Source organism: Macrotis lagotis, chromosome 2, assembly GCF_037893015.1.
Source record: "Macrotis lagotis isolate mMagLag1 chromosome 2, bilby.v1.9.chrom.fasta, whole genome shotgun sequence".
Taxonomy (NCBI): Eukaryota; Metazoa; Chordata; class Mammalia; order Peramelemorphia; family Peramelidae; genus Macrotis; species Macrotis lagotis.
Window position 1 is genome coordinate 114,657,715 of NC_133659.1, and position 72,089 is coordinate 114,729,803.

At 38.3% G+C, this 72,089-nt stretch overlaps 2 protein-coding genes across 2 annotated transcripts in view; one reads left to right on the forward strand and one right to left on the reverse strand.

Annotated features, from left to right (window-relative positions):
- Positions 1-4,693, reverse strand: part of SPATA45 (spermatogenesis associated 45) — a 9,400-nt gene extending 4,707 nt beyond the window's left edge. The window contains exon 1 of the mRNA XM_074222628.1: positions 4,557-4,693. The gene's annotated coding sequence lies outside the window, so the exon portion shown is untranslated. The remainder of the gene's footprint in view (positions 1-4,556) is intronic.
- Positions 4,694-29,185: 24,492 nt separating this feature from the next.
- On the forward strand, positions 29,186-58,538 carry FLVCR1 (FLVCR choline and heme transporter 1). The gene is made up of 10 exons (XM_074222629.1): positions 29,186-29,558; positions 33,506-33,650; positions 38,381-38,518; positions 40,893-40,960; positions 41,594-41,697; positions 52,220-52,330; positions 53,303-53,408; positions 53,919-54,030; positions 55,969-56,036; positions 56,163-58,538. Exons 1-10 carry the CDS (start codon positions 29,271-29,273, stop codon positions 56,187-56,189), a joined length of 1,167 nt encoding a protein of 388 aa, XP_074078730.1. The 5' UTR covers positions 29,186-29,270; the 3' UTR covers positions 56,190-58,538.
- Positions 58,539-72,089: the final 13,551 nt, after the last annotated feature.

Consider the following 72,089-nt stretch of genomic DNA (forward strand, 5'->3'; position numbering starts at 1 on the left):
TTTGAACCAAGACCAAGGACTATTGCCTTTAATTTAGAAAAAAAATTGATATCTTAGTATCTGATTTTGCTATCTCTTATACTTTATATTTCTTCCTTAAGGATATGATTTCTCTCTCATCACATTCAATTTGGATTAATGTATACCATGGAAACAATGTAAAGACTGGCAAATTGATTTCAGGGGGGGAGGAGGGAAGATTGGGGGCAAAATTGTAAAACTCAAATAAAATATTTAAATAAATAAAAAAGAAAGAAAATATACATCCAGCTATCCCTGCCACATCCAAGAGTAGGAGGGGTGGTGGTTTAGAAACATGGCACCTCTGCAATTTGGAAAATCCACATAAAATTTTTTGGTCTCCCTTTCAAACCAGAGATGTCTGAATTTTTTCTTTTTTCTTTTAAGGGTGTTTACCCTGTCATAAAATTGGTTTAAGTCTTTGGTCATAGCCTCTGTGTTGTCTACAGGTCTTTGTGTGACTTCCACAAAGCTTCCTGCCAAATTCCCATTTAATTTCTTATGCTGATACAAGACATATAGAAATTGCAGTGGGGAAAGTCAGGTTGTGATACAGAGTGAATAACAATTTGTGTCTAATGGTAGGCTCTCTAGGGTGGAGAGGAGGGAAGAAAAAAAAGAGAAAAATAAATTTACATGATAACTTTATGATACATTTTAAAAGAACAAATTATACATCTGCAGTTTCATGAACAGTCTTTTTATTTTTATTATACTATCTTATGGAAATGCTTGTTTTATTATATAAACTAAAAACTAAAATAAATTTTAAAATGTTTAAATTCTTTTGACTACTTATTTCACTGGAAGGACTCTTGGTCTTAAATATTTGTATCAAATTCCTTATATATCTTTGATTTCCCATATCAGAGATCTGAGGAAAAGATTTTTTTTAGCTTCCCTTCTTATCCTAAACACTATTGACTTATTCAAGGAAAACGGTTTTCAACTGCATGTAATCTAATTGGTCCGTTTTATCTTTTGTTATTTACTCTATCCAGGTAAAAATTCTGCTAGACTATATATAAAATGATTGACCTTTTATTTTTTTAAGTCAAGTATCTACTTGGAGCTTAAAACATATTTAAAAGTTGTTATATAGTAATTGTAAGTGGTTAGAAAGTACTATTTGGTAATATTTAGCCACTAGTTTGAGAGTATAGGCTCACAAAGGCAATTAATGGATGCTCTTAGTAATTTTGTGATATGGGTTGCTTAATAAAGGTTGTCTTTGGCCTTGTAAACTCTCCATTCTTCATTCTCTCTCACCTTAGACCTTTTCCTTCAAATAACTAATACCCTCATATTTTTTTCCTCTTCCTCCTTTCAAATATATCAGCAAGAAAGTATATGAAACTAATTCTAAGATATAAAAGAGGAACAACATAAAGTATCATGCCTTCTAGAGACATTTGCCTTTTGATAAGTCTTACTAAGTTTTAAGCTTAAAAAAAGACCTCTGATTGGATGTTAAGGCATTAACAAGATGCTGGTGGGAATTAAAAAAAAGAAGGAAAAACTAGATGAAAAGGAAAGCAGAAAACTGGGGGGGGGGGAATTTTTACAGCAAGTATATCTGATAAAGACTTCATTTCTCAACTATATAGAATAATGAATCAAATTATAAAAATAGAAGTCATTCCCCAATTGATAAATGATTAAAGGATATGAACAAGCCAATTTTCAGATGAAGAAATCAAAAGTTATGTCATAAGAAAAAATGCTTTAAATCTTTTTTTACAAAAATGCAAATTCAAACAAAATTCTGAGGTACCATTTCAAACCTATCAGATTAGTGAATATAACAGAAAAGGAAAATGATAAATATTAGAAGGAATGTAGGAAAAACTGGAACACTGATGTACTGTTGGTGGAGTTATGAATTGATCCAACCATTCTAGAGAGCAATTTGGCACTAAGTCCAAAGGACAATAAAATTTTGCACACCCTTTGATCCAGCAATAGTAGGTCTTCATCTTTTTAAAGGTGGGGAAAGGGCCTATTTGTACCAAAATATTTATGGCAGCTTTTTTGTGGAGGCAAAGAATTGGAAATTGAGGGGATGCCTATCAACTGGGGAATGATTGTAATGGAATACTATTGTACTATAAGAACTAAGATATGTTATTTTAAACAAGGCAGTGGAGTTAAGTGACTTGCCCAAGGAAACACAATTAGGTAATTATTAAGTGTCTGAGGCCAGATTTCAATTTAGGTACCTCTGACTCTAAGGCCAGTGCTCTAATCCACTGCCACCTAGCTACCCCTGTACTATAAGAATTAATTAGCATAATGGTTTCAGAAAAACCTGGGAAGATTTATATAAACTGACACAGAATAAAGTGAAGTAGAAATAGAACATTGTATCCAGTAACAGCACTATTATATGATGAACAATCATGAATGACTTAGCTAAACTCAGCAATACCATTGATCCAAGACAATCCCAAGGTACTCATCTCCAAAGAAAGAACTAATGGAGCTGAATGCCGATTGAAGTATACTATTCTTCACATTATTTGGGGGGGGAGTGAGGGGAGGGAGGTTCAGTTTTCTTCCACAAAATGACTAATATGGAAATGTTTTATGTGATTGCACATTATAATCTATATCAGATTGCTTACCATCTCGGAGAAGGAAGAAAAGGGAGGGAAAGAGAATTTGGAACTCAAAATTAAAAAAAAAAAGACAAAAAATTTGTTTTTACATTCAATTGGGAAAAAATAAAAATATTTTTTTAAAAAGCCAAAAGATTGGAAAACATAAAGATCCTTTTATTGCAGTCTTCAGCTTTCACCAAATATTTAAAATCCTGGTTATGATCAGTTTGGCATCACTTTGTATTTCTATTGTTTTTTCAATTAATGTGTAAAATCCTTGAAGTCAAGGTACCATCCCTTTTGTTTCTTTCAATTTTCAAATTTCTTAGGAGCTTATAACAGTACTGAACATGCAACAGGAAATCAACACATACCAGGTGACTGAGTTACACAGTACATACTTACGAAATCAGTCTAAAGTTTCCAATAAAAGCAGAGATCCTAATTTTGAACACTTTGTTCTTGAGGGAGCCAAGTCTAATGTCATCTACCATTAAAAAGGCACTTCTTAAAAATCAAGTTTGGCAAGTATCTTTTCAAGGGTAAAATTTAGAAGAAAATCCTGAGCAAATGATACCAGGGTATCATTTTAAAGTTGCCAAGTAGTTCTAACTGCCTCATAAGCTATTTTCTAATGTTTGAAGGAAATACAAATCTCTTATCAATTCGGGTAATTTTGGAAAAGTAGTATTTTGTTGTTTTCGCAATCCCGAGTTTCTCCATCAAAAAACAAAAGAACCACTACAATTCAAAATCTTCCTCCTTGAGTTGGCCATATACTATGTGTTCATTCAGCTGATTTGGAGAACCAATAGAATTCACTGACAGAAAATGTGTGCCCAAAATTTGGTTTTCAATTAGTCTGAAATTAATCACTATATAGCAGGAATAGTGACAGATTCTAGGGCCACAAAGAGTAATGTGAGACCAGAGGTTATATTCACACATAAATTCAACATCTAGATATATAGTAAATAAACAGTGATTTTTAACTCAACTGATAATGAATACTGAGACAGTAGTAGTATGGAATTTTTTTAAATCCTCAAGGAATCCAAGACACCATGGTGCTGTAGAAAACTACTTTGAAAAAAAGAAGTTACATTCCAACTTTTAGGAGCTATAATAAAAATTTGAGTCTAAAGTTGTACTTCTATCCCCTTTTATTTTCAGTGCTCATCCTTCCTGATGTAGTGATTAATGAGGGAAAAATCTGGGATTTCTTTTTTAATTTGACTTTCTAGGGTCCATACCTGAATTAAAACTTGATTTTTTTTTTAGATTTTTTTTTGCAAGGCAAATGGACTTACATGGCTTGCCCAAGGCCACAGAGCTAGGTAATTATTAAGTGTCTGAGGCCAGATTTGAACTCAAGTACTCCTGACTCCAGGGCCAGTGCTCTATCCACTGTGCAACCTAGCCACCCCAAAACTTGATTCTTTTTTTTTTTAGAGTTTTTTTTTGCAAGGCAAATGGGGTTAAGTGGCTTGCCCAAGGCCACACAGCTAGGAATTATTAAGTGCCTGAGACCGGATTTGAACCCAGATACTCCTGACTCCAGGGCTGGTGCTTTATCCACTGCGCCACCTAACCACCCCAAAACTTGATTCTTAATATCTAGCCACCCCAAAATTTGATTCTTAATATCTATGATGATTCAGATATATCCTCTTCCCAAAGCAGTTGGTTTCAGAAATTTTAGATTTCTTTTTAAATGAGAGAGACAGGAAGGTCAAAATCCAAATCTGGCCTGGGATATATCTATGAAAACCTGAGTAAATTTCATTAAGCCTCTCAGTGTATGGGGCAAGCTCTCTAAAACTATGTGATCTCAGAAGACAGACCAGTATTTATGGAAGGAGTTTTCATATTGAAGATAATACAGATGTAGGCCAAAAACAAAAACATCTTTGGAAATATAAAATGGTACATTACCTAGACTTTAGAAGCATTAGGTGAGTCTCAGCTGAGTGATGTTTTGGGGGTTTTAGTTTTCTTTTGTTTTGGTTTTTTTGACGGGTATGGCTAGGCAGAAAGAAATCTTATGATAGAAAAATAAAAAGACCTGTGGACTGAAGGGATGTGGCAATTAAAGGGGAAAATGATATTGTTGCTTAGCAACTGATGAGGCACTAGATGGACTCACAATTGACTCTCTGATATGGTCACATCATTTTTTGTGGCAGTTTCTCCTGACCTAGGCTGTCTTAAGGGACCAGCCCCATTTTCCTGGAATTTGTTTTTAAATGTTTTAATGAGTTTTTAATGTTTAAATGCTTTTAATGTTTTTAATGAGTTATGTTTTTTTCTGCTTAAGAGCAGAAATATAAATTGTATTTATGCATTATAAAATTTGACTGTCATCTAAGTTTCCCAACTAGAAACATTTCCTAGGATGATAAATGATTGGGTTAGAAATTGCTCTTTTATCAGTGATTTTGGAGGCCCATTACTCTCTTACTCCCATTCTTATTTACTCCACTTGTCCTAACTTGCTATCTGTTACAACTTTATTAGGCCACAAACTGACACAAAAAAAATTGATAATTAGGAAATAGGACAAATGACCAGGTCATTTAATGGCTTATTTTCTGAATTAATGTAGCATTATATAATCTCTCATGTCACCTTCATACTGTATATTATAATTGTTTCTTTATTTTTTAATTTACTTTTATTAAAGATATTGAGTTTTACAATTTTCCCCCACTCTTACTTCCCCCCCCCCCCCACTGAAAGCAATCTGTCAATCTTTACTTTGTTTCCATGTTGTACATTGATCCAAATTGAGTGTGAGGAGAGAGAAATCATATCCTTAAGGAAGAGACAAGAAGTCTAAGAGGTAACAAGATCAGATAAGATATCTGGGTTTTTTTTTCTAAATTAAAGGGAATAGTCCTTGAACTTTGTTCAAACTCCATGTTTCTTTATCTGGATACAGATGGCACTCTCCTTTGCAGACAGCCCCAAATTGTCCCTGGTTGTTGCACTGATGGAATGAGCAAGTCCATCAAGGTTGAACATCACCCCCATGTTGCTGTTAGGGTATACAGTGTTTTTCTGGTTCTGCTCCCCTCACTCAGCATCAGTTCATGCAAATCCCTCCAGGCGTCCCTGAAATTCCCATCCCTCCTGGTTTCTAATAGAACAATAGTGTTCCATGACATACATAGACCACAGTTTGCTAAGCCATTCCCCAATTGAAGGACATTTACTTGATTTCCAATTCTTTGCCACCACTAACAGGGCTGCTATAAATATTATTATAATAATTTCTGTCATGTTCTCCCACTAGGCTATAACATGAAAGTAAGGACCATATCTTAATTCATTTTTTGGGGGGATTAAGTGACTTGCCAAAGGTCACAACTAGTCAGTATCAAGTGTCTGAAGCTCGATTTGAACTCAGTTCCTCACAACTCCTGGGCCAGTATGCTATCCATTGTGCTACCCAGCTTCCCCTTAATTCATTTTTGTATAATATAGAACAATAAATATTTAATAACTAGCTACTATATGCTAAGTGACACAAAATAAGGCCAAAGACTTTCCCTATCCTTAAGATGTCCTCAAGTCTTCCAATGGGGAGCCAAGTAGACAAATATGTAGGAAACAAGCTTCATTCAGGATAAATAGAAAACAATTAACAAAAGGTAGGCATTAGAGTTAGGAGAGGTTGGGAAAGACTTCCTATAGAAGATGGGATTTTAGATGAGTCTCAGAGGAAGCCAGGAAAACCAAAAGACCAAGATGAGAATGAAAGGCATTCCAAGCCAAGGGACAGCCAGAGAAAATGCCTGGAGCCAGACAGAATGCCTTCTTTGTGGAATAAGGACTCTCATGTCCCTGGGTCAAAGAGTACAGACCAGACATGGTAGGTAGTAAAATGTAAGAAGACTAGAAAGGTGGGGAGGGGAGAATATAGGTAATGAATGACTTAGAACATCAAAAAAGGTTTTATTTTTGATCTGGAAGATGATAGGGAATTACCGGTATTTACTGGATAGGAACATGACATGGTTGGACATGCACAATGTAGTTTATTCCAATGAATATTTGAGAAAATTAGGATATGTGATCAAGCTAACAAAATATATTAAATATACATTATCTTATCTGTAGCATTAACTTATTATATTGCCTTTCCTCCCATCCTCCTACCTCAGATTGGGGGGCTAAGGGGTTATGGCATATATTGTTGTTTTTTGGGGGTGTTGCAAGGCATTGAGGTTAAGTGATTTACCCAAGGTCACAGAACTAGGTAATTATTAAGTGTTTGAGGCCACATTTGAACTCAGGTCCTCCTGACTCCAGGGCCGGTGCTCTATCCACTGTGCCACTTAGCTACCCCATTTGGGTTTTTTTTCCTGGAACAAACTACTTTATTAATGTTCATCTTGGGGAAGAAGAATTTATACATATGCAATTCAAAAGTTTCCCTCATAAAAACAAGCCATTAGTTCTATCCAGTTATCAAATAAACATAACCAAGAATTCTAAAGTGATCTATTATTAAGGTACCATTTTGAATAGGTACTTTTTGTTCTTTGATATGTATACATTATATATATCATATGGGCAGATATTAAAATTTAGGACAATTAAATTTAATTTTTATTAAGTAGATTTCTGTTTTCTAACACTGACTTATGACCACAGATCATTTCATTGTTCAAAAATGATCTTCAAGTACATAGAACTTATATAGCAATACAGCTTGACCTCTGGGCCTCTGTTTGCACAATTCAACCTTTCAATTTGTAAAAGATAAAAGATTCCTTAGAAGAACATGTTGGAGAGCTAATCTTTACCTTTTGACTGGGGTGATCTTGAGGCTCATAGATTTAGAGATTAATTAACTCATTCATTTTCAAATGAGGTATCTGAAACATGGAGAAACTAAGCAACTCGTATAATTTCATACAGAAATAAGTAGCAGTATTTAAGTTTTTGCTCATGCAAGGAAACATTTACTATCATAATTTGCATTCATTGATAGAAGATTAGCACTCTGATGGAAAGTATTGTCTCACTTTAGTACTTATAGTTCCAATATTTGGCATAAAGTAGAGGTTTAATAAATCATTGATTGACTGATTCATATAAATTCCTCTTCACCAACATGGACATTAATAAAGTAGTTTGTTCCAGAAAAAAATTCAAATATGGCATATATTTTTAAACAGTCAAATTGGTTAGTTAGTTTTATTGAACTTGTTTTCTGTTCACTTTTATTTTTTAATCTTTATTACATGAGTTGGTTTGCTGGGGGGTAGAGAGACTCAGTGGAAGAAGGTTGGTGGTATTTTTTAAAAATTAGTGTGATCTAAACACAAACTGCTTCAATAAAAAGAAGATAAAATGTTTTAAAAGTTCCCTTATAGGAAGAATTTCACTATATTGTTCTTGTTATATAAAGGAAAAAGCACCATATTGGTAATCAAAGGAAATTACTTTGACTTTACTTCTCCTTACTCAAGTGTGTCCAAGGGCAAATTGCTTCCCTTCTTCCACTCAGTTTCCTCCCTAGTAAAACAAGGAGATATAGGATGTGGTGGTATCCATACATGTAAGCCCAGAGACTACAGAGGATAACTGACATTAGAGGATCTCTTGAGAGGGGGAGAAGGGCACCAGGCCAAGAGAGGTCTTGAGATTGGCTCAATGAGTAGACCCTTCCATCTTGGGTGAGATAGTAAGGCTCAGTCTTAAAAAAAAATGGGGGCAGCTAGGTGGCGCAGTGGATAGAGCACCGGCCCTGGAGTCAGGAGGACCTGAATTCAAATCCAACCTTAATAATTACCTAGCTATGTGGCCTTGGGCAAGCCACTTAACTCCATTGCCTTGCAAAAACCTAAAAAAAAAAAAATAAAGGGGTGAGATTCTTCCTAAATCTACGATCTTGTGATCTTTGATCTAAAGTAATTTTCTAAATAATAAAACTTCAGAAAGGCAATGGCAATCTGATTCTATGCCTGGCAGTGCATTCCAATTTTGAATAGTTCTAATTAGGGGAAAGTTTTCCTTTCTGTTAGCCTAACTTGGCCCCTTTAGTTTCTATCCACTGCTGCTAAACTTAACTGCTGACCCCGGCATAGACTTCTTTGTTGTATCTCATGACACAATCTCTTATCCTCAGACTTAAAAGTGATATGGAAGACTATGTAAAGGACAAACAAATCAATTCATCAACTAATGTTTCTATAGGTTCTATGATGAAAAAAGCATTGCTCTTGACACTGAGATACATAAAAAAAAATAGAAGACACAAGCCTCCAATGTAGTTCAATTAGGCTGGGTCCATTCCCCTCAGAGAAGAAGAAATAAAGATAGAAACAGCTTGATAAGTCCATCGAGAATAGTCCCAGGGTGGCTAGGTGGTACATTGGCCCTGGAGTCAGGAGTACCTGGGTTCAAATCTGGTCTCAGACACTTAATATTTACCTAGTTGTGTGACCTTGGGCAAGCCACTTAACCCCATTTGCCTTGCAAAAACCTAAAAAAAAAATTTATATTCTTGGGGGAAGGTAGGTAGTGAAGTGGATAGAGCGCTGGCTCTGGAGTCAAGAGGACTTGAGTTCAAAATTGGCTCAGACATCCAGCCTTAATAATTGTGACCCTGGGCAAGTCACTTAACCCCATTGCCTTGCAAAAACCACCCCCCCAAATAGAAATTGATATTCTTGGAAGCTTGAGCCTTAGTTGTTTAATCAATCCATAAGTCATATTGAAATATTCAATCTTTTCTTTTAGACATTTAAAAGCATCATTCTGAGAAGAGTTCCAATAACTCTCACAACCTGACAAAGATTAAGCCCTAAATCTCAATTCTCTGAACTATGGCTTCTAACCATATCAGAAGTTGGACCTGCTCTCTCCAAAGTTACCAGTGACCTCTTAATCGCCAGATCTATTGGTCCGTTCTTAATCCCTAGCCTTCTTAGCTTCTTGTAACCTTGTCTCTATTGAAACCTCCCTTCTCCCAAATACTCTTTCCTAAATAGATTTGTGGTTTGAATCCAGCCTCAGACACTTACTACTTATTAGCTGTGTGACACTGGGCAACTCACTTAACCCTGATTGCCTTGCATCCAGGACCATCTCCAATCGTCCTGATTCATATGTCACCACTGGATGGGCTCTGGAGGAGAAAGGAGGCTAGTGACTTAGCATAGCACTCCCTCTCTCAAATCCAATTCATGTACTAGTCATGGCATTACCTTCCTGATGTCAAGGTCTTCTTCAAAAATTAAGGACAAACAGGTTTTTATGACACTGCTCTCCCTTCATTTTTCTACCTCTCTGACTTCTTAATTTTTTTTCTGGATTTTTCATGCAGTTCAGGCACCAGCTGTGGATATCTTTCAAGGTTTCTTGGGCTTATCTTCCCCCTCTATATTATCTTGCTTTGTGATTTTGTTAGCTCCTATGAATATAATCATCATAATAGCTAGCAATTTTATACCACTTTAAAATTTTCAAAATTCTTTATAAATATTATGTAATTTGATCTTCACAACAACCATAGGAGATACTATTATTGTTCTGATTTTAGAGAAGAAACTGAGGCTGAGAGAAGTAAGATGACTTGCCTAAGATCATACTGTCAGGATTCAAATTCAAGTTTTCCTGGCTCTTAAGTCCAGTGTTCTAGTGTCTCCAAGTCCAGTGTGCTAGTTACTGTGCCATGCAGCAAATAGATGAATCCTAGATCTAAAAAACCCTAATCTCTTTGGAGCCCCTCCCACATATTATCTCAAACTGGAAATTCTATTGATTTCTCAAATTCAACATGTCCAAAATAAGGAGTCATTGTCCTCCCCTGCAAACTATTAAACTGTTAAAAGCACTCCAATTCTTCCAGGCACACCACTTCGACTCAACATCCTCAACACATTAACCCCTTATATTCAGTGTGTTGGAACCTGAATAATATGTGACTGGAAGCAGGTCTCTCCAAAGCTTCTGTGTGGTTGCCCAGAACCAGGAATTGCAACTCTTGAATATTCTCTGTAGGATGACTTTCTCTACAACTTCTCATCGTAGGACACAGTTGGTAATATGCTATTAAGATAGTTAAGTCAGCTATTGCAATTTTGATTCTTCAGGGACTGTGATGCTAGAGAGTCAAAAGGGGGGACCACCACATTTCTCCTAGAATACTGGATGACCACCAACAGTCTCTAGGTCTTCATCTTGTCACTGGCCTCTGATAACTCTGGAGACTCATGGTACCCTTGATCCTCTTCAAGAACAACTGACTAATAGCAACTACAATAACAAGGGATCCGCATAAGAGCTTTACAGAGAGAGGAAGACTTCCAGCTGGGTGTTAGGAGATCAACCTTGTCACACATGTTTCTTTCACCTGTGCTTCACTACTATCATGATCTAAATTTAAGGATACTTCTCTCATGGCTTCTCTTCCTCCTCTTTCTCCTCCTTCCTTTTTCTCTTCTTGAAGCCAGCAGAATGACTTGGGGAAGGAGACTTCAAGGGGTTTCTTTTATCAGTGAAATCACAAAAGCTCTGATTCAGTGGGGTACAGAAAGGCTTAAATTTTAATTCACAGGTTACTGCGAAAGTTCACAGGTTACTTTCTTTAGGGAAACAGCAAGATAAAAGAGAAGATTTCAACAGAAGTAATCAAATTAAGCAAAGAAGAAACTGCTACAAGCTGTGTTTGTCAGAACATCAAGGACAAGTTAAGAAAGTGGAAAGGAGAAACAGCCACAAGACAGAAAGCTAGGTTGTGATCATATAGATTCAGCAACCTGAAGAAGAGGGTAGGAAGAACTTTTAGCCTAGTCTACCTTCCATGCAAGGAGTCAGGGAGGGAATCAAGGAGTGACCCACCTAGTCATGAAGGAGTCAGGTATACACCTTGGAAGGTTAAGAGTCCTACAGGTGGAGGAGGGTTAGGAGAAAGGAGCTGAAGTTGCTTTCTATTATTCAGGAATTTACATTTGAGAAGGTTAGAATGAACAATGGGGTGGAAGTCAGAGGCCCACAGAAAATGCCAGACAAAGATTCCTTAATATTACAGGAGAGGTCAGACAAATATTTCTCTAATATATCTCCCCACCATTCTTCCTCTTCCTCCTCCTCCTCCTTTTTCTACTTCTCTTTTTCCTTCCTCTTCCTTCTCTTCCTCTTCATTTTGTTTTCAAAAATTTGGGGCAATTTACATTTGTCCTGCAGTTTTCACTTTTGATTTCTTGAAATTTAGTTCTAAAAAAAGACCTTTTGGAAGTTCATTGTGTTTTACTTGAACTACTTGACTGCCCTTAAACCTAAATCATTTAGCTTTCACTGAATGGTCTGTAATAGGCCCAGTGCATGACTTTATGGCTCATTGCTTAGGTATTAATGGCTTAGAAAGAGTATAAATGGCAACTGTTTTCTGTTCTGGACAGAGATTCAAAGGGTCTTCCCCACCTCCACCTCCTCCAAGTAGATATCTTTGGGCTGGTAAATTGGATGATCTTTTGTCTCAATTCTTACCTAACTCTTGGTCATTAAATTGATGTGGTTCCAGATAAACTGGGACCTGGGAAAGACCTTAATTTAAAAAGATCAAGGTCACCCACTATAGTCTATATCATCCATCAGTCATCTTGACCTTTGTCTTGCCTCTAGACTCCAATGACTCTGCAGAAAAGAAAAAAGTTTAACAACTTTTTGTAGCTCTGCCTCACTCAAATCCAAGATATCATTTTTGTGATGTCATTAGTCCTCTTTAAGAACAAAGGACCAAGGACAATGATAATGACTGTGGTGTCCCAAGAAGAAATAGAAGTTGAACTCTGCTGAATGTTGTGATAAATGATACACTTCTACCTTCACAACATTTCTTTTTCTTTTTCCTCATAGATTTGCCACCATTCTCATTACCTGGCTTGCCTGGGTTGTTGCAATAACTTTGAGGTTGGTCTCTCTGCATCAAATCTCTCTACTCCATGCTCTATTCTGCTTAGTGATTTTCTTGGAACTTTAGATTTGATGACTTGATTCAGGGAGTTATGGACATAGACAATGTTGTGATTAGAAACAAATTTTGTAGAAGGAAATGTATTGTCTGTGCCTTTCTGGGGGCTCCCTGCATGTTTGGAGTAACTTAATTGTTAAAAGCAAATCTGTCAAACTTGGAGTGGCCTCAGTTCATTCCCTGTCCTTCACCTTCCAGCTTCCTGTCTTTACCTGATCTTGGTCATGTTTTCATTGGTGGATCAAGCTTACAGAGGTAGAACATTTCTACAGGAAATGATATACCAGACTTGGAGGTCACACACTTTGGGACAGGAAAGACCAGCATGTAGCTTGCCTATTGGAGAATACCTGGAGCCAGGTGCTACCATTGGCCTACCCACTAAAGTTTATTCACTAAAGTTTATTTAAATGCAGAGACCTAGAAGAGAAGCTCTTCCCCCCCTGTTGTCTCATTCTCAAGATGTACATTTTCTTGCTCTTCCTAAGCTAGACCCACATGCTCCTGGCCTAGGCCCCTTGGAGAACCATGGACCTCTCTGGCAAATGGCCAAACTAAGCCAACCCTTTTATTTTGCTCTTTTCCTTCTCAAGTCAGGTCTCCTGGCTATTTTCCTTTTCACTCTCTTTTCCCTCAGGCATCTCACCTGTTGGGAACCATTGCATTTGGGAATACTGTAAATTATTTTCACCTGGTGTCCTTAAGCACCAAAATCTTATCTTACTAAGTGCCATGGGAATGGCTGGAAAGGTATTTAGGCACTGGTGTTTTGGTAAATAAATGGAGCACTTGGGAGATCTTGGAGTACTTGTCTCCTTTGTAATCCTTGTCTCCCACCCCTCCAACACTTGCCTGGGGAAGATTGAAGGAGTCCAGAAGTGGGACTCTACACTCACCTGGTATTTTGTTATGTAAACTTTGCAGGTTTGTGAATATAAATTCTAAACATTCAACTTGAGGGCTAAAATGTGAATTCTTTCACTTGTAAGAACTCTCAAATCTTAATTAGCAGCAACAGTCCTCCAGCAACAATGTCACATATGCCCCTTTCCCCTCTCTCACTTAAACTCCAGGGGCTCCCTATTACCTTTTTTTTAAATGTATTTATTTATTTATTCTTATTTTGTACAAATAATGTTTTTATACATTAATAAAATATTCTTGTTTAAGAGTAAACATAATACCCCCTCCCCCAAAAAATATAAGGCCGCATGAGCGATAAAGTAAAGGGGAGAGGAAAAAATTAAAATTAAAACTAAAAAAAAAAATAATAGTAATAATTTTAGGCATGGCCAGGTGGCACAGTGGATGGAGCACTGGCCCTGGAGCCAGGAGCACCTGAGCCCAAATCTGGCTCCTTACATCCAATAATCATCCAGCTGTGTGACCCCCATTTGCCCTGCAACCCCCCAAAATAATAATAATAATAATAATAATAATAATAATAATAATAATAATAATAATAATAATAATAATAATAAATTGCTTCAGTCTGTGTTCCAACACCACCAGCTCTGTTGCGGGTGGATCACATTCTTTATGATAAGTGCATCACAAAAGTTTCTTCCATATTTTCCCACCGTTGCCATTGCTGATCGCAACTCCCACCATTTGTGCTTCTCCACTACCATGTACTATATTTTCTCTCTCCTTTCACTCTGTCTCTGCTGTAGGGTAGCTGAGTGGCACAGCAGACAGATCCCCAGCTCTGGGGCCAAGAGGCCCCGAGCCCACATACCACCCCTTAGGTCCAGCATCCACCCAGCCCTATGGTCCCAGACAGACCATCCAATCCCAGCCACTTGCAAGAAGTAAAAAAGAAAATGTGACTACTCTCTCCCCATAGTCCATCCACTCCTCCATCACTCACACCCCCCCTTCCCCCTGTCCCCCCATCTCTCCTTCTTACTCCAGATGTCTATACCCCATTGAGTATATATGCTGTTTCCTCTCCTAGCCACCTCTGATGAAAGTGAAGATTCCCTCATTCCCCCTTGCCTCCCCCCCTTCCATATCACCGCAATAGCTCATTGTAACAAAGAAAAATCTTACTATATGAAATATCTTAGCCTATTCCTCCTCTCATTTTTCTTTCTCCCATTACATTTCCCTTTTATCTATTGACTCCATTTTTACACCACATTATATCTTCACTCAGCTCTCTCCTGTGCTTCCTCTATAAAAGCTCCTTCTACCTGCTCTATTAAATGAGAAGGTTCATATGAGTATTATCAGTGTCATTTTTCTATGCAGGCATACATGCAGTTCATCATCATTAAGTCCCTCATATTTTCCCCTTCTCCTCCAATCCCTATGCTTCACCTGAGTCCTGTATCTGAAGATCAAACCTTCTGTTCAGCTCTGGCCATTACAGCAGGAACATTTGAAATTCCCCTGGTTCATTGAAAGTCCATCTTTTTCCCTGGAAGAGGATGTTCAGTTTTGCTGGGTAGTTGATTCTTGGTTGCATTCTAAGCTCTTTGGCCTTCTGGAATATTATATTCCAAGCCCTATGAGCTTTTAATGTAGTTGCTGCTAAGTCCTGTGGGATCCTGACTGCAGCTCCACGATATTTGAATTGTGTCCTTCTGGCTGTTTGTAATATTTTCTCTTTGACTTGGGAGTTCTGGAACTTGGCTATAATATTCTTGGGTTTGGGGGTTTTTTTTTGGATCTCTTTCTCAGGAGATCAGTGGGTTCTCTCCATTTCTATTTTGCCCTCTTCTTTCCTATAGTAATTCTTTGAAAATGATGTCAAGGCTCTTTTCCTGATCATGACTTTCAGGTATTCCAATAATTTTTTAAATTATCTTTCCTAAATCTGTTTTCCATATCAGTTGTTTTTTCAATGAGATGTTTCACATTTTCTTCTAATTTTTCATTATTTTGGTTTTGAAGTATTGTGTCCTGATTTCTTGTAAAATCAGCAATCTCCCTGAGTTCTATTCTTTGTCTGAAGGATTTGTTTTCCTCAGAGAGCTTTCTTATCTCCTTTTCCATCTGGTCAATTCTGCTTTTTAAAGCATTCTTCTCAATAACTTTTTTGAACTGTTTTATCCATTTGACTTATGCTGGTTTTTAGCATGTTAATATTCTTCACCATTTGTTTGGATCTCCTTGACTAAGCTGCTGACTTCATTTTCAGGTTTTTCCTGCATCTCATTTCTTTTCCCAATTTTTCTTCTATCTCTCTCACTTGATTTTCAAAGTCTTTTTTGAGCTCTGTCATGGCCTGAGCCCAATTTCTGTTTTTTTTTCTTGGAGTCTTTAGATGCAGGAGCTTGTACTTCCTCATCTTCAGATAGAGTGTTTTGATCCTTCTTGGGATCACAGGGAAAGTATTTCTTAATGGTGTTCCTCTTTTTTTTTTCTCTGCTTACTCATTTTTCCAGCCTGTGCCTGGTTTTGAGGTGCTTCCTGAGCTTTTGAGTATTAGTGGGACACCCCCACACACACACAAGGATCTCAGTGTATGAGGCTCTGTCTTCCCTCCTGGTCTGTGAATGACCACAAGCACACCCCTCTGCCACAGGGCTGAGGTGGGGGGGGGCCTGCTGTTCTATGGGGGGGCCTAGACTGCGATCAGGATCTGAATGTGGTCAGAGCCCCAGAGTCCTGTTCCAGGGACAGAGGACAGAGCTCGGCAGTCTCTCTCCGCACCCCTCCCTAAGCTCAGCACTCATGCCCTGGGGGCTCCTGCTTACGGCTCTGCCTGCTTCTGGTTCCTGGATCTGGGATGCAGTGACCATGCTGCTTGCTGTGTGCCCTGATGGCTGGGCTTCATGTGCACACTCTGGCAGAGGTCCCCCTGCTGATCCCCCAAGTTTTGCCCAGTGCTACTGGGGGTGTAGATCAGGAAACTCCCCTGCTGCGGTGATCTGGCTCCCAGCATCCTGGGGCTGCTACCGGGAGGCTGAAGTTCCTTCCCTCTGGCAGACCACCCCTCTCATGGGCCACCCCTCCAACACGGTGCAGCCGAGCCTTTCTGCTCTTTTCCAGGTTATCTTGGGTTGGAGAACTGCCTCACTGGGTCCCTCTGTAGATGCTGTCTCTCAAAAATGTAGTTAGAGTCCTTAGCTTATAAGTTTTAAGAGAAAGCACCTAAGACACGATCCTCTCTTGTCACCATCTTGGCTCCACCACCCCCCATTACCTTTAAAATCAAACATGAAACCCTCTGTTTGACACTGAAGGCCCTATCATAATTTGACCTCTTCCTAATTAAAACTATCAATAGTCATATTAAAAAGATGCTCTAAATCACTATTAGAGAAATGCAAATTAAAATAACTCTTGAGTTACCACCTCATACCTTTCAGATTGACTAAGAAATAAAAGAAACTGATAAATGTTGGTCAGGTTATGTGAGAGAGTTGGAATACTGATTGCATTGTTGGTAGAGTTGTGAACTGATCCAACCATTTTGGAGAGCAATTAGGAGCTATATACAAAAAAGTATTCATACCCTTTTGTAATAAATGGCTCATAATTATACAGAGGGATTATAATAGCTTTTATTGATAAACTTCTCTGCAGAAGAGGACCATTTCTCCTAGTAAGAAAGGCAGCAAATTGCAACAATGTCCAATCTTATATGCAGTTTGAAAGGCTTGTTCCTCTCCTTTGTGCCCGTCAATGGTCAGGGTTATAGTCTAATTGAAATATTCACCCCTACACCACTCTCTAATAATGTTTTCCCTGTCTTGATCATTATACTAATGAGCACAGAAGTATATATAGTACTACAGCACTTGTAAAGGACAAAGACCCTAGGTCAATCTTGGACCAGATGGAACAGGTCTGAGCTAATCTCAGGTCTGAACAAGTTGGGGTTAATTCGTTTGTCTTACACTTACATAGCTGCACATAGGCATGAGCAGACCCATGTCTTTGTAATGTGTGTATATATACATATTTAAACTAACAATCTTCTCTTATATTCTGTGGAAACCAAACACCCTACATCCTCACAACTACTGGGTATGTATCCCAAAGATTTCATAGAAAAGGACTCACATGCTCCTTTTGAAAATTGTGAGGAGGCCCATCAATTGGGAAAGGGCTGAACAACTTGTGGTATATGAATGTAATGGAATTCTATTGCTCTACAAGAAATGATGAACAGGCATGTTAAAAAAAATAACTTGGATTTACATGAACTGATACTGAATGAGGTGAACAGAATCATATTGTACACAGTAACAATATCATTGTGTGATGATCAACTATGATAGACTTAGCTCTTCTCAGCAGTTCAACCATCCAAGACAATTCCAAAAGACTCATGATAGAAAATACAGAGGAAAAAAATGTTGCCAGGGAAATGTTGCAGGGTGATTCAGTCTAGAAAATGTGAATGAATTTACTTAAAAGACTCACTCTTAACCTGGAGGTACTAGGGACATTTAAAAAAGGTTTTTCTTACACATTATTGTGGATATTAAAGTAACAAGGAAATTAAGCAGTAATACAGAATAGATTTCATAGGGAAATTTAGTAGAGCTAAGTGAGAGAGAGAGAGAGAGAGAGAGAGAGAGAGAGAGAGGCGTAGCACACAAACCAAGACTAAGTTTACTTCACTTGTCTTGAGGAGTCAACTTAGTGTTCAGGGTCTAGTTAGTGTCTCTTATCTCAGTGGATTTATGTGTAATTTTTGAGGTCCCGGAGATGCAGTATGGGAGCCACCCCCCACCCCTCCTTTGTGTCCTTCCTCCCTTTTTTGTGAAAGAGCTTTGATGTGCTGTTCCAGGTGGCTTCTGTAACAATGTTGAATATTTCCCATGCCTGAAATGTTTTTCCTCTGCTCCTCCATCTCCTGACTTCCTTCAAGACTCAGCTCAAATGCCACCTACTGCAGGCAGCTGTTCTTCCCTGTCACTCAACCAGTTCACATTCCATTGATCTCGTATGTAAGCAATGAGTTTCCTGATGTCTTCCCCATTAAACTCCTTAAGGGTAGGGATCATATATTTACTTTTCTTCATATTCCCAGTGCTTAGTGCAGTGCCTGGCAAATATATGTTTAATAAATGCCTATTAATTTACTGACTGACTAAATGCAGGCTAGTCTAATTTTTCCTTAAAATGCATTGAGACTAATATAATTGGCCCAGAAAAACCAAGTCTTGAACTATAGTCCAGAAACAACAAGTATCCCCAGTTTTCTTGAACTTCAAAGTGCATGAAGAGCAATGTGTCAGGTAAAAAGTGGGCTGATATCCAGACTGTGAAGGGCTTAAATATCAAGCTGAGGAGGCTATTTTTATCCTAGAGTCAATAGACAACCCCAGAAATTTTTGAATAAGGGTGTAATATGTTTATTTTGGTAGCTAAACAGGTTATAGAAAGGGAAATGCTGGAAACTGGGAGACCAATTAGTAGACTAGGTTAGAGATGAAGAGGGTATGAATTATCACCATAGTTATGTAAAAGAATTAAGAGCAGAGATGTGATAGATGCAATATGGAAAGAATTGAAAAGAGGTGGGATTTAATTGACTTTGCAGAGTGAGGGGAAAGTAAGGAGTTCAAGTTAACTTTGATGCTGCTTACCTGGGTAACTAGGACAGTGGTGCTGCCATCCATAGAAATAGGCCAGTTGGCTAAAGGGGCAGGTTTCAGGAGAGAAGATAATGAGTTCTATTTTGCCCATGTTGAGTTTCACACACCTGTAATATGTCTACATGGAGATGTCTCAGGCAGCTAGAACCATAGGACTGAAATTCAGGACATAAATTGAATTTGTACATATAGATTTGGTAGTTATCTGCATAGAGATGAAAATTTGACTCATAAGAGCTAACAGTCACTGAAAGAGAGTTTAGAGAAAGAAGAAACAAGGGTCAAGGATAGACCTTTGAAAGAAACTTTCTGTCATAAATTGTGTGGCTACTTACAGTGAAGGAGACTGAGAAAGACTGGTTAAACAAGGAAAATCAGGAGAAGAGTGTCATGAAAGGAACGTTAAGAGAGTTTGCAGGAGGAGAGAGGGATAAAGTGTTTAAAGCTGAAGAGAGGCCAAAAAGCCTGGGAACTAAGAAAAGCTCTTTAGTTTCATCAATTAAGATTTCATTGGTCCTAGGAAAAAAAGTAGTTTTAGTAAAAAAGTGGTATTAGAAATCAGAATGAAAGAAATTGGAAAATGAGAGAGGGGAGAAAATAGAGACTTTAGTCAACCTCATCTAGGAGTTTGAGCAAAGGAACAGAGATATCAGAGTATCATTGTTCCTTGAATGGCAATAAAGGTCAAGTGAAGTTCTTTTAAGTATAGGGGCAACCTGATCTGTTCTTAGAAATTTTAACCTTCAATTTGTACTAGTACAGCACCCAGGCCATCCATTGATTTGTTGTTCTTTGCTCTTGCTACAAGACTGGTTCGCTTATTGTCTAAATACACATTTCCTGGATGATACCTTTAACATCACCTTCTGACCTGGAGGAACAATTCTTGAGGCTGAAAGTACTGGGAAGAATTTTGAACCATCCTCTCTTTCACTAATGAGATGCAGAGATGTAGTTCAGATTAGATTATTCCTAAGTAAGCCTGGTATCTAATGAAATGATTAGTATGAGATATTCTAATTAGATTGTTATATAAAATATTGTACATTCAATATATATTATAATATATATTATGATTTTAATTAAAACTATAACAGAATGGTTGTGAGGATTAAAATTGTCCAAAAATTGAGTCAAAATCTCTAAGCCAATGGCATATCATTAAAAAGTCAATGAACTCTCTAATGAAGTGAAACTCAGATCTTTCTCATAATCTGAGATGCCCGCTTCTTCCAGGACCTTGTTTTTATAGGTTTTTAATAACCAACTATGCAAAACAGACATGGTAAAATACAATATCTTATTGGTTGATAGATCTTGCTCTTGAGGGTCAAGAATTACAAACTGGGGAGGGAGAATCATAGGTTGGATAAAACATGGGGAATCTCCACTGACTAAGTAGTCATAACATGGTCACCCACTTTTCTTGAACAAGAGATCATGGTCTAGGGGTGGCTAGGTGGTGCAGTGGATAAAGCACCAGCCCTGGAGTCAGGAGTACCTGGGTTCAAATCCAGTCTCAGACACTTAATAATTACCTAGCTGTGTGGCCTTGGGCAAGCCACTTAACCCCATTTGCCTTGGAAAAAAAACTAAAAAACAAAAAAAGAGATAATGGTCTGGAGATACAAAAATAAGTTGTAGGACTTAACATATAGTAGTTGAGTTACCTCTGTCACACTGAGCTTGGTCACTATGACAAGTCAAAACAAAGAGGGTTTCTAGTTAGCTTCCTATAATTAAGCAAGTGATCTTATACTCTGCGGTTCATTGTTCTGGGGTCCAATATATAGAACTTATAATTACCACCCCTATGGAACATATCAGATTAATTGATACTGATTGAAACTGAGTAGGGGGTTCAAATAATAATTTCTCACAAGATTACCCTAAAAGGAAAGAGTAATATGAATCAGCTATGATATAGGCAATTTAGTATTATACCCAAAGGGAAGTTAAATGCAGAATTTACAAGCCTATATTTAACCAAAACAAAGTTAGAACAGGGCTCAGAAACAAATACTGTTGTTGTAATTATCTGAGCAGCTTATATCAATCAAGACACAAAGTAATTTGTTAGATTATTAATTAGGCCTTTTTTACATTTCAACTTGGCTCTACACTAGTGAAGCTGGTACCTGTTGGCTGGTAAGATGGTTAAGCTTAGGTTGAGTCTTATGTCAATGACCACTCTTTTTGGGGTAGAATCTTCTCCTGTTGCCAGGTAACTCCAACCTTTTATGACCCAAGGTCTCCAGACTTCTAGAACTCACAAGGTACTTGTCAAATCTGAGATATGTCCCTTCAAGATAGGGACTCATTTATCAAAGATGAGAAAAGGACAAACAAAGGATGTAGTTCAAATCCAGGCTCAGATTAACCTAAACTAGGTTATTTGCTCACACTTGCATGGTGGTTAAGTTGGGGAAAGCAGTCTTTTCCTCCTAACCTCAATTCTTGGGAAGCATTTCAAAATACTCATTCATGGCTCACAGTCAAAAAGTAAAAGAGAGATTGGTCTGTGTTGGGTCCCTTTCTGGACTCCCTTATCTTTTCCCCAGCAAGTGTTGGAGGGGTGGGAGACAAGGAAGACAAGTTCTCCCTTTCAAGGTCTCCAAGTACTCTGTTTATTGAACCAAATACCAGTGCTTAAATATCCTTCCCAGTCTCTAATCCACTCTGGTGCTCAAGGACACCAGGTGAAGATAATTTACCGTGCTCCCACAAACAGCAGTCCCTAACAGGTCTGAATGTTCCCTTCTTTAATCTGTGGAGTCATCTACTGATGATCCTGTCAATAAATGAGAGGACCTTGGTCATCTCAAAGGACAAGTCCCTCAATAAAGAATCCTATACATGGCCAGAAGAGGGCACAGTAACTCTGAGCTTGTTCTATGGGATGACCCTTGTCTTGGTACATCATTGCTGGTAATATGTTGCAGCCTACTTAGGTGAGTTATAATTTTTATGCTTCAGATTTTGGTATTTCAAGATTCCACAGAAGTCCAAATGATAATGAGATAGGCAATCCCTGACAAATTGGGAAAAAAATTAAAAGAAAACAATGTCATGGAGAGGGTAAAGAGAGTACATAAGAGGAGAGGGTGGTTAAACAGTGTCAAAAGCTGAAGAGAGGTCAAGAACTGGATAGAGCTGTTGAGATTTTATTGATAATCTTGGAGACAGCAATTTCAATAGAGCAATAATGCCAGAAATCAGATTGTGAGAAGTTAGAAAGTGAGTGGAAGGGTAGAGCGGGATGCTTCAATAACCCTTCACAACCAAAAAGAAGAAAATCACTATACTCTCACCAAATGAGCATAGTCAAGCAAAACAAATATATATTGGCCATGTCTGAAACAGTATGTTTCTTTCTGTACTTTGTCAGGAGGTGGGAAACACTCTTTTCCACTGGTCTTCTGGAGTTCTGATCAGAGCTTTCAAGTCTCTCAAAGTTATTTTGCTTTGCAACATGGTTATTGCTGTATAAAATGTTCTGGTTCTACCTACCTCATTTTGTATCAATTCAAAAAGACTTCTCAGGTTTCTGTAACATCCCTTCCATTGTTGTCTACAACAAAACAATATTTCATTATATTGACACCATAATTTATTCAGTCATTCCCCAATTGATAAGTACCTTCCATTTCAGTTTTTCCTACATGTTAATATTGAGAGAACATCAATTACTACTGAACAATAATATCTCCCATCTAAATGAAATATTTTCTTATGGGAGCTCCTGTACACAAATTAAATGTTTCTTGAGCAAAAATACTAGTAAGGAACAAAAAAGTTTTCATAAATATTTAACAATGAATCCCATCTTTCACAATTCATGATTAGCTAATAGATGACCATATAAAATCCCATTGTGTTTACTATATATTATGAAAAAATTTGATTCAGTAGAACAAACTACTAGCTTTTTGACAAGTTATATCCCAGCTATATATATGTATATATATATACATACACATACACACACACACACACACACACACACACACACACACACACACACATATATGTATATGTCAAAATCTTCCAGGTTTCTTGTAAGATATAATAGAAAATAAACCCTCTTGGATCTGTTCATTAAATTCATTCATCTAATGATAAACATCTGCAGAGTCTAAGTCAAGGAAGGATTTCCTATGGATGGTGAGGTCTTTTTTCCATTTTTTTTAAAACAGTACTTTTTTTTCAATTATAGTAAAGATAATTTTTGTAATTTATTTTTACAAAATTTTGAGTTACAAATTATTTCCTCTCTTGCTCCCTCCCCTCTTCTCTCCTTTTCCTAAAACAATAAGCAATTTGATATAGGTTACATATGTGCAATAAAATATATTTCCATATTAGTCTTAGTTGTCAAGAAGAAATAGACCAAAAGGGAAAAGCATGAAAAAATAAAATGAAAATAGTCTGCTTTGATTTGCATTCAGATTCTATCAGTTCTTTCTCTGGATATGGATAGCATTTTTTCCATCATGAATCCTTTGTAATTATCTTGGATCCTTGTTTTATTGATAAGAGTTAAGTCATTCAATGGCTGATCCTCACACAATGTTACCGTTACTGGGTACAATGTTCTTCTGGTTCTGCTCATTTTGTTTTCCATCAGTTCATATAAGTCTTTCCAGGTTTTTCTGAAATCCACCTGCTCATAATTTCTTATTGCACAATAGTATATTACATTGATATACCATTGCTTGTTCAGCCATTCCTTATTTGATGGGCATTCCCTCAATTTCTCATTTTTTTGGCCACAAAAAACCTACTAGAAATATTTTTGTATATGTAAGTCCTTTCTTCCTGTTTTTGATTTCTTTGAGATATAGAGCTAGTAGTAGTAGTATGATGAACCCAAAGAGTGAGACGGAGACCAAAATTTGATAAGTTTGGAGATCTTTAATTTCCCAGGGACTGCCTGGGGATGAAGAATACCCAAATCAGACAGTACCTGAGTGTTCAAGGGATAGGATTTTTATAGTGGTTTTTTTTTGGGGGGGGGGTATTGAGGACAAGCATGATACAGAAGCAAAGACAAGAGTAGATATATTTTCTTGTCATACTACTACAAACATATGTAAATATACGGCTTGTATAGATAGGGGGCTAGACAGAGTGGGAGAGGGTCAGGATCTTTGTGTTATGTCTAAACATGTTTCCTGAGATGGAGAGAGTCACATATTCACAAGTTTCCCATAGGTTTGAGAGAATAAAAATTTACTGTCTTATGGTGCCAGCCACATCTGGGGGAAGGGGAAGCAGTTTTGGGAGAAGGCAGGAATTTTACAGATACAGAAAGATAATTAGGCTAACAAGGGTGCTTTGTGAATCTTAGACAAATTTATGGTATATCCATGACCCCCAGGGTCAAGCACTCAGGTCCTGTCAGACCCAAAGGCACCCAACCAAAGTTATATTTCTGAGGAGTTTCACAGGGCCCAGAAGGATTTCAGAGACCCCTTTCTATACAGGAATTTCACAAACATTGATATCGTACTTCAGTATTGCTGGATCAAGGGATATGCAGAGTTTGATTGCTTTTAGGGCATCATTCTAAATTGCTCTCCAGAATGATTGAATTCACAACTCTAGCAGCAGTGCATTAGTATTCCAATTTTCCCATATCCTCTCTAACCCAACATTTTCTGTCATATTAGTCAGTCTTAAAGATGTGAAGTGGTGCCTCACAGTTGTTTTAATTTGCAGTTCTCTAATCAAAAGAGTTTTGGAGTATTTCTTCATATGCCTATATATAACCTTTATTTCTTCATTTGAAAACTGCCTTTTCATATTCTTTGACCATTTATCAATTGGGGAATGGCATATATTCTTTTAAATTTGGCTCAGTTCTCTATATATTTGGGTTTTGAGTAAATCCCATAGGTTTTGGTATGTTGTTTCATTATTGTCATTATCTAGGATAAAATGGTTAATTCTTTCTATAATTTGTTTTTTGGTCCACTCATTTAACATGAGGTTATTCAGTATCCATTTGGTTCTGGGTCTATATCTCCTTGGCCCAATATTGCATATGACTTTTATTGCATTGTGATCTAAGATGTATTCACTATTTCTGCCTTTCTGCAGTTGATCATTAGGTTTTTATGTCCTAGTACATGGTCAATTTTTGTATAAGTTCCATGTACTGAAGGAAAAAAGGTATATTCCTTTCTATCCCCATTCAATCTCCTCCATAAGTCTACCATATCTAGTTTTTCTAACTATTTACCTCCTTAACTTTCTTGTTTATGATTCAATTTATCTGGATCTGAGAGTGGGAGGTTGAGGTCTCCCACTAGTAGAGTTTTGCTGTCTATGTCTTCCTGTAGTTCTTTCAGCTTCTCCTCTAAGAATTTGGATGCTATCCCATTGGGTGCTTATATATTCAGTACCAAAATAACTTTATTGTCTATGGTACCTTTTAGGAGGATAAAGTTTCCTTCCTTATCTCTTTTAATGCTATCTATTTTTGCAGCTACTTTGTCTGAGATAAGGATTGCTACTCCTGCTTTTTTCACTTCAGCTGAAGCAAAATATATTTTGCTCCAACCTTTTACCTTTACTGTATATATATATATATACATATCTCTGCTTCAAATGAGTTTCTTGTAAGCAGCATATTATAGGATTCTGGTTTTTAATCCAATCTGCTATTCACTTATATTTTAAGGGAGAGTTCATCCCATTCACATTCAAAGTTATGATTACTAATTCTTTATTGACCTCCATGCTATCTTCCCTCTGTTTGTATTTTCCCCTTCCCCCCCTTATCCGTATTCCCCAGTATTTTGTTTCTGAATATCACCCCCTTCAGTGTGTTTGCCCTCCTATATCAACCCTCCCCTTTCTTTCCCCTTTCCCTTCCTTTGTTAGCTCCCCCTTTTTCCCCACTCCCCTCCCTTTCTCTGTCTCCCTCCCCTTTTCTCCTTTTAATACTTGAAAGGTTAGATGTTTTTTAAGTTAACTAAATATGTGTAAATTGACTTTAAGCCAAGTCTGATGAGAAGAATATTCAGATGTTTCTCATCTCCTCCCTTCTTCCCCTCTATTACCATAGGTATTTTGTAACTCTTAGTGTAATGAGATTTACCCCATTCAATCTCCTCCCTCCAGAACATTCTATCTGAATCATAGAAAATTCTGAGTATTCCCTCATTTCTAGCTAAGTTCATTCTATCTAATAGAGTTAAAATTCTTGAGAATTATTAGAGTCTTTCTCCCAAGTGGGGTTAAAGCCAGTTACATCCCATTGGATAGCAGTCTCATGGATAGGTCATGAATATTCATCACCTTTGCCTAGCTATATTCTCTCTGTTAGAGTTACAATTCTCAAGATTTATATCCCATGTTGGGATATAGCCAGTTTCAACTTATTGGATAGCAGTTTTTTTTCTTTTACTGTCCCACCCTCTTTTTTTTAACCTTTTCATATGTCTCTTGAACCTCCTGTTTGATGTCCAAATTTTCTATTTAGCTGTGGTCTTTTCATCAGGAATTTTTGGAATTTTTCCATTTCATTAAATATTCATCTTTTTCCCCCTGGAAGAGAAGGCTCAGCTTTGCAGGATAGTGGATTCTTGGTTGCATTCCAAGCTCCCTTGCTCTTTGAAATATCTCATTCCAGGCCCTTTGAATCCTTAATGTAGATGCAGCTAAGTCCTGTGTAATCCTTACTGTGGCTCCTTGATATTTAAATTGTTTCTTTCTGGCTGCTTGCAGGATTTTCTCTTTCATCTGATAGTTCTCGAATTTGGCCACAACATTCCTTGGTGTTTTCATTTTAGAATCTTTTTCTGGAGGGGATCGATGTATTCTTTCAATAACTACTTTGCCCTCCAGTTCCATGATATCAGGGCAATTTTCCATCACTAGATCCAGGCTTTTTTTTTCTTCAATGTTTTCAGGAAGTCTAATAATTCTCAGGTTGCCCCTCCTTGACCTAGTCTCAAGGTCAGTGGTTTTGCTGATGAGGTATTTTACATTTTCCTCTATTTTTTGATTTTTGTTTAACTGGCTCACAGGGTTTTGGAGTTGGAATCTCTAGAGACTTTACTGAGTGCAATTTTTCTGACTGGCCAGTAGGAGGTGCTGATTGCTTTCTCTGGAGTGTCTGTGACCTTGATTGAGGCCTTCTCCCTTAGCTTGAAGGGAGGTATTGACGCCATTGAATCCTTTTGCCTTCAATCAATGGTAGGCTCTAGCCTGGGGTGAGGTCATTCATCTCCCTATTGTCAGCTGGGCTGGTTCTTCTGTTCACACACCAGTGCCTGAGGCAGAAGTAATGTGTAATTGTTTGTTCTGGGAAGAGAACTCAGCTGCAATGGAGGCATGGACTCTGAGTTCCTCAGACCAGAGGAGCCCAGGGATGGTGTATCCGCAGCTATCCTGCAACGGAACTCTCCCCTCAGCCCTGTCAGCAAGCTCTAGAGGGTCAGTGCCAACACCAATGCCTCTGCTCCTTAGTTGACTCAAGCCCCTGCCTTCTAGCCCCACCGCTGATCTGGCAGGTCATCTCTGGGGCCCTCAGACTCCCCTCAGACTTCAGCTGCTAATCTGGCTGATCTGGGGCTGATGTGCCCTCTGAGCCCAAACTCACCCTGCCTGGATTCACCCGAGGCTGCTGTGGGAGACAAATCCTAAGGCAGATGTTCTTTCTCCTGGCTTTTCTTTCTGGGTTTTGTGGGTCAGATTTCTGTTAAGAGGTTTGTTTCATATTATAGATGGGGAAAGATCAGGAGATTTTAGGACTGTGCCTGTTTTCTCTCTGCCATCTTGGCTGGAAATCCTCCTTCCTTCTTTTAATTAGATCTAGTTTTGCTTTTTGCTTTGTCTGAAATCATAAATGCTGCCAGCTTTTTTTTCAACTTCAGTTGAAGTCTAATGCAGTTAGGGAACACAGTAGATAGAGTCCCCCACCCTGAAAAGAACTCTGAGATCAAATCTGACCTTAGACACTTAGTGACCTTGAGCAAGTCACTTGGCTCTGACTGCCTCCCATCCAGGCCATCTCCTGATTTATATCTGGCCACTAGACCCAGATGGTTCTGGATGAAAAAGTGAGGTCAGTAACTTAGCACAGCCCCGACTCAAATTCAGTTCTCATGGATGTCATGGCTTTGTGTCCCTGCTGTCATGGTCTTCATTCAGAATGAAGGACCAAACAACAGATTCTGCTTCTGACTGCTTCATGTGTTTCTTGTAAAAGAAAAAAGAAAAGAAAGGAAGACATAGTAAGGGAGGAGGAAAGGCAAGGAGGAGGGGAAGAGGGGGGGGGGAGGGAAGAAGGGAGGGGAGGAGGGAAGGGAGGAAGGAGGGGAGGAGGGAAGGGAGGAAGAGAGGGAGGAAGGAAAGGGAAGGCCCAAGCAAACAATAAAAGCTGGGCCTGGAGGCGGCTTTGCTGCTCGTGCCGGGCCGGGCCGGGGCTCCAGGCTAGGGCGGGCCAGAGCCCCGCAGGCTGCGCCCTCTCCCGCCACACGCGGCTCCCGCCCGGCCCCTCCCCCGCCCGCCTCCCGCAGGCGCCCGGCCGCGTCTCCTCCCGCTGCGGCATTGGCCGGCGCGGAGCCGAGGCGGACGCCGATTGGCCGGCGGCGGCGGGACCCTCCCTCCGGCGGCCGCTTCCCCGGGCCGGGCAGCCCGGCATCCCCGCGGGAGGTCCGGGCGGCCGCGCTGCAGCGGCCGAGCCTCGGAGCGGGGCGGGGCGGCCGGTGCAGGGCGCCCGGGGACATGACGGAAGGGGCGGCGGAGGAGCGGGCGGAGAGCCCGGCGGGGGCCGGGGCGGCGCCGGAGGCCGGGCCCGGGCGGGCCGCGGGCCCCGAGGACTCGGCGGCGGCGCCGGCGCCGGCGGCGGAGGAGGAGGAGGAGGAGGGCCCGCGGCTGAAGCTGGTGCCGCTGCTGCGGCGCGCCGAGGGCGGCCGGGCCGGGGCGGCCCGCGGGAGGACGGCGCTGTCGCCGCTGCGCTTCGCCGTGCTGGCCGTGTTCAGCCTGTGCTCGCTGGTGAACGCCTTCCAGTGGATCCAGTACAGCATCATCGGCAACGTCTTCAAGGACTTCTACGACGTGTCCTGGCTGGGCGTGGACGTGCTGTCCATGGTGTACATGGTGGCCTACGTGCCGCTCGTGCTCCCCGCCACCTGGCTGCTGGAGAAGCGGGGCCTGCGCGCCATGGCGCTGGCGGGCGCCGGCCTCAACGCGCTGGGCGCCTGGGTCAAGTGCGGCAGCGCGGCCCCGGGCCGCTACGGGCTCACGCTGCTGGGCCAGCTGCTGTGCGCCGTGGCGCAGGTCTTCCTCCTGGGCCTGCCCTCCCACGTCGCCTCCGTGTGGTTCGGGCCCCGCGAGGTGTCCACCGCCTGCGCCACGGCCGTGCTGGGCAACCAGGTGAGGCGGGCCGGGCCGGGCCGGGGCCGGGGGACAGCGGGGCCGGGGTCGGGCCGGGCCGGGCCGGGGCCGGGGGACAGCGGGGCCGGGGCCGGGCCGGGGCCGGGGGACAGCGAGGCCGGGGTCGGGCCGGGGGACAGCGGGGCCGGGGTCGGGCCGGGGCCGGGGGACAGCGGGGCCGGGGTCGGGCCGGGGTCGGGCCGGGGTCGGGGGACAGCGGGGCCGGGGCCGGGCCGGGGCCGGCCTCGGGGGGCCTCGCCTTTCCTCGCCCGCTCTCCTCTTCCCCTCTTCCTAGCCCTCCCTCCTTCCCTTTCCCCTTCTCTCCCTTTCTTACTTCCCCTTTTTCCTCCCTCTCTCCCTCCCTCTCTCTCCTCCTTCCTTCCCCTTTTCCCTCCTTTCCTTTCTTCCCCCCACTCCCTCCCTCTCCCATTCTCTCCCTCCTTTTTCCCCTTCCTCTCTCCCCTTCTTCCCTCTTCCCTTCCTTTCTCCCTCCCTCCCTCCCTTCCTTTTTCCCCCCCACTCCCTCCCTCTCCCATTCTCTCCCTCCTTTTCCCCTTCCTCCCTCTTCCCTTCCTTTCTCCCTCCCTCCCTCTTCCTTTCTCTCCTTCCTTCCTCCATCTCTCCCACCTTCCCTTCCTTTTTCCATCTCACTCTCCCTTTCACCCTCCTCTCTTCCTCCATGTTTCCCTCCCTCTCTTTCTCTCCTCTCTCCCTATCCCCCTTCCCCTTTTTCTACTTGTTCTGTCATGCCCAACTCACACCTGGCTCTTAAAGGACCTTATTTGGGGCAAAGATACTGGAGTGGTTTGCCGTTTCCTTCTTCACTTCATTTTACAGTTCAGGAAATTGAAGCAAGCAGGGCTAAGTTACTTGCCCAGGATCACACAGCTAACAAATTATGTGAGACTAAATTTGAACTCAGATCTCTCTGATTCCAAGTCTAATTCTGCCTAGATACCCTTTTAACTTTTAGTGGTTTTTTTAAACTTTTTTATTCTTTGAATTCTAGCTTCTCTTCCTCATGATGTTTTTCCTTCATTCTTTTTTTTGCCCTGCAAGGCAGTAGGGTTAAGTGGCTTGCCCAAGGCCACAGAGCTAGGTAATTATTAAGTGTCTGAGGCTGGGTTTGAACCCAGGTACTCCTGACTCCAGGGCCAGTGTTTTATCCACTACACCACCTAGCCACCCCCTCCTCCTTCATTCTTAAAAAAGACTATGACATCAGGGAGGTGATACCATGACAAGCATGTGAACTAGATTTGACTGAGGGGGTACCATGCTAAGTTACTAGCCTCCAGAGCCATCTGGGTCCAGTGGCCAGATATGAGTCAGGGTGACTGGAGATGGCCCTGGACGTGAGATAATCAGGGTTAAGGGATTTGCCTATGGTCACACTTCTAGTGAGTATCAAGTATCTGAGTTAGATTTGATATCCTCCTGACCTTGGGGTGGGTGCTCTATTCACTGTGCCATCTCTACTTCTCTCCCTCTTAACTTCTTCCCAAACCAATCCAATGAGAAGACAAAGCAATGTGATATCAATTATTCCTGTGAAGTTATGCAAAACATATTTCCATATTAGCCATATCACAAAAAAAGTGAAATTTTATACTTCTATATGTACTCATGGGTTCATCAATTCTTTCTTTGGTGGTAGATAAATTTATTAACCTAGAATAATGTCTCACCCCAACCTTTTGTTGACTCTGCCACTCCAAAATTTGATTAAATCATTATTTTCGAATTTCTTTGAAGGGAATATGGACTGGATTGCTGTGTCTCCTTTGCCATCTTGGCTTGGGCTTGAGGGAATCTCTTAAACTCCCCATGTGACCTTTGGCTATCTCACTAAGCATTTTGAACCTCAGTTTCCTCATGCAGTCAGCCTCATGTACTCTGCCCTGGTGAGACCACATCTATAATATTGTGTTCAATTCTGGCCTCCACAGTTCAGGAAGAACTTGGATAAACTGGACAGTGTCTCAAGAAGGACATCTACGACCTCAAGGCTCTTGTGACCCATGGACATGTCACTAAACTTTTTTTCAGCTGAAATTTTCTCAGCCATAAAATGAAAAAGGTCACTGTGTGTGTGATCTTTAGGCATGTCACTAATCTTTTTTGAGCAAGTTTTCTCATCCATAAAATTAAGGGACCTGATATTTATGAGACTGAACAGCAATTTTCATAGATTACCTAATTAAAATATACCTACAAAAAGGTTTTCTCCACCCCCCTCTTAATTCTAGTGCCTTCCTTCTGATAATTTTCTTTTTATCCTGTACATAGCTTGCTTTGTTTGCATCTTGTTTCTGCTATTAGACTGTAAATTCCCTAAGGGCATGGATTTTTTTTGCCTTATTTTGTTTCCCTAACCCTTAGCTCTATGCCTTAATAAGTTTTTATTGATTGATTGACTAATATTACATTTTATGATAACCCAGTGAGGTGATGTATTATGTATTATACTTATTTTACACATGACTAAACTGAGAAGAGAGGTACCTTACCCACTATCTTATAACTAGTAAAAGTTATACAACTGAACTCAGCTCTTAATTAATTCCAAGACCAGCATTCTTTCCACTGAACCATAATGATTCTTTTTTTAAAAATTTATTTTATTTTCCACATTTTTTCTACCTCCCTTTTGACATCAAGTAAACTGATTCATGTTATATATGTACTATCATGTTAAACATGTACTTCCCATATTAGTCATATTGTGAAAGAAGAATCTGAAAAAAGTGGAAAAAATAACATAAATATCATAATGATTTTTTAAAATGATTGATGAAATTTCAAAATGCCTATTAATCTTACACTAGGAATTTATCCACCTCATAAACTAAACAATTATATTTGATTTTTATCTGCTCATTATCTGTCCAAGGACAACTTTTCCTCTTCCTCACAGCTAGTATGTAGATGCAGTTGGCCTCATGTACTCTGCCCTGGTGAGATCACATCCATAATATTGTATTCAATTCTGGCCTTCACAGTTTAGGAAGAACTTGGATAAACTGGAGAGTGTCTCAAGAAGGACATCTAGGACCTCAAGTTTATTCCGCAAGAGGATTGGTTGAAGGAACTGGTGCTGCTTGCCCTGGAGAAAAGAATGCTTGGAGGGAAAGGGAGAATATGATCGTTGTTTTCAAATATTTGTAGTGCTGTCATGCAAAAAAAAAAAAAAGCATTAACTTTGTTTTGTTTGGTTCCAGAGGGTTTAACTTGGAATAAAAGTAGAAGTATGGTGGGGCAGAAAGTAGAAGGGTTGGGGGGGGGGGGGGCAGAAAGACTTGATAATGGAAAAAAACTGGAGAGCTATTAAAAAAAATGGAACGTTCTTTAGGGTAAATGGTTCTCTTTGGAGGTTTCCAGTCAAAATATAGATGATTGATTTTTTAATATATTCTGTCCTAACGGGAATTATTTTTCATGTATGGATTAGATTGGATACTTTCTTCTTTTTTTATTTTTTAAGTTTTTGCAAGGCAATGGGGTTAAGTGGCTTGCCCAAGTTCCACACAGCTAGGTAATTATTAAGTGTCTGAGTACAGTTTTGAACTCAGGTACTCCTGACTCCAGGGCCTGTGCTCTATCCACTGCACCATCTAGCCACCCCAAAACTGATAGCACTTTCAAGTAGAAAATAAAATTGTCTTTTGCATATCTGAAATCAAGTAATTGTAGTAAAAGTTCTTACATTCCATGGAATTGCTAAGTACATTTTTTAAAAAAAACCTTTTTCTGTTTTAGGTTGGTTCTAGGATAATTATCTTTTATAAGGAAAACATTATAGAAAGAAAGTAGTTGTAAATTGTTAACAACTCCTCAACACTGTTAATCTGTTAATTTAATTCTGTTAACTTCAGTACCTTTGCAGGGTTAGGAAAGACTCTGATGGACAGCTTTTACAGTCCTTTATTTTGGTATATATTTTATAGCTTGGAGTTGCAGTTGGCTTTTTATTACCACCAGTTTTGGTGCCCAACACAAAGAATGACACTGACCTCGTAGCACACAATATCAGAGTCATGTTCTATGGAACGGCATCAGTTTCCACGTTTTTATTCATACTAACAATAATTGGTAAGTAAACTTGTTTTTCCTAAATTTATATAGAATGAATGTAGTAGAGGAATGTGAAAAAATATCATGGATTGCAGTTTCTAATTTGTAATAATCTCAGATGTTATTTGCCTGCTTTCAGTTCATGCCACACATATATCTTATTTTTGTAATGCCATGACAGTAATCCCAGCAATATCTTATACTCAATTTAATCTTTTTTAATAATTCACAGAAATGTAAGACTAGTTAATCTTGTATCTCTCTACTAATTTTTCACTTTGTCCTGCTAACTTGCTGGTTTTAAAGATTATTGCCTGTTAGCCATTTCTTTTTTCCTTCTAGTATTTTCATCTTATACTAACCTGCCCAGGGTCTTTCTTGTACTTTTTTTTTTTTTAAAAAAAGCTGTATTATATATGCACCACTCCTTTCCTTTAATAAAATTCTTTTCAGGGAACCTTTTGTCTCTGCTCCTTCCTTCACTCTTTAACCGTAACTTAGTCTGAAAATGCTGGGCTAAGCTTGGGCAGCAGCAGGCTGATGGTCACTTTCCAACTGTGGCAACTATCTGCTTGTTAGGCCACTCGGGCTGCTGCAGACATTCATCCCTGAGTGTTCTCCATCTCCTCTGGTCCTGCACTGAAGCAGTCAGTCCAAACCAGCTGCAAACTGCCACCGTCAGTTGGGAAGAAGCTCTGGGAAGGTCGGCTTTTCAAGTTTTTTTTTTTAAGGGGAAACAATTATATGACTTTCCAGGGGGGGGTGGAGGAAATTGGTCAAAATGATTAAATTATATTAAAATTCTAGCAACTAAATTCAAAGGGAAAATCACAGCAATGGGCCTGTGATAACTCATAAGCATAATAGTGCTGAAAGAGAATTTCAGTATTATAAAGTCCAATCTCCTCATTTTATTGATGAGAAAGCTAAATTAAGTGACTTTCTCAAGGTCACACAGGCGGTACATGGCAGAGCTTCAATTTGAACCCAGGTCTTTTGACCCCAAATCCAATACTATATCAATCTGAGGAACTTAAATATTTGTTGATTGAAGAAAGAACTATCAATAAAAATGATTCTATATTGAAAAATATCTGTCCTTTTAATGTGATTGTGATTTTTATGTCTGTCCATATCCTAATTTTCTTCCTATGAATGTAACACTAATGAAAGATGACTTTTATGGAAAATACTTCTCACAAACATGTTTGGCTGAAGACGATATAAAATGCCTCTTCATAGACTACCTCTGTAAATGAAAATTGGGGTCCAGGAGGTACAGTCCACATCCTTAATTTCCCATGTCTGATTAAAAACTGTAGATAGTTGTGACAGTTATGTTAAGTATGAAAGAATCATCAATTTGCCTTGGGTTTATGTACTGAATCCTTATTATATTAATTTGAGATTGCAACTTTGTAACATGTGAGGATTTTAAAAAGGGATGAAATAGAATATATAATTATGATCTATTCTTGCTCCCTTTAGAAAGTTGTATTTTTATTTGTAAGGATATAATTTAGAAATTAGTTTTTGTGGTAACCATTTTAAACTTCCTTTCTCACATATAGCCTTTCAATTAAATTAGATATTTTTCAATGCCTTAAGAAATATTTTTTTTACTTTTTATTGTTAACATGCAAACTCTTATCTTTCATCTTTTCTTACTTCCAAATGCTGTCTCCTGTGGATAATGTGAGAAAGTAAAAGTATATGTTACATACTTGGTCATTTTAATCTTACATGTTTAAAAAAAAAGCCCTGCAGCAGTCTAATCAAGAGAGTATTCACCATGACCAAGAGGGGACTATATGTCTCTGTGTTTGTGTGTATGTGTGTGTGTGTGTGTGTGTACGTACATGTACATACCAGAAACATAGGAGTGGTTCTTCATTAGGAAAGCTACATAAATATAAGAGGCAGCATTCATAATTAAACAGTAAAGAACACATGATAATAGAAATAAAGAGGAAAGATGTGATAAAATACAGTACTAATTCATCCTTTAAAAAAACACCAAAAAATTATAGGAGTAAAAATAAATTTGCTATATAGTATGTATTATTTATAATGGAAAAGTGCTAGAAGCCTTTCTAGTAAGTTTGGAAGAAAAGATATCTATTGTTACTTATTATTTGATATAGTTCTAGAAATACTAATCATGCAATAAGAAGAAAATAAGAAATTGAAGGAATAGGTATAGGCAGAGATGGGGCAAAATATCTAGTTGCAGATGACTTAATAGTTTAGGATAGAGGTATCAAACATACAGCCTCTAATACTCCTGAGTGTAGTCTGAATTAGATTAAATGTAATTGTGAAATATTTAATAAATTAAATATAAATACAATAAAACATAGATAATATTAATATGTGGTTTTCTAAGTCAGGTTGACTTAATATGTGGTTTAGTGATCCCTGTTTCTTCTTAAAGTGGGATAAAATTTGTCTGGCATTTCCAGCAAGTACATTCCTTTAGAAAAGATACAGAACCAATCCACTTTTGACCATTAAGAAAATTTGACAAGTTTCTTGAGCATTGGCAATACTCAAAGCAGTATTGCCATGGCAATGAGACAGATAAAGCAGCATATGATCCTTACCTTCCTGGAGCTGGTGGGCTAGAAGGGGAGAGAAGAAACAAAGGAAGAGTTCAAGACCAGACCTTGAGGGATGGACACGGGGCAGTTGTTTGAATTCATTCCACAGTAAAATGGAGTGTTATTGTAAACTACCAATTTAATATATGTCTTCTTGCTATCATTTAAAGTCTATAGATAAGATGTGTTTTAAGTGTAATACTAATGCACTTAGGGTTGATTCTTCAGAGTCAGTAGTAAGTTGCATTTATCATACTTGTTCTTGGCAGTTACCAGTCTAGAGTGTGCAAATCTTTTAAGTATTACATATTAATACTTGTGACAATTGAAAAATATGTGCAATCATGCCTAATCTAAAACAATAATACATTTAATCACATCATTATTCAATGATCCTATAAATGTTTGTTTATTAAGAGAAATTAAATGACAGCTCAAAGTCCTCCAACTCTCACTCTAGAGCTTTTTCCATTGAAAAAGACAATGTCTTGACAGAGATAACAGTGAAACAGTTCCTGTCTTCCAAGGAGTTTACATGTAAAATGATAATAAACTTTTAATAGTAACTATAAAATTGCCTGTGTTTGACTAAAACAAATATTAAACTAAATATTATTTTTAAGAAAATATTCCTTGCTCCTTATGGAATTATTTTTCAAAATAGCAGGACTTTTACTTCACCTTGAATATAGGAACTATATCTCTGGTCCCAAAACAATTTTATAGTTACTATTAAAAGTTTATTATCATTTTGCATGTAAACTCCTTGAAATCATCAATAAAGAACTAGACAGTGTAATAGGAAGAAAGAGGGACACCAACTGTTTAGACATTTTATTTTCTCTACTGTAGGGACAATGAAGATTAAATATCTTTAAGTCATTTTAAGTCATATAATTTTATCTAGATCTGTCAGAAATAGATATAAGTTAACTTGACAACTTTAGGTTTTAGTGAATCAATCTTCTGTGCAACAAAGGGTCTTAATACTTATGATCTTTTATTTTCAGATAGCAATTTTGAAAAATTTTATAGTTAGAAAAAAAAACTTTGAAATATTATCTATCCCATCTTCCTGTCTCTTGGGCAACTAGAACATTAACTATTTTGGAAAGAGAATTATTATTTCCAAACAGCCCCAAATCTGGTGGCATTTTTTTACCTTTTCCCCTTTTAACATTATTGAATATATATTTGGAGGATTTTTTTGCAGGCAATGGGTTAAGTGACTTGCCCAAGGTCACACAGCTAGGTAATTATTAAGTGTCTGAGGTCAATTTTGAACTTAGGTCCTCCTGACTCCAGCTCCAGTGCTCTATCCATGAATATATTTTTATTCAGTCAGTGTTGAATTTTAGCTGCTCAACTTGTCTCCTAACATATGTTCCCTTTCTTATCTAAAGAAATCGTATTCAACCACTTGTAAAAGAAAGTTGGATGGAAAAATCTAATAATTAGTTCTTAACTTACTTTGCTCATGTTGGAGTTGGGAAAGTAGAAGATGATCTCAAGTACAGAATCAAGAACACCTTTATTATCTTTTGTGATCTCACCAAAGATGGTCTAGACTAGTATTATGAGTACCTGGGCCAGAAGTATCATATATTTTAATACCCCCCAGCCCAGCCCCTGCCTTTTTTATTAATAACAGAGTAGGTTAGCAAGATTCAGTGCTTTCCCTATGCATGATGATAAGACTTTTGAGCTGCAGTAGTAGAAGTATATCTAATGGTAAATTTGAATATCAAACTCTTTATAAATTTATTAACTCATAACATTTAACATAAGAGTAGATGTATAGTCTTATTTAAATATGAAGCCTGATGCAAAATAAATTTAGTCTAGAAAAATAGAATTTCTTGAAAAAAATGGAAAAGTCTTGATTTAATATTTACTGAATAACATAGCTGTTCAGCAGAACCATGACAAAACTGGTGTTTTCTCACCCACCTGAATAAAATGACTAATGTATCCTTGGAGGAACGAATATGCATAAACTCAGACAAAAGAATTAAAATTATTCTCTCAAATAATTAGGTTTAAAATGAGAAGCTTTATTAAAAGGATTTTTTAGAGCTTCAAGCCAGAAATGAATCAGATACCTTTAATCACACACATTAATATAACTTGACTTTTTTCTTTTTCTAGCATTCAAAGAAAAACCTCCATTTCCACCAAGTGAAGCTCAAGCAGTTCTTCAACAAAATCCCCCAGAGTATTCCTATAAAAAATCAATAACAAATTTATTTAAAAATACTCCCTTTGTGCTTTTACTAATTAGTTATGGTAAGTAAAGTAGTTTATTTTCTTTGATGTAATATGTTTATAGACTATGCAACACTATAATTATTTTTATTTGGTTGGATTAAACTGATTAATGAGTCAAATTTACTAATCCCATAGAACTGACATGAAATTTCTGAGCTTCTATCCATAAATGTAAGAAAATGCTTCTTTACAGTTTGTTAAATTAAGACAAAACATGCGACTAACAGAAAACCCAGCCCTCCTTTTGTGGACCCACAAAGATAAACACCATGTAGCTGCTGCTTAGATTTTTCTTTTTTATTACAGTGGAATTGAGCACAAAGTACTAGAAATGTAAATATTACATCTCCCTTTCTTTAAAATCAACTCCTTTTGACCCCTGGCAATCTGACTTCTATTGTTACTGCACAACTAAAACCAGTCATAATTAACATACTTTTTTTCCTGGTCTCATTATTTTGAGTCTTTTCATTTCTTACTTTATGGCTAGAACCCTTCTTTCCTTGCCATTTTTTTCTAGCCTTTCCTTTACTCCTCATTCCCGTTTTCCTCAGGTTCCAGCATCATCTACATTTCTTTGCCTTCAGAATTTGATTTTTTCTTACTATATCTTCCAAGGATTTTTTGGTTGGCAAACTAACCACTTGATCTATTTCCTTGATCTGGCTTTTATAGTAATTTTTTTTTGTCACCAAAAAGGACTTGAGGACAAGGACTTTGTCTTAGGCTTTTTTTATATTGCTCATATTGTTGGAGCTATATAGTAGATACTCAGTAGATGGATTTTTGTTTGAGAGATGTGGTTTATTATGTTTCAAAGGTGATTTGAAGTTGATATACTGAACCAGTTGTGTTTTGACAAAATTTTATCTTAGTTATATCTATAAATTCAGTTGGGTACTGGTCAAATTCTTTTTTATAAAATATTTTATTTTTTCCCCCAGTTACATGTTAAAAATAATTTTTTTTTTAAGTTTCGAGTTCCAAATTGTATTCCTCTCTCTCTCTCTCCACCCTCTCTAAGATGATAAGCAGTCTGGTATAGATTATACATAAGTTGTTATATAAAACATTTCCAGGGGGTAGCTAGGTGGCGTAGTGGATAAAGCACTGGCCTTGGAGTCAGGAGTACTTGGGTTCAAATCCGGTCTCAGACACTTAATAATTACCTAGCTGTGTGGCCTTGGGCAAGCCATTTAACCCCATTTGCCTTGCAAAAATCTAAATATATATATATATATATATATATATATATATATATATATATATATTTTTTTTTTTTTTCCAAAGTAGTCATTTTATATGATACAATTCAAAAAAGAAAGTGAAAAATAGAGGGCTTCATTCTGTAGTTACACAATATCTTTCTCTGCAGGCTGATAGCATTTTTCATATCTTTCTCTGCAGGCGGATAGCATTTTTCATCATGAGTCCTTTGGGATTGTCATGAATCATTGTATTGCAAAGATTGCTAAGTCATTCACAGTTCTATGCAAAATAATTCATTTGGACCCCTACTCTATTCTAATCAGTTTGATAGATTACATAAATATATTGATAAGATAGGTTTTTATAGTGTAATTTTAATGTAACATTCATTAAACATAACATTTAATGTAACATTCACTCCTTGTTTACCAAGTTGTGAAGCTCATTTGTGCCATCAAAAGATATCTCCATCCTATTTTGCTCAAATTCCATAACAAGGGTTAGTGGCATGAGATAGAAAGTTACCTATCTAGTCAATGGAGCTATTCCTTGTTTCACCTCACTCATGATCCTGCTGACATACCATTTTTGCTTTTTTTAACTTATACATCAAATGTCAACCAATGAGTTTCTGTATTTTGCCATTTGTCTTTTGCATATTTGGATATCAGATCCTATAAATACAAGATCTTGGAAGAAGGAGCATCTCAGATCATGAGGAAGATCTAAGGTCTGCTTCATTAGAGGGGATTTTGGACCCTTTAATAGAGTGCCATTGGCTCAGAGCTCTGCCTCATTCTCTTTTATTGTAGGTGGGACAGTTTTAATCCCCACAGTTCATTGTACAGTATTGCTTTTACTGAATACAGTATTCTTTTGATTCTGCTCATTTCATTTGCATCAGTTTATGTTATGTGTTTTTCAGTTTTTTCTGAAATCATCCTGCTTGTCATTTCTTATAGCACAGTAATATTCCATTGCAATTATATATCACAATTTGTTCAGCCATTTCCCAGTTGATGAGCATCGTCTGAATTTCCATAGCTCAGATTCTTAAAGAAGCTGGAAACAGCTCTTCCTTTTACTAGCCTTCCAAAAATGAATTTTCAATTTGCATTTAAATATTTTTTGCTACTGCTATATTTTATGGACTGGTACAATTAATGTTTTCTGTTGTTTGTAGGTACTCTGACTGGGTCATTTTATTCATTCTCAATACTATTAAACCAAATGGTTTTGACATATTATGAGGTAAGATTTTGCCTAGTATTTTTATTTAGCAGTATAGTGAATTCCTCTAAGGAATATTTTAGAATTAAGTATTCTGCCTTTAATTCATTAATTTTTTGCTTGATTAACTTTTTTCTTTATTTTCATTGAAAAAAGTGAGACTGATTCTTAGAGATTTTAAATGTGTAAAATATGTTTTAATAGTTGTCGCTGACTGAATTTAATCAACTAGTATCTGCAGATTTTGATTAGTGATTATGGAGATAGAGGGGAAAAAAGACATGTTCCAATATTAGGAAGAAAAAAAGAATAAAATAAGCAATTATCGCTTAACTTTGGTCCAGCATGAAGAAAATTTTTAAACAATTGTAAATTCCTTAAAAAAAAATCACTGCACTTACAGCTATATAGAATTAAAAAAAAGTTTTTCTTTGCATCTTTTTGGGTCATTTTCATATATTAAAAAGGGGTTTTGGTTGAATAGAATTTCACTCTACCTAGACTTAAACTATTACAGAGACTAAACCTTCTTATTTTGCATGTTAGTTTTATTTGATTACTTTTTAAAGTTCCTCTAAAAAAGTCCAGGAATATAAAGAACCAATTTGAGTTGAAGGAAATATCTAATTAATGTTATATGAAAATTGTTGTAAGGGAGAAGAAATCAGTGCTGGCCTGATTGGGCTTACTCTAGTTGTAGCAGGAATGGTGGGCTCCATTCTTTGTGGCTTATGGCTGGATTGCACCAAAACATACAAGTAAGTAGAAATGGTAAATGTGCTGTAATTTGGTTCTCTGACGTAGTGAATATTCCACACAGAGTGACTTTAATAGAAAAGGAATTTAGAGCCTCAGGGAAATGGGAAATAAAGCCAATGAGATTTTTTTTTTCCTCATGGATTATGTTAAATGTGCTGGGGACCTATCCCAAGCTTTCGCCTGGATACATACCTTTCCCAGGTCTTCGGACATCACAGACCCTCCTTGGGGACAGAGGGCAAAACTGGACAGAGCACCCGGTAGCAGTCTAATAAGCAGGTCTTTATTGCTTACATAGCAGCAAAAAATGGCTCTCCTCTTCCCCAGCCCCATCCCTTTTATAGTCCTCAGCTCCTCCCTGTTCCTCCCTCATGGGTGGAGCCACTCCTGTTACTGGGGCATTTCTAGCACCCATGTGGGCAGGTTCACACCCCCCAGGCGTCTCCTAGCCCATAGGTGGCCAAGGTCCAGAGCTGGGTCCTTGACAATTCCCCTTTTTTGTTTAGCCAGGGGTAGTGTCCATCTTTGGTCATTCTTTGGGATTCTGGAGAAGAGCACGAAGGTCAGCCTTTGCCTCCAATAGCACGCTTTAGAAGCAAAGATATGTATCAAAGGAGGCGAGGAGAACTAGTCATAGTCTTCATAACCTACAGCAATGAAATTATTTCAGATCTGAATTAAACACACACAGACACAGGTACAAACACACAGAAACAACCTTTTTGTGTAAAATTTACAAAGCTGAGATTGATGCCCTGGCCAGCATCAACTCCCAAAATATAGAAACATTTTCCTATCCCTCCAGGCCAGTAGAGAGATGTGAAAATGTCCCATTGAATTTTAATTACACATATACACATATTATGTTTTTGAATGAACCAATTAAGACTGATCAAGAGAAAATAACTTTTTAGAATCAATTAGAATGTCTTGAGGAACCTCATATAAATTTATTAAGAATATTAAATAGCCAATTAATATAAAAATTGAATGCATTCTTAAATAACTATAAAATACAATTTTAACTATTCTAGTACAGAGATGTAGTCATAAGCACAAGCACTGGTGAGGTGCGTTCTTCTTCATATTTCGCAGTGACATTGGGCAGTTCTGGCGGAAGGGCCTCAATCCCTGGAGAATGCGCTGCCTGCAATCGCATTCACCGGGAAAGATGAAATGCAGAGCGAGGGGTGCAATGCACAAGAGACATGGTATCCACCTTGATGTTGATCAAGGCGGTCTTCATTAGGGATATCAAAAACCGTAGCAAGCAGGGGCCAAAAATACAAAGAAGAAATAATATGGCAACAGGACCTATCCAGCTGAATAACCATTGTAAGACTTGTAAATGCTTGAGATAATTAGCAATATTAAAGGCAGCAGTCTGATGATTCGAAAAATCAGTCGAAATATTTCTCAGTTCTTGAAGCAGTAAAGCTAACTGATGGATGTCTGATGAAGCATTATGAGATAATAATGCACCTTGTAATGCAGCCCGTATCCGGAGCCATGAGCCAACAAAGGAGGAGTTGGTAAGATTTACCTGTAATGGAGTGACACATAATGGTTTATATCTATAATGACAAGGAATTTGGGTTATTAACTCATGGTAAGCAAGCTCATCCCCAATGTAAACTACTTCAGGGGTCAAAGCATCTATTTCCTTTTGAAGTGCCCAGTTTATATGATTTTGGGTGGTCCATGTGGATGACTGCTGGGCCAAAAAGTTTTGCAATACAGATGCCAGGTATCCTTGTCACTGGTAAAGATCCTGAATTTGGAATTCTTCATAAATTGAGAAAGCAAAGTTTATGATATTGAAAGCAAGATCAACCACCTCATGCTTTTGCAATGGTAGTGAAGGAAGATTCCCACGAAGTTCATTCCACAACTCATCTATAGGATGTTGTGCCTATGGTTGTTTAGCTTTTACTGGTACAAGTTGATATTTTTGGCGTTTCAGGATAAATATTGCACAACCATGATGCTGAGAAGTCAAAGTGTCAGTGAGTGTGGCATTAGGACAAGAAATGCGGTAAGGTCGAAGGCCCGCATGCTGTTGATCATGTTTTTCAATAGATGCGTTTTTGGTATGACAAAGGAGGAAAGCATAGACGGGAGGTGCACGAGTCTCAGCTGTAAATCGATAACACAATTTGTCAGTATGTCCTTGAGTATCATGGCAGGTCAAATTCAAATTGCCAACAATAGCATGCCTTGTCGCAAATGTAAAATCCAAGCAGGATGTACCTTGTTTACAGGGGAATATATGGATGGAAGCATTTATTGGTGTAAATGGTAGACCTAATCACCATAAATGTGGATGAGCAGTTCCCAGGGGAAAGGCAACTGTTGCAGGAGCTGCTATTTGTTTGTATTTCTTCGTAGAGGAGATATAATCCCAAAATCGTAGGTGCACAGAGGAATCGTATATTGTAGGGCCACATGTTGGAACCCCGGTAGAGCAAGCATGTACCGGAACCCAGGTATCTCCATCTCCTTCGGAGCAAGCAGCGAAAGACACTGTACCATTATGATAAGAGGCAAGCTGCTGCGTGTACGTCTGTGATGTTTCTTGGGTGCAAGTCAGGGAATGTGGGATGGATAACATAGTTATGTTTAGACGGGTGGTATGATTCTTTAGTTCTTGTGTATGATGAAAGGGATGAAAAACGTTTACTTTCTAATTTGATACATGTCTTATCCAAGCTTGTATCATCCAGGAGTGTGGTGTCTGTATAAAGACATATCGGCGGATTGGAAGCATATACTGTAAAGTTGTACCTAGTTATCTCAGTTTCCTGTACGTTCTGTGTATCTCGGTGTTCAGTTTCCCCTACTAACTTGGTGGCATTCCCTTTTATCTTAAGTGGAGGTGTTGGGTCATGCCATCCTAAAGCTTTAAGAGCTGGCGGGTCCACCACCAGCCCCCAGAACCATGCACCTTGTTGATCTTCCTGCACTCTATGTGACTCAGTAAGGTACCATCTACTGTTGAGAGCTTGTGTCCCGGGTAGCAGACTCAGGGCAAGGAGGACAAGAGTTAATGTCTTCATTCTCTTTTCTTCCCTTGGGTGTTGCCTTCCTCTCTGTCCTCGTCTTCTTTTCCTTATTTTCATCTTCTCCAAGGTCTCTGACCCATTTGGTTGGTGCCCAGACTGGTTCCTCCTTCTCCTTGCCATCCGGACTCGGATCTGGTTGAATACAAAGATACCCTTGTCCACTTTTAATTACTGAGCCTGGGCCATGCAATTGGCCATCTGGGCTTTTCCAAAGTACTCAGTTGCCTTTTGGGCAGGGAGAGGGATGGCTAGTTGCGTGTGTGTGGAGTGTTCATGAAGTTCCTGCAATAAATCACAAAGCTGGGGAGGTACTATCATGTCTCAACTGAAGAAAATTCATGGTGTATACGGCCTGTGCTAATTTAGTGTATATATAAGGTGGCCATGACTGCTGACTCCCCCTTTTTGTTTAATGAGAGTTTTAAGGGTGCGGTTAGCATGTTCAACTATGACCTGACTGGTAGGATTGTATGGAATTCCAGTACTATGTAAAATGAAAAATTCTTGACAAAAATTTGCAAATGCCTTGGAAGAATATGCAGGGCTATTATCTGTTTTTATAGCTGTAGGAACTCCACAAGTGGAAAAACAGGACAAAAGATGTGCTATAACATGGCGGGCTGCCTCACCAGGTTGAATTGACGCCATGACAAAATTGGAAAAAGTGTCTATGGAGACATGAATAAGGGTTTTCACATAGTGGGTAACATCCATCTGCCATAAAGCGTTAGGACGGTCTCCACGGGGATTAATGGCACAATCAATAGGTGGGGGATGAAATGGAGCACAGCCAAGGAACCGTTTCACTATGTCCCTGGCTTGATCTTTAGTGATGCCATACAGATGATGAAGAGAACGAGCTGAGAGAAGGTATTTATCATGTGCCTGATGGGCTTCTGAGAGTAAAGTGCATAGCAATGCTCGATCTACCATATCATTGCCACTGTAGATGGGCCCAACAGCAGAGACATGGGAACGGACATGCAACACAAACACAGCTCAGTGACGAGAGAGGAGAAGATTTTGAAGGTCTGCTAACAAAGAAGCAATAGTACTAACACGAGGATTGATAAAAGCAGTAGGGAGTTCTCGAAGTGCCGCAGCACAATACAGACTGTCAGTGAGAAGATTAACTGGCACGTTGGCAAGATAAGCAAGAGCACGTGTAACAGCAAGGAGTTCATTTTTCTGGGCTGAGGCATACTCAGTGGTAAAAACTCGCAATATTTGCTTTTGTGGGACGTAAAGGCTGCTCATTTGTTTTTGGTGGAGTCTGTGAACACATTTGGTCCATCAACAGGGGTAGGGGAAATAATTCATGGTGGGGGTTGTAATGGAAGTCTGTCCCATCCACACAGCATTGGGGGTAATGGAAGATTAATGACATCACATGAAGTGCGTAGGGCAGCCCATTCAGGGATAGAGTCAGTAAAAATAACAAGAGCACCTTCAGAAGCACAAATATTTAAAACAGGATATCTTCCAAACATACAAAGACAACAATCAGACATAGCTAGGAATAAATTTGCCAATGTCGTAAATTTACAAGGGATGCTTCTTTTACTTCTCTGGAATTATTGCCATTCTATGACACCTTGCTTTTGATAGAGACAACCAATATGTGACCTTTGATTTAAAATGGTAGCAAATATAGGTTGCTCAGGATCAAATTGAACTATGGATTCATGACACCTGGACAGGAACTGTGCCATTGCCTCCTTTGCTTGTGAGGTCCAATATCGGGGGATGGGGGAGTCAATGTGGAATCTCCTTTCAGGATATCATAAAGAGTATACATCAAGTCATCAAGAATAGGAACTGTAGAACATATCCATTGTATAGAATCAATAAGTTTCTGGAAATCATTAAGGGTCCTACACTTCTCTAAATTCATCTTTGGGGGTATTCTAGATGCCCTTCCTTCACTAAGGGTGTGACCAAGGTATTGATAAGGGCTAGTTTCTTGTATCTTATGAGGAGCCACTTGAAGCCCATATTTACTCAAAGAAAGTAGCATTTCTTTTGTTAACTCTTCTAGCTCCAAGGATTGCTTATTAACCACGAGAAGGTCATCCATATAATGGATTATGATAGCCTTGGGATACTTGCTGTGCAGTGGGTGAACAATAGCTGCGACATATGCTTGGCACATAGTTGGACTATTGGCCATTCCCTGAGGTAATGCAGTAAACTGATACCTGGTTGACGGGCTTTGAAAATTTTTTGATGGTACTGTGAATGCAAATTTATCTCTATCCTCAGGGTGAAGGAGAATGCTATAAAAACAATCCTTAATATCTATTATTTTTATAACAAATTCCCTAGGTATAAAGGCAGGAGAAGGAAGACCCGTCTGTAGTGGGCTCATAGGGACCATTCTTTTATTCATGCCCCGTAAGTCAATAAGCATTCTCCAAGTGCTAGCTTTCTTTTTTATCACAAATACAGGAGAATTATAAGGGCTGGTGGTGGGCTCAATTCTATGTTGTAACAATAATTTCTTAACTATATCTTTTAAAGTGGTGAGCTTCTCCATAGAAAGGGGCCACTGTTCCACCCACACAGGGTTATCACTCCTCCAAGTAATCTTTGGGCAGTTCACCATAACAGTAGCTCCTAGGAGTTTGTTGCCAAATGTTCAGGGGTGGTAAGATACAATTGTAACTGATGTAACAAATCTACCCCACAGGGCAGAGCCTAGTCCCATAATCTTTAAGGGACGAATAAAACCACTTTGTCCTTCATAACTCCATCTCAAATGACGCTCTGCTTTTCTAGCCCCTTGATGGCCTTCCACCCCCAAAATAGGGGTAGTAGATGACATAAGTGGCCAGGAGGGGTTCCACTGTACTGAATCAATAACAGACACATCAGCTCCTGTGTCAATCATTCGTGACACTAATTTGCCTTCTATATCTATCTGTATAACGGGCCGCTGTAACCTGATTTCAGTATACCAATTTACTGTGGGACGCTGTCACTCGCAATCCAGGGCAGAGCTACTCCTTGGCCAATAGCCATGCCAGGGAGAAGGGTTACTGGGTAGCAGTGTGGGTTGGTAAGGTACACAGTAGTGTCACCAGATGGCAGTAGTTGGGTGTGGACAAGTACAGGGGAATATCCTGTAGCACCCACTACTAGTCGGGGAAATGTGGCCGGGACCACCTCTATAGAGGCAGTACTCCAGGGGGTGATTATTAATGAATCCTCTTCCTTTCCCTGCTCAGCAACTGTTAGAACAGTTTGACCTAAATCCTTTCGTTTTATAGTTCCCTCTGATAGTGCTCCTGCAGCCCTTTTGGTTCCAGGTCTGGCCCCATGGGCATCTCTGAAGCTACTGTGATCGGATAGGCTCTGGTGTCGGGGCCCCCACAGGGAGGGCCCCTCCTCCTGCCTTCTGGAACCAATGTTTTCTTAGATCTACAGAACCTTACCATATGTCCAATTTTTCCACAGGAATAGCAGATGTGCTGTTTACTGCCCCTCTTTTGACCTGCGTGGCACTTTGCCTTAAAATACCCTTTTCCACAATTAAAACAAGCGCCTTTTTGTTGTTTAAGGCCTTCACTAATCCCCTGAGCTATTGCCATCGCCATGGCTTGGTGTTCTCTACTTTTAGGGGGGGGGGGCCTCTAGGAGGAGCTCGATTATATCACTTACTGAGGGATTGGTGCCCAAACCAACCAAGAGCTGTTGGTATTCGGGGCGAAGACCCTCTTTCACAAACTGCGGAATAAGCAGTTTGGAACCAGTTGCGTGTCCTAAAATACGTATGACTGTCTCTTGTACCCTGCTGATAAAATCTGTAGGGGTTTCATTGGCTCGTTTAAGACCAATAAGTTTCTCCCTTTCTGCCCCTTGGGCTTCTAGCTTCCCAAAGGCTCTGACATGGCAAAGTTGAATAGCTGTAAATACCATAGGTTGTAAATGTATTTGGTCTCTAGGTCTTTTCCATCTTCCTGTCCCTGTAATCATCTCAAAAGCCCCATCAGGGTTGGTGATACCCCTCTCCTCTATGTACTGTTCTGCCTCCCTCTTTACAAAGGCAGTAAAAGTGACTGCTGCTTGTCCTGGGGTGAGCACTGAACCCACAACCTCTTGCCAATCATAAGGGATCCAAGGCCATGCAGCAGTGGCATTAGTTAATAAATGTCTTCGCAACAGCTTCCTTGAGCTCTTTCAAGACTTTAAAGGACGATTGTCATCCTGGCCATCATCAAAAACAGGACAAAAAGTTGGAGTAATACTCCAATCTTCCCAATCTACAATCTCCCCTCCTTCAGCAGCTGCTTTAAGACTGCATGCTATAAGACTTTGTGGAGCAGGGCCCCCTGGAAGAGCCAAAAGTGAAACTGGCTCGGTGTTTTGGAGTCATGGTGGACAGAGAGGCGGAGACTTCTTCCTCATCGCTCTCTGCCTGTGGAGCCCTGGGTCTTAATTTCTGCTGCACCACAACCCTGATTCTGACTTCTCCCTACCCTTCCCTGCTCTTGCTCCACCCTCTGAATGGCTACTTCTTCCTTCTTCTTCCCTGACTCCATATTTATTATGTTTCTTATAAGTTTCTCTAAGTTCTGCCCAAGGATAAATCGGAGGAGGAGGATTATTACAATTCTCCTCCTCAGAAGATTCTCCTAATGATTCTCCCACTTGTGTGCCAATTGTTTCTCTCCCACAGGGACAAGAAGCCCCCTGTAGCATTGTATTTATGAGAGAATAAAAGGAGAAGTCCTGGTCAGTTAGGATTCCAGGGCATGACTCATCAAAAGAAGCCAACTGTCGCCCAACTGTCTCCCAATTCTCTTTTGTAATCCCTGAATGTTCTAACCACGGGGAGATCCCCCACACCTTATCTACAAATTCGCGGCACTGCTTAATATGTGGCTTAAATTGATGCTGCTTGCCTAATTTATATAATTGACAAGCTAGAGCTGCCTTTTCTTCAGGTATAATCAGGGGAAAACCCAGCCCCTGCCCCATAAATTCGTCCCAGATTAATCTCAAATTAATCTGAGGCTGTCCAGCTCTTCCCCCTATTAAGGGAGGCCAGGCAGAAATTCCCTTTGTCCCTGTTCGGGCGCCAACTGTTCAGGGACCTATCCCGAGCCTTTGCCTGGATACATAACTTTCCCAGGTCTTTGGACATCCATCACAGACCCATTGGTCTTCGGACACATGGACCCTTCTTGGGGACGGAGGGCAATAACTGGACAGAGAACCCAGTAGCAGTCTAACAAGCAGGTCTTTATTGCTTACATAGCAGCGAAAAATGGCTCCTGGCTTCCCCAGCCCCATCCCTTTTATAGTTCTCAGCTCCTCCCCAAGCTCCTCCCCTGTTCCTCCCTCGGGCGGAGCCACTCCTGTTACCCAGCACCCATGTGGGTGGGTCCACACCCCCCAGGTGTCTCCTAGCCCATAGGTGGCCAAGGTCCAGAGCTGGGTCCATGACAATATGAAAGTTGTTGTCTTTTTAAAATGGTTTTTATCATAATGATGAGAGCTCCTGGCTCAATATCTATTAAGTGCTCCAGTCCTTTATTTAAGTATATCGCACAATTGAAGTACCTAGTTTTCAAAACTTGTTTCCCCAGGAATTAATTGTAGTGTGGAAAATGTCTGCTGACTCCCTGCATGTGACTGCCGATTTTACTTTTGAACTTTTGATTTCTTTGCTTTTTACCTTTTACAATCGATAACCCTGATCAGAGTAGCAATAGATTCCTAAATCAAAGGAATTGATTTTTCCCTTCCTTTCTTTGACTGGTGCCTGGTTTTTGGTGGCCCTAAGCCCACCCCATTCAGAAGGTGATAAATCTAGCCTCAGTACTAGAGTTAGTAAAAGGGGTTCTGAAAATATTTGTTGAATTTAAAGTTCTGACTACGTAATTCTTTGATTATTCCATTTAAAAGGGAGCTACAAAATGTATGAGATCAATTGAAGAGCCATGAACAATGGATAGTCTGCTTTCCCCCCCCCCCCGCAAGCTTTTTTTCTTCTTCTAATACTGTGTCTTTTTTTGGTATTGTTATTTCAATGTACTTTATCCCCACTAGGATTCAACTAGATCAAAAACAAAGGATTTGATTGGTGGGTGGGACAGGAGGTAAGCTCAAAATGATGAAATAGATATGAATTTCAAATTTTATCTTCTAAAATTATAGAATGAGAATGGTCCTAATCTCACAAAGACCAAAGAAGAGGTAATTTAATGACTTTTGGATGTCAAGGGAATATTCTCTTAAGGTTTCAGAGTGAATTTCTAAAACCTCATGTTATAGTCATGAAAATAGTCATAATTCCATCAGAAAAATATATATTTAATATTTTTTGAGTTTATATATTAAATAATTATTTGGATTTGATGGCTTTAAGGTCTCTTTTGGTTCTAAGATTAATTTTCCTCCTGGATCTCTTTGATGTCATTCATTCATTCCACAAAATACCTAGTGCATATCTAATACTAAATCAAATATAATATGTGCCTTATAATCTAGTGTGGAAGATAAGATAAATGTAGATGAAAGTTAAATTGTTATAGGAAATGATTGTTTTGTTGTCATGGATAATGGGTGTTATGGGAATTCAGGAGAGATAGAAAATATTCTGGACAAAGAAGACAGAGAAAGTTTTGAAGAGAATATAAGATTTGAATCAAGGCTTGGAGGATGAGAAAGGATGCTGTCTCATTGAAAAGTACAAGCTACCATATTTTTATTCATTCCTATGCAGGCCTGAATTCTGACTTTGTGAGAGACTAAAACCCACTATTTACTGCTTTTTTGTGACCAAGTCTGACCTCTCTATTGACAATATAATAGTTTTGAATCTTAGTGATTAGAAAGTATTGTTACACTATTGTTCTATTAGAAACCAGAAGGGACGGGAATTAAGGGAAGCCTGGAGGGATTTGCATGAACTGATGCTGGAGTGAGATGAGCAGAACCAGAAAAACACTGTACACCCTAGCAGCAACATGGGTGGGGGGGGCAATGTTCAACCTTGATGGACTTGCTCATTCCATCAGAGCAATAATCAGGGACAATTTGGGGCTGTCTGCAATGGAGAATATCATCTGTATCCAGATAAAGAACCATGGAGTTTGAACAAAGTTCATTTTAATTTAGGGGGAAAAAACTGATATCTTAGTGCCTGATCTTGTTATCTCTTATACTTTATGTTTCTTAAGGATATGATTTCTCTCATCACACTCAATTTGGATCAATGTACAACATGGAAACAATGTAAAGACTGACAAATTGCTTTCTGTGAGGGGGTAGGGGGAGGGAAGTAAGATTGGGGGAAAAATTGTAAAACTCAAAATAAATAAAATCTTTAAAAAACAAAAAGTATTGTTACTGTACAAGTATAGCCTTAGCCAGCCATCTTTCTTTTGTGGTTAGGATATTCAGATTCTAATAACAGCAACAATAATAATTGTTTTGTTTTGTTTTTCCCCAGACAGACTACTGTAGTGGTTTACATGTTGTCTTTTATTGGAATGGTTATATTTACTTTCACCTTGGACCTTGAGTACCTTACCATCGTATTTATTACTGGAGGAATACTTGGGTAAGAATCTCAGTTTAGAGACATAGACTTTTGGAATTGGAAAGGAAAGGGATAAAGGTAAAATAATAATACAATTTTGAGAGATTCATAATAACTTAAAAGAAAATCTTCAATTTCATTGAATGGTGTTTTATTTAAACTTTGCAAAACTATCTGTATCTGAATGGGCAAAACATCTGAAAAAGGGAGAATAGTTCATTTTTTTTGCCATGTACACATTATATAGGTAGAGCATAGAAAAGACTTAACTGCTTAATCAATTCATAAAACAAATTTGGCTAAAGATTGTATGGCCTAAGAAATTAAACATAAACTTTGAACAAAGTTAACCTAGTGCTGATTAGTTAATCTCAAAGTTTCTTTTTTAATATAATATCAGGAATTCACAATATAAGAAATTTGTCTTTCAAGATCAGTCACAGCAGCATTTATTTAGCATTCATACAGTAGCAGAGTAGGCATTTTAAACTGTTGCCACTTTTCACCATTTTTTTGCACATTATATACCTTAACTATATGGAAAATGCCATATTCTCCAAAGATGTTGCACCCAATACATTTCCTATTGCCAGTATAGGAGAAAAATTAAATTCATATCATAAAAGCTATAATTTCTTTATTTGTCAAAAAAAAGATATTTGTATGTCTTCCAAAATGTTTTCATTTTCCTCAAATACTTTGTATAAGGAAGAGAGAATCAAGTTAATGGCCTTCTTTAGTAGGGAGAATTAAGGAGCTAGAATGGGGAGAGCAGCTCAACAGTTTAGAATAAGCAGAAAAGAAATTAGACATGAAAGGATTTTATTACAATCAAAGGACCTGCAGAAGGGGATTCTCTCTCTTGGTCAGCTTTATATCTAGAATGTTAGTAGGGGGTGGAGGGGAAGTGAGTCTAGATGAAGCAGAACAACTAAACTAGAGTATGATAGAGTCTTTGTGATGAATTTTACATAACTGCATGTGTTTTTCTAGATTCTTCATGACTGGTTATCTCCCCTTGGGTTTTGAATTTGCTGTTGAAATCACATATCCTGAACCTGAAGGCACTTCATCAGGTCTTCTGAATGCTTCTGCACAGGTAAGTTTCTAATTATTCTTGAATTTGAGCATGTTCCAGGCAGAGATTCTTTACAAGAAATTCAAGAAAATGCATAATAGGGATGTTCCTTAATAAATAGTGTTTTGTGTCTAGAATTGTTCCCCTATAATAATAGATTTCCAGAGCATAAATTAGAAAAATAAAAATTGTTGGGGCGGCTAGGTGGCGCAGTAGATAAAGCACCGGCCCTGGAGTAAGGAGTACCTGGGTTCAATTCAGGTCTCAGACACTTAATAATTAACTGGCTGTGTGGCCTTGGGCAAGCCACTTAATCCCATTGCCTAGCAAAAACCTAAAAGAAAAAAAAATTGTTAGGAAAAGTCCTTTCTGGATTAAAAAAAAATCAAGTTTAATCCAGTCAATCAATAAGACATTCGTCATGTGTCTTTAATTATTGTGTGCTAGATTCTTGAGATACAAATAAAGAAGTGCTGCCCTTTAAGTTTATATTCTTTTGTATTACAATAAAAATGCCTTATCTTATTTCAGTTATTTGGAATTTTTTTGACATTCGCTCAAGGAAAGATTATTTTAGCATATGATCCTTTTGCTGGAAATCTTTTCATCTGTGCATGGATATTTTTAGGCTTCATTTTAACGGGTAAGTTAATAATGCTTGTTCCATTAAAAAGTTTTTGTATTTAATTATTCATGTAACATTCATGTAAATATTTTTCTAGAGTGTTTGAATCAATTTACTTGCAAGGAACCAATAGGCATTTTGATCTTACGTATATATATATATTACAAAATAGAAATAGAGAAAAATGGAATGCCAAAGCCACATCTCATAGGAAGGAACAAACTGAGCCTATTTGTGCTCTGATCATTGGTTCTGGGATCAAATATTGGTTCTGCATCCCTGTCCACCTTCTCTACCAATGGGTTGTTACTGAATCCCATAGCTTCTGTTTACTATTACTGTTGTAGCTACTATTGCCTAATATTCTAAAACTCTATAATCCTGTGAACTTTTTCCATTCCCAAATTAGGGACATAACTAGGAAAAAGGAGAATGATTTTTTTCTCTCTTGGTTTCTCTACTCTCTTTCTAGTCTTCATACTCCAATCAGTATGATCCCTCTTGTTCTAAGTTGGAGAAAGAAAGTAAATACATATAAAACCTGTTTTGCTTTAAAAGAGTTATAATTTCACTAGTGTGAGTTCTCTTCACTTACACACCTTAAACCTTCTACATTTTATTATGTGATCTTTGTGAGTTACTGTGGTCAAAAAAATAAAAATAAAAAAAATTCAATCCCTTGGGGTTAGTTATCTCTGAATGCTAACTTCAGCTAAAGTGACCCTCAGCTCATTTCTCTTAATATTGCCATATGATCTATAGTACTTCTCAAATGAGTTAGAATAGAAAAAATAGGAAATAAAAACATGAATACTCTAAAAGGGATAATGTACTTTTCTTTGTACAGACTTGTCTAATTTGAAATGTTTACATAGAAAATGAGAATATAGTAAGTTTTATAGCAAAACTTATCAAATTGTGGGCAGATTTACCCTCCTTTTTGAATATAGTTTTATGGAATAGCCAGGAAGGACAATTATGCCCCCTTTCTACAGAAAGAGTTTTTCTATGAATGGAGCAGATTCTCATGTTTTGCCCAGTGTTTGCCCAGTTTTTGCCCAGTAATGTCTTTCTATCTCTCCACAAACCTCAGAAAGATATTATATAATTGAAAGGTATAGAGACCATTGGCACATATTTTCTTGATTTTGGATATAAAATTAATTCAGACAGATAAGAAAAGGAAAATTTCTTTCTTCCTTACCAAGAGGGCATGAATCAAAACTCAATGCATTTAATTTTATGTTTGTAGAATACCTTTTTTCTGTACATCTTAGATGTACATTAACTATTTGGGAAGACAAACCTCTTTTTTTTTTTAGGCTTTTTTGTAAGTCAAACAGGGTTTAAGTGGCTTGCCTAAGGCCACACAGCTAGGTAATTATGAAGTGTCAGAGACCGGATTTGAACCCAGGTACTCCTGACTCCAGGGCCGGTCCTTTATCCACTACACCACCTAGCTGCCCCCAAGACAAACCTCTTATTTTGTCTTTTGAAGGAGGATTACTTTAGTTTTCTGAAAGGATATGTGGCAGTGTTCCAGGCTATTAATTTTTTAAATTGTCTTTATAGCATATAAAACATCCATTAATCTTGATTTTTTAAAGGGAATAATCACAAGAGAAATTAAAAGCTGAAAGTGAGCAATGCTAGCCCTCATCTGAATTTTAAAACATACTATTATACCTAAATGGTATGAAAATGTTATTTTTAAAAATTACCTTAAACTTACAAATTTAAGTGATTTTAAAATGACTTACTTAAGGACATTTTTAGGTAGCCAGTAACCTAGAATAGATCTGAATTACTACTGAAACAGCAACATGGTAGAGTAATCAGGAGACAGTGTTTTCTGATAATAGATTATAACTAAAGTATTCTCAACTGATTTTAGAAAAGTATACTTCATATGATAGCTTATTTACAAATATTCTAACGTATTTTTTTCTGTTTCAGCACTAATCAAATCTGATCTGAAAAGATACAATGTAAATTTAGGAGCTCGGAACATGGATGTTAAAGCTGTAGGTGATATTTTCATTATTTTATCTAATACTAAGAAACTTTACATTAAATGCAAATCATTCTTTCAAATTTGATGACTTTTGAATTAGGAGTATTTTCACATTATCTTCTGATTCTTTGTACAGGTGCCCATCAATAGTACCGAAGAGTGAAAATTTTTTTAAAAAATTACGTTGGCCAAACAATCAGAATAAAAAATATTTGAGATGAATGAAAAAGTTCAGTAGTAAATAATGCACAAATTTCATGTAATACTAAGCAGGATGAATTGTAATAATCAGATCTGTATATGAACTGTCAGAATTGATCTACAAGTTATGGAAGATGGAACTTTACTTGAAAATGTGAATTATAAATGCACAATTACTTTTGCCTAAAAGATATTACAACATTTTAATACTATGTGTTATCAAACAGTTTTACCTTTTTTGTAATGGCATATCTCTAAATATATGGTCATTTCTGCATTTACTTTTTGAAAATGGAATATTTTTCTATTTTTTTAACTATGAGTGACAACAGAGATCATATTCTCGTTTAATATATTGAGGATAACCTTGCAACTTCTTTTCTAAGACATCAGTAGAATAATGGTATTAAATTCTCTTTTAGCAAAGGAAAAACAAAATGCTCTTAGTATTTTATTATGTGCATAGATGAAAATCAAGCTGCATAGTGTTGGTAAAGAAAGACTTAACTTGGATTCAGGAAGACACAGGCTCCGGTCTTGCTTGTGATGTATCTGGACTGTGGGATCTCAGGGCCTCATTCAACTCTCTAAGAACAGAAGTTGCCAAGCAAATGCTGAATTGAATTGGAGAAGTTTTCTAACCAGAAGTTCTCTATAGTGATGAAACCATTGATCCAGATCACTCCCCACCCCAGATGGATAAACATGCCAGACTCTGAAAATCTGCTGCTGAATGTGTGCTCTCTTAACAGCTAGCTCCTATCTGTCCACCCTGAATGTCTGCTGGTAGAGTTCTGTAGTGCTCAGTAGGAGTCCTGCATTTCATATTTAGTGTCAAACAAATGTTGCCACAGTTCCATCCCATGTTGCTTAATTATGTCTAAGGCAACCTTAACTCTCTTCTGTCTGGCCGTGCCATGATCGCCTTGGAAGTTGCTCAGATAGGATCACAGTACTTTGGACAGTCTTAGAATGTCTCAGTTAGTGCTGGCTGCTTTCTGGGGAGCTCCTTGCACAGTTCTTGCAGCTGTCCATCCACAACCCTTTGGGTTCTTTTCTCTTCACCATCCACCATGTTCCCTTTAGACTTTGTGTTCTCAGGTAAGATAGAGCCCTGAAGCCAGAGGCACCACTAGGTCAGGGAAAGCATTGTTCTCTTTGCACCATCAGAAAGTGCACACAGCCATCTCCCAGGTTCTCATGACTGTTGGTCCTTGAGGTGGACAAGTAAAAAGCCTCAATGGAATGTCCTTCACTGAGAAACTGCCCAGGGTAGAACAGATGTACTGGCAGCTGGAAGCTCTAAATCTTCTTTCTTTTTGGATTCCACGTGAACTCTTTTAAGGAGAGGTCATAATGGTATCTAGAGTCTGGAATCACTACATTATTTGCATTATGTTCACACATAATATGTGTGAAAACCCCTTTTCAGATGGGAATAATCATTCTGATTTGGGCAGAATCCATGGACAGATTTATATTTAAATTATAAGCAATTCTATTCAGCCAAGACATAATATGCATTCTCAAATATAGGCAATAGTATGACAACAGAAAGACCATAGATTAAAAATCAGGACTCCTTGGTCTTTATCCTAGATCTATCAAATGACTTATCTAAATGACTGGTACCAACTCATTTAAATTCACTAGGTCTGTTTACTCATCTGTTAAAATAGAATTGAACTCAATGATCTGTAATCTTCCATACATTTCTAAAATATTTTATCAAACTAGGTACTTTACCCCAGGTTGAGTTGGATAATTGATACCCATTGTATGCCTCAACCTATGCAATTGGATGAGACTGGGTGATTCATCTCCATTATGGATACAAATGATCCTTGTGTCCTTAATGACCTGTTTGGATGGTGATAGCTCAATTATTAAGCACTCATTAAAACCACCTTTTTTTATTCAGAGTATAATATATATTAATAGGACTATATTTAAAGAAATGTTATGAAATTATTAAAAGTTTTGTTTTTCAGACTCTTAAAAAACTCCTAGGCACTTGTTTTTAAGGCACCTGAGATTTTTGTACAAGTTAAAATTAAAGCTGGTATTACTGTCTTTTGAAAATTATGGATGTGTTGTGTGTATGTTTTCTCCTGGGTGATTAGGAAACTAACTCTTTTTTACCTGAGCTGACAAAAGTAAAAAATGAATTGAGGATCTCCTATGTGAACTAAAACTGTAATTTGAAACTAAATGGAAAAGGGCCTGTAATACTATCATCTTGTAAGTTGGTTGGATTGCCTTCAGTTGGGAAAAATTTTCATTAAATTATTTCAATGATTCATTTATCATGTCACAGAGGATTAGTTTTTTTATTTTATTTTCATAAATATTCCAAATATTTATTTGAATCTGTTGTTGAATGAAGTGATGAGAGCTCAGTTTCATGAAATACTAAAATTAATTATCTTGGATTTGAATCATTCACCACTACTTTGGGTATTTACTTTTGTTTGAAACAAGTCATTGAAATTACTTATCAGCAAGAGCAATGGTTTATGCCATTATAGAGATTCCTGTGCCTTCTCACTGAACCCTCCTGTCGTGCTCAGTAGGTCACCCTCCACCATGCTTCCTGGGAAGATGTACTGGTATTAAGCTTCTTGGCACAGCACCAGGCTAAATGAATGTCCCTGGCCCTGTTGCATTAAGAGAATGTGGCCATAAAGATGCCTTTTCAAATGTTACAAAGATAACTTGTTTCTTCAGCACGTTGAAATCTCATCTAAGATATATTTGTTTAAACTCAGAGTAACTGCACAAAGAATGCTTTTATTCTTGTTTTATTGGAATGTGAAATACCACAGAGATTTTTCATGTTCCTTTGTATCGAAAGTATGTTTGTCCTCCAGAATGTCTAAGTTGAAATGAACTTATTTTTTTAAAAAATCCATGACTTCTTATTTGCCACGTTCTTTGGTGTGGGATTTGGGAAGTGGAGTGAGGGGTAAAATATAAAAGAGAAGCTCTGAAATGTAAGAGGAAGAGATGTGCTGCTTGCTCCTTGGCTTGCAATGCCATTCAAATATTAAAAAGGGAGACTGAATCTGTGAAGCCAGATTTCTATCCACTCCACCAGTGGTGTCATTGAAGGAGAAACGAAGGTCACCTCAGCTATACTTAAAAATCCCTGCATTTTCATGGACTATTTCAAAATTTAATGTTATCTATGTTTCATTGTATTTTTACTTGTTTTTGTTATTCTCCAGTTACATTTTAACATGGCTCAGGCCTTGCTGGACATGGGCCATTTGTTTGACACCCCGCATCATTGAGGCTCATCTTCATAGATTCAGCTCCATTTTCTCACCTGTCCAAGAGCCTTTTGGATTATGTCACATAGTATTTGTCACATAGCTTTGTATTATGTCACATAGCTTTATATTAATTGCCAACTTAATTCCATACCACCTATAGTTTTATTCATTAAAGGCCTGAGCATAACCCACCAAGGGTCTCCACTGGAGACCTACCATCTTGACATTGAACCCTTATCTGCTATTCTCTGAGCTCAAGCGATCCATCCAGTTCTGAATCCACTTACATGTTTTGTCTAATCTAGAAAATGTTACGAAATATTTTTCCCAAATCTTTGTAATGATGATAATTTAACTAGCATTTATATAACATTTTGAAATTTACAAAACAATTTTCAAATAGTTTTATCTTCCCAATAGCCCTGGGTGGTAGTTGCAATTATCCTCCTTATACAATTGAGAAAACTGAGGCAGACAAGGCTAAGTGACTTGCCCTGGATCACATGTGTTTGGAGCTAGAGTTGCACTCAGATTATCCTAACTCTAGATCTAGCACTCAGTCTGCCACCTAGCTGCCTCATGTTTAATCTAGGTAAATAATATCCATAGCATTCCATTGATCTACCAGGTTAGTAATCCTCTTAGGAAAAGGAAAGGAAGTTAGTCTGATGTGACTGGTTCTGGATAAAGCCAGGCTAGCTTTGTCATTACCTCATTTCATTTCTAGGTATTCATCAACCATCTCTAATGATTCATAATTTTCTTATGATTTGAAATCAAGTTTACTGGCCTACAGTTTACAAGGTCTGATTTGGTGTGTTTTTTTTTAAGTGGAGCATTTACCTCTCTCTAGTCTTGAGGTACAGGTGCCTTTTCTATTTTCCATATCTGAAAGATATCACTGATATTGGCTCAGCAGTCACATCTATCAATTCAGTACATGAGAATTTGGTTTCTGTAGGGTGGTATTGGAAGGAACCTTGGAGGTTATTTAGTCAAGCTTTTATTGGATGCATGAATCCCATGTATAGTGCCCCTGACCAGTGGCATCCAGCCTCTGCAACACCACCACTGTGGTTCATTTTGGGACATCTCAGTTAGTGAATTTTTCCATACATTGAACTGAAATGTTTTCCTTTATTTTACTAATTCTTGATCAATCTTCATGATCCCATTTGAGTTTTCTTGGCAAAGATACTAGAGTGGTTTGCTGTTTCCTTCTCTAACTCATTTTACAGATGAGGAAACTGAGGCCAAGGATTGAAGTGACTTGCTCAGGGTCACTTTGCTAGTGTCTAAGATTGGTTTTGAACTCATGTTTTCCTAATTACTGTTCATAATTCCCTCCATTGACAAGATCAGATCTTACCCCTCTTTCACCAGGCAACCCCTACAAGTATTTGAAGAGAGTTATGCACCTTCTAAATCTTCTTCAAACTAAATAGTCTCTTGTTTTTTGCTGATTCTGCAGTTCACCTTGCAGGAACCACTGAGGACTGGCAGCTGAGATTGCTGAGCCATTACCAGTGATTTCTGAAAGATCCTGAAGTAGACTCCCTGGTGTTCAGTTTCTGTTCCCACCTTAGCTTCCAGAGGAAAGCTGCAAGTTAAAGTTACCTTCACTTTAGTTTCTCTAAAGAAAGTCAAAGTTCAATATACCCACTTGTAGGCTTGTATACCCCATAGCAAAGGAGCTGCTATGCTTGCATAGTGTTATGATTACACACTGTTCAGAGGCTAATAGTTAAGTTACAAAAAGGAGACAGGCACAGACTTGCCTAGGCAGGACGTGCTCTTAGAAAAGGGCACTCTACCCCCTTCAGAAAACTCATTTTAAAAATTTATTTTTAACATTAATTAAAAAATCTTTCTGAATTATAACTTTCTGGCCCTACCCCACATATTGAGAAGGCAAGCAACATATCAATTATTCATGCAAAGTCATGAAAATCATATTTCCATATTGGACATCTTGCAAAAACAATAAAAAGCAACAAACAGCAAATAAAATATGTTTCCATCTGCACTCAGTTGATCAATTCTCTATCTGGAGATAGCAGTTTTTATTATGGGTTCTTTAGAATTGTCTTGGATCGCTGTCTTCTCAGAGTAGCTATTCTTTTTCCACAATTGATTATTAGAATATTGCTGCTTCATGTTCAGTGATCTAGTTCTGCTCACTTTGCATCAGTTCATGTAGGTTGTCCCATGTTATTTATTCTGAAACCATCCTGTTCATCATTTCTTCTTATCAACAACTTGTTCAAATTTTTTTTCATCATAAAAAGTGACTTAGTCATTCTTACACTTTGAAGGCCAGAGGGAAGAGGCACCTGCTGTAGAGTTGAGTCACCTCTTTGTACACCTGTGGAATTCTAGCTCAACAGTTCATCAAAAAGACTCAAAGCATCAATGAGCCATCTTTAGTAGAGGCCAGCCCCATCTCATGTTTCTGTATGATCACCAAGAATGGCCTCCTCAAGAAGATGGAGAAGGTCACTTAAAGGGTTTTTGCTATATTATAAATAACAAAAAAATCTCTAAACATAAGGTGAGCGAAAAAGGTTCCTGGAAGTTCCTTTCACAGCAACAAGGATTAGGGGAAGGACTAGTCAATTTTATGATCCAGTTGATGACAATATGGTGCAGAAGTATTGAAAATATACTAAAACCATCACAAAGTCTAATTTGTGGCATATCCCTACCTATAATTTTGGCCATTAGCAAAATACCTAGATTTGGATTCTGTTAAATAGAAATTGTTTTGAGTAAACCCTTTCTGAAGTTGGGCCTAAAGAGAAGGCCAAGGTTATAGGTTAAAACTTCACACGGGTTCATTAATCTCATCTTGTTCTTTGGTCATGGATATAACCCTATCCTTTCTAACCAAATGTGATTGTGTGCCCCACTACAAAGGAAAGTAATAAAAAAAAAAAATAGGGTGGATGGATCACCAAACCATACTTCTAATGAGCCAAAGCTCCAATAACTACTGGGTTATTAAGAAATCTGATAATGTGTAATCAGATCAATGTTGGTATTTTCTCCAATGATGCTGAATATAAAGAATAAGTTGAAATACCTATATTGTCCTGAGGATAGATTATATTCACAATTTATTGGAAAACTCATTGAGCCAAATGAAAATCTGATAAAAACTGTATGCTTCAGTTTCCTAACCTGTAAAATGAGGATAATAGCCTCACCTAACCACCCAGGGTTGTTGTGAGAATCTATGAGATAATATTTGTAAGGTGCCCTGAAAATTTTTTTTAGGTTTTTGCAGGGCAAATAGGGTTAAGTGGCTTGCCCAAGGCCATACAGCTAGGTAATTATTAAGTGTCTGAGACCGGATTTGAACCCAGGTACTCCTGACTCCAAGGCCGGTGCTTTATCCACTACACCCCCTAACTGCCCCCAGTGCCCTGAAAATTTTAAAGCCAGCTACAGCTCCTACTACTGTAATCTTTTTTTTCTGAATCTCCCTAGATCTATCAGACTTTGACACAAGAGGCAGAAAGGAGGCTGAGCTAGGTCCACTTTCTCCAATCAATTCTACAAATATAAGAATTTGGGGAGAGAAGTAAGAGAAGAGGAGGGTAGGAAAAACACACCCCAAAGTAGGTAACAACTTGACCAGAATTTTGAAAGGTCAAGTCAGCTTAATGTATAAGAGTCTTATTCCTTTGCATTTTTACCTAATAGAGCCCTCCAGTGCCTTTGATGGAGCTTTTTAAATTGTATACTCTTAACCCAATTTTGCTCTCCTTACTTCCCTGAATATTAATCAGTAATTTCATGGTAAACTTCTCAAAAGTAGAAGGCGGAAACCAGTAGAAACTGATTTCTCACCTGGACCTCTCAGTTTGGGTAAATAAAAAAGTTTGTTGTTCTGGTCCACACAGACTCATTTCATTCCTTTAGGGCTGGAATTACCCCAGGGGAGTATGAGATATTTTATTTTTGTTAAATCTTCATAATTCGTGACAGGGAATATTCATTGCTTCAGACTGGCATTAACAAGAGTTTTCAAAGAAAAAGTGAATTAACCTCCCACATCTTGGCCACAGATCAAGATTCCAGTCAGCTTTGACTTAGTTAAAAAAACAGAACTAGTTTTCAAATAGCAGGATTTTTAATCTCCCCTAAATTTCTCCCCCAGACAACTAGATAGTACAGTGCCTTGGAGACAGGAAGACCAGAGTTCTAAAACCAACTTTAAACACTTTCTAGCTGTGTGATTCTGAATAAGTCACTTCACCTTGTTTGCTTCAGTTTCCTCATCTGTAAAATAAACTGGAGAAGGAAATAGCAAGTTACTGCCAAAAGCACACAAGTAAATCCAAATGAGATCACAAAGAGTTGGACATGACTGAACAATAACAATAAAATTTATTTCCAGTGTCTGGATGATGATGATGATGATGATGATGATGATGATGATGATGATGATGATTCTGATGAATATGATCATAGCTAGCTAGCATTTCTATAGTACTTTACATAATTGATCTCATTTTGTCCTTGAAACAAGCTTGGAAGTAAATACTATTATAGCCTCATTTTACCCAGGAGGAAACTGAGGTAGACAGAGGTTAAGCAGCTTGTCCAGGGTCACATAGCTAGTATCTGAGGCTTTATTTGAACTCCATTTTCATGACAGTATATACCAGTAAAAGAGCAATGCAAATAGTCCTAGAAGTAACATATTAATCGGTTCTTTTTAACCTGAGGGAGCAAATGAAAATTATTAAACTCTTTTCCTGTCAACAGGTTTTCCTAAGAAAGGAGGCTTGCCATAGGATCGGACTGAGGGTCATTCAAGGTCCAGTTTTCCTGAGATTGGCCCTGTTAGGAACTTGTTGGATTTTTTTATGACCTGAATTTTTTTTTTTTTTTTTTTTGCTTTTTGCTTTTTGCAAAGCATTGGGGTTAAGTAACTTGCCCAAGGTCACCTGGCTAGGTAATTATTAATGTTTGAGGCTGGATTTTTTTGTTTTTCTTTTTTTCTTTTGGCAATAGGGTTAAGTGACTTGCTCAAGTTCACACAGCTAGGTAATTAAGTGTCTGAGGTTGGATTTGAACTGAGTTTCTCCTAACTCCAGGACTGGTGCTCTATCCACTGCACCACTTAACTGCCCGAGGTTGTCTGACATTTTGTTCAGTTTTTAAAGGGATAACATCCAAAAGGGAGTATACTGAAGAACAAATTAGCAACCTGCCATCTAGTGCTTTGAATTATAATTGGCTCTAGCTAATGAGAAAACTGATGAAAATTAATAAAGTTTAGTTTTGAGGATTTTTTTTAATGTATTTCATTCACTTGGGTTTTCTTCCCTCCCCTCAAACTTTGAAATGATTGAGAGTGAGAATCTGTCTATATTACCAAACGTGTGACCATCTTCAATTCATAAGGGATCCTTATAAAAATAAACCCTAGGGGCGGCTAGGTGGTGCAGTGGATAAAGCACTGGCCTTGGAGTCAGGAGTACCTGGGTTCAAATCCGGTCTCAGACACTTAATAATTACCTAGCTGTATGGCCTTGGGCAAGCCACTTAACCTCATATGCCTTACAAAAAAACCCAAAAAAATAAAATAAAATAAACCCTAGACTTTCAATTGAGAAACTTGGGTTCAAGTGTTACCCCAATACTGAGCCAATTTGTGACCATGAGCAAGTAACATCCCCTCTCACTTCAGTTTTCTTGTTTGCAACATTAGGATGACTTACCTGTCAGGGGTATTGAAAAGATCAAATAAGCTATTACTTGAATTATTTTAAGGTGCTGCATAAATGTGAGTTGTAATGATCTAGCCTAACAATTAGATTAAATTAGGAGCATTATAGTTATTAAAATTAACCCCAAATTAATATGCACATTAATTAATTAGTAAACATTATTAACACTTACTAGTGCTAAGCCCTGTTCTAAAAACTAGAGTTATTTTTTAAAAAATCATTCCCTCTCCTCGAGGATGTTAGATTCTTATGAATTACAATATATCAATTACATATGTTTCAGAAAATGTTATTAAAATGTATCAATATCTTTTTCTATACCACTTTCATTTCCAAATAGATTTCTTCCTCTTCCCCTAACCAGAGAACCATCTTTTGCCATCTAGAACAAAAAAGAAACAGCAAAAATGTCATTCACTAAAGCTAACAAAATGAACCAAGTCTGACAATAGAGGCAGTGTCCTAGATCCATAGTCTCTCACATCCTGCAAAGAATGGAGGAAAGGGCATTTTTTTCAAAAATTCTCCAGAGTCTTATACAATATTCAGTTTCATTCTGTTGTTTTCCTTTTGATATGTTGTTTTAGTCATTGCAGTTAGTTTCTCAGTTCTCCTTAATTCCTTTGGTATGAGTTCATATAGGTTTTGCCATGCTTCCCACTAAATGCTTTACATCCAAGCTGTTGTTGTTGATGATGAGGACCCTTTGTTTCCAAAGAGGACTAATGGCATCATGACTTGCTCATGAATTGGATTTAAGTGAGGGGGTGTTGCAAAATCAACCTTTCTCTTTTTTCCACAGTCATGGAAGTCCACTGTATTATATTTATCGACCACAGCTCTTTTTTTTTAAGCATCTGTCCAAAAAATGGTCTTTTGTCTACAGTTCTTTGCTACCACTAGAAATACTTCTAGAAATGTTTTTATGTGTTTGGAGACATTCTTTTTGACCTTTACCTCCTTGGGATCTATATGCCAAGCAATGGGATCCCTGCATACAAGAGTAAGTACTCTTTAGTCTCTTAGTATAATTTCAAATTACTTTCCACAGTGGTTGAGCTCCTACAAGACAGTGGATTTTAAGTCTTTATGGCACTGTTTAAATGGTGAAGAAAAGCTTAGTACTCTGTCCTTGGGAACAAGTATGTTGGAAACAAATTTATTAATTTTATAAATGCTAGAATCTCTGTTTAGAGAGAAAGAGAGACAAAGAAATTTCTTCAGGAGACAGAGACAAACCATCCCAATCAAGATTAAACATGGGTGCAAATTTAGCTCAATTAGCTAGAAATATAGTCAAATAACTTCATGCATTCAGGAGACTCAATTTCAAGGGTGGGAGAAGAGATTGGATTAGTTGGATTATTTGAAAGATCCCATAACCTTGCCTAATTACCACCATAATAGTTTATCCCTAAACTTGGACTTACTTTCCCTTTAGAATCTGGCTAGGACTTTGACGAATGTCACAAGGTAATTTCAGACTAGGGACATTATTAACTAATGTAGGCAGCTAGGTGGCATGTGAATACAGAGCTGGGTCTGGAATAAGGAAACCTATAAATTGAGTTCAAATTTGACTCCACTAAACCAGTTAAGTGACCCTGGATAAGTCACTTAACCTGTTTCTAGCTCAGTTTCCTCAAATGAGGAAAATAATACTACCTCCATCCAAAGTTTGTTAAGAGGACCAAAGGAGAGAGTATTTGTAAAATGCTTAACACAATGCTTGATAACATAGTAGGCACTTTAATAAGTATTTGTTTCCTTCTTCAGGTTCTACAGTCAGTGACTATTTCTGTGCAAATGACTTCCAGATCTAAATGGCTAGCTCTGATTTCTCTCCTGTACACTAGATCTATATTACAAAATGCTTTTAGGAATTTTCTACTGAAAGTCCCATAAGCATCTCAAACTCAACATGTCCAAAACCAAAATTCATTTATTATTTTTCCCTCAAACCACTTCATCCCCATTTCGTAACCTTCTATTGAAGCATTCCCTATCCTCCAGGTTTGCAACCCTGAAATATCTCTGATTTTTCTCTTTTAATATCTGTATTCAGTCAGTTACCAATTATCAGTACTACTGAGTTACTACAATACTATACCTAGGTAAGAGCACCAGACCTGGAGCCAGGAAGAAATGTATTCAAGTCTGGCCTCAGACATTTGACCCTAACTAGGTGACCTTAGCCAAGACATTTAAGCTTGATTGATTGCCTTGCATCCAGGGCCATCTCCAGTCATTCTGATTAATATCCAGCCACTCTGGAGGAGAAAGTGAGACTAGTGGCTTAGCACAGCCCCCTTCCCTCAAATTCAATTCACGGAGAAGTCATGGCATCACTTCCCTGATGTCATGGTCTTCTTCAAGAACAAAGCATAAACATCACCATCGTCAATACTACCATTACAATGTGTCTCAGTCCTCTATTTATTATTATTCCCCCTCCTCATCCCCCCATTCAAAATCTTCTCATCTCTCAGGCAGATCACCTGGATGATGAATTGGAATGAAAACACTTCACTCTAATAATCTGACATAAGAATAATAAAATGGGTAGAAATAAAGGAAAAACTTCTAAGTAATATTGTGTTCTCGCCTTCTATTCTGTCAGTTTCACAGGGCAGCAGGGCTTTGTTCCAGGGTGCCAAATTCAGCTGGTACTGACTGTACTTGTAGTCCATTAGCAGCCAAAAACAACATACTTTATTTGTTAACAAGAACAATGAATAAAATTTTCTGCCTGGTAAAGGACTTTAGCAACCATTTAAGTCTAATTAATTTTTTCCCAATCTTGCTTCATTTATTTCATATTAACATAAGGAAAAGGAAAATAAATATAAGAATATTTAAGAGCTCCAACAGACCACATCACTTTTTTGCCCATTAGACTCTCTTTCACATGTGAGATTAAATGAAAAATCCTATTTGGCATCCAAAATTCTTCATCACCTTCTCTCTGCCACCCTCAGTCTTCCCAGTCTTCTTGCACTTGTACTCTCCAATGTAGTGACACTGGCCTCCTTGCTATTCCATGAATAACACATTTCATCTCTCAGCTTCTCATTTTCTCTGTCAGTCATGCCTGAAATGCTTTCTCTTCTTATCTCTGTTTCCTGGCTTCCTTCAAATTCCAATCAAAATCTCATCTTCTACAGGAAACTTTCCTACATTCTCTCATTTCAAAAGTTGTCCCTCAATTAACTTCCTGGTTATCTTGTATATGGCTGGTTTGTACATACCAGGTTGGTCAATTTGGGACCTCTTTTGCCTCTCCCTGTAGCCCCAGTATTCAATATAAAGCCTGAAACCTAGTAGGTGCTTAATATATGCTTACTTACTGAAATATATTGCATCATAGATACTATTAAAAAATTCTTTTAGGGGGCAGCTAGGTAGCACAGTGGATAGAGCACTAGCCCCAGAGTCAAGAAGACCTGAGTTCAAATTTGGCCTCAGATACTTAATAATTACCTAACAATGTGATCTTCACAAACCCATTGCCTTGCCAGGAAAAAGAATCCTTTTAGTCAAAATGATTCTGGACCTCTCACCAACATGGGTAATAATCACAGAAAATATACACAGAAAAACAACAGCTTTCTTTTCTCACCCTGCTCCTTCTCTATGATTTCAAGCTTCTTGTCCCAGTCATAATTTGTGATACTTGTCACGATGCAAAATCCCTAGTTACAGCTTTGTCTATCAAACCTTCCTCCCAGATCCTTCATCACACCAAGATTCAAAGGATAAAAGTCCCAAAGCCTCACCTCTTTCAGGAGTGTTGGCATCTTCACAAGGGTTGAGACCTTAAGGTAAAAGGATAACATTCTAAGAGATTTAGCCAATAAAAGGGAAATAATTGGGCAAGGCCCAGAGCTCTGTGTGAAAAATACATGTTGGAAGTCACCAACTTCATCCAAGCATAAAGGCCAGGGCTGCCTAAGAGGACATTGACTTCTTTCTCTAGAGCTCTATAATCTTTGGAACCAAAAGACAAGAAGTACCAGAATTTGATAAAATAACAGGGCTTAATATCCTAATGAAATGTGTCAGTTTTCAAGGATCTAAATTGAAATGGATTGTAGTAATCTGACTGAAGTTCACAGCTATGTCTTCAATGACCAAGCAGTAAACTAGGCTGTGGCAGATAAAAGACAAAAGTTGTGAGAGTCACCACATTTTAGCTATGTATGGTGGTGAAGCCATGATTTTAGAAAAAAGATTTCTGTAAGATCTTGAGATAAGAAGCTGTTTTCTCTCTGAGGGGCCTACTAAAAGCTGACTGGCTCATTTCAGAGGAGAGTCTGTCTTCATCCACGGGCCCAGAGTAGGAGCTGAGTTCTGATAAAAGAGCCTGGAAGCCAAAGTCAAACTCCTAATTTGTAAAAGTAATAAATTACATTTAATTTAGAACTTTCATTTGGGCCCTCAGAACCATCAAATGCCATTGTCTGCAGGGTTTGAAATTGTGTCTTTGTTATTTTAGATTCCATCTTTCCACAGGAAAAAAAAAGAGGTTTTTTACATACATATATAAAAATAGACACACATATGGGCACATTTATAGGGTAGTTAAGTGGTGCTGTAGATAGAGCACTGGTCCTGGAATCAGAAGGAATAATCTTTGTAGGTTCAAATCCAGCTTCAAATACTAGCTGTGTGACCTTGGGCAAGTCACTTAAGCCTGTTTACAAAAAATGAGCTGGAGAAAGAAATGGCAAACCCTCCAGTATCTCTGCCAAGAAAACTCAAAATGAGGTAGGACACAACTAAACGTCATTTATATTGGTAATGAACCTATCATTTCACACTGCTATTAGCTATAAAAAGTAAAGAACCTTCCCCCCCAACTAAACTAATGAAGTGAAAGATTGAACTAGAGAATGAATCAACAAGTAAATAAATGAATACATAGATGAAAAAATAAAATGCAAATGTCAGCCTTCTCAGCTATAAAATGGGCAAAGTGCTCCCTCTGCTGGCCATTTCATATATTTATCTGTTAAATAGATAACACCATTGTGCTGTTACCCTTTAATTGGTTGAACTAATGAGAACTGGTGCAGGGAGAAATTGCATTCAGTTTTTAACCTTAGGCATTATTGAATAGAGAACTAGGCTTGGGATCAGGAAGATTTGGGCTCAAATCTTACCTCTGGCACAACTGGCTAAATGACCCTAGGTAAATCATCTCATTTCTCAGTGACCCAGGCTACTCTATAACTTGAATTGATAGAGGAAATCCCTCAGTCAGAACTTTTCACCAATGGAATCACAAATCTGTTCCCATACCCATGGACCTTTACACCTCCCATTTACTTTGTATAGATCTTGTATGTATATAATTATTTTCATGTTATCCCTCTCATTAGAATGTAAGCTGACTGTGGGCATGGATGATGTTTTGTCTTTCTACCTGCTTCTCCTGGGTTCCAGCTCAGTGCTTTTCTTTTTTAAATTTAAAGAACACCTTACATGTGACTACTTATTTGGGGTCTTTCTTCACAAGTTACTTTGAATGTTTCAGCTAGCACTTACAATCTCACTTTGGACAAGTCATTTAACCTCTCTGGGATCTGTCTCATTTCTAAAATGAAGGGATGGGTTCAAGTAAATACTTGGCAGTTATTGTTGGTAAATGATTCTTGTCCTTCATTATCAAAGAAAACCAAAAAGATATCACTGTGTTTGAGACAAATTACAGTATGTCCTGCTGTGGCTGATCAGACCAGTATGAGCTAGGGATGCTCTACCACAGGTTGGGCACAAATGATTCATGTGAACACCTGGAGTGGGTACTCTAAACTTACAGATGTCATGTTCCCTTTGAGCTGCTTCAATTCTGCCTTCCTCATAAAGCACAGCACCCTCTCTGATGAGGGCATGCCATGGTGATTGGTCCTGTGCCAGTGTCTCCCATGCTGCCAAATCAGTTCAAAAATTCTTCAATGAGACTTTCAGGATATCTCAGTATTGCTAGCACTCCCCTTGGGAGTGCTTGCCCTGTGTGAGTTCTCACACACAAAAAATAGTTTTTTGACAAGCATACATATGGCCTCCTAATAATGTGTTCCGTCCATCATAGTTGCACTCTCTGTAGTAATATTGGAAGGCTAGTCAGTTTCGCTCAAGAAAGGACCTCAATGTTTGGTATCTTCTCCCACCAGGTGATCTTCAGAATCTTCCTAAGACAATTTAAATGTAAGCAATTCAGTTTCCTGACATGGTGCTGGTAGACTGTCCAGGTTTCACAGGCACATAGCAATGAAGTCAGCACAACAGCTCTACTTTCAGTTTGGTAGTCAGTTTAATATCTCTTCTCTCCCACACTTTCTTTCTGAGTCTCCCAAATAATAAGCTAGCTCGGGCAATGCCAGTGTCACCCTCATTGTCAATGTTTACCTCCTTGGAAAGGACACTACCAAGGTAAGTGAATTTGTCCACAGTATTCAAAACTACTCTATTTGCTGTAATCAATGGTTCCATATATGGATGGTGTGGTGCTGGCTGATAGAGTACCTGTGTTTTTTGGTGTTAATTGTTAGGTGAAGGGTGTGTTCAAGGAAGACCTTAGTGTGAGGGCTGCTTTCCATCTTTGATATCCACCTAACCCTCACCTGTGGCTCCAAGAATGTACCCCTATTGTTGGTAAATATTTAACAATCAGATCTTCAGGATGAAGTGGGGAAGAAAAATGTTATGTATGTTGTTGATTTAAGTATAATCTGTATTAAAATTTTCTCTATCACTTTCTTAAGTCCAGACAATCAATAAAACAATATCAAGCCGATTTTGTTTGCCTATTTCTGAGGTATAAATGCTTCCAGTGATTTTTTT

Excerpts from the sequence above, each read along its gene's own strand:
- FLVCR1 (XM_074222629.1), top strand. The coding sequence starts at position 29,271 with ATGGTGTACATGGTGGCCTACGTGCCGCTCGTGCTCCCCGCCACCTGG. Across the intron at positions 40,961-41,593 it reads TGGTTTTGACATATTATGAG|GGAGAAGAAATCAGTGCTGG; the intron begins GTAAGATTTTGC and ends AATTGTTGTAAG. Across the intron at positions 41,698-52,219 it reads GATTGCACCAAAACATACAA|ACAGACTACTGTAGTGGTTT; the intron begins GTAAGTAGAAAT and ends GTTTTTCCCCAG.